Source organism: Cornus florida, unplaced genomic scaffold (genome assembly GCF_030987335.1).
Source record: "Cornus florida cultivar Cherokee Brave unplaced genomic scaffold, ASM3098733v1 CherokeeBrave_3.0.0_Hap2_Chr08, whole genome shotgun sequence".
Classification (NCBI taxonomy): domain Eukaryota; kingdom Viridiplantae; phylum Streptophyta; class Magnoliopsida; order Cornales; family Cornaceae; genus Cornus; species Cornus florida.
The window spans coordinates 32,416,983-32,487,010 of record NW_026775578.1 but is presented as its reverse complement, the minus strand read 5'-3'; the positions used below and the strand labels follow the sequence as shown (position 1 = coordinate 32,487,010).

Below are 70,028 nucleotides of genomic sequence, written 5' to 3'. Positions count from 1 at the left end.
TTACCTCCTCAGGTTATGCGGTGGTTAACAATTTTCTGGTTATTTCGGTTGCAAATGCGAATGGTGGTTGTGCCGGTAATGAATTTCTCTACTGGAAATTCCCTGCTTCTACTTATTCATCAAGTAACAAGTGGGAGAAGTTGGTGGTGTCACAAGAGACAAAATACTACCCCTTCTCAGGAAAGGCTGAGTTTGTTGACGGTGTGATTTATTCTTATACAGAATGCGGCTTGGTTGCGTACCCAGTCGAATGGCCTCCTCGTTCTGAGGAGGAGGAGGAGGGTGTATTTGCTATATCTACTCCTCTGGCACTTGGATTTCCAGAGTTAACATCGCCGCCAGTGGGTCTGAGGTGGTACGGGGGTGACTCTGAATCTTCATTCTGATTTGCTTATATGGGAATCGGGAAAAGATTCTATGACAAGGGAAGAGATTTCTGTTCCAGATGAACAATATGTGGCCGTGTGTGTAGTTGAAGTTTCTGATGATTTCAGTTGTCTAACCACTCTTAGATCCACATTCTGCACTCTCAACATCAGCGGGCTCGTCAGTGAATTGTACCTCACTTCTTGTTTTGTGCCCTCCTCCTAAGTTCCTCTGCCCGCCCCCTTTTCCCAGTGTCTGTCTTCCCTAATGCCTCTTTATTAATTAGAGGATGTTGTGTTCTCTAATCCTGCTGCCTACTATGTATAAACAATTACAATTATTGTCACTTAATTTTAATTGCATTTTTTCATTTGGAAGTAACACCATGATTAGCCAGCCATCCATTCTCTGCAATTGCCACCATGGATTTCCATGCCCTCACCAATTTCCCTTAGACGCCGCACCAATTTCACTATTTCACCTGTATAAGCTTTCATTCCTCCACCGGATTACCTTTTGAAGCAGCATGATGCCATCTCTGTTTGTTCACTTGCACCACCACCGTTGTCACTTCCTGAATCTAGATGACCCGGTGCATGATTGAAATGAAAGTGAATTAGACCCAATACCCGAGTCCACAATGCGTAAGCTTCAAATAATTGTCATGCAATGCCCTACCATGTGAATGAAATGATGAGGTCACAAAAAATCATAGGTATTAAACTAATAACTTTGGGGTGCAACTCCTAAATATCTCATGTCAAAACGGAAGCCCGGCAAGACCTTGATCCTGTCCTACTATTCTAGTGAGTGAAATAACACGAACGAACTCAACATGTGAGTCAAGAAAATGATACAACTGAAGAATTGGTCTTATGGTCTCATTACATCAACTTAGTCCAAAACATTATTAAATACATATGCAGCCAAATATACTAGTCTCATATAAAATACAACTTAAATGCTATGCATAGCATGACAGTACATATCCTTGAGTGTGCATCCTCAATAACAACCCCTTTAACCTGAGTAGCCCAATAGGAAGTATGCTAGGTAAATACATTACATTCTTTTGGGCCTCACAAGAGTAGCCCGTGCCATTCGATGCAAAGGGACATGCTCCCTAACGCCTAGTTCCGAAATAGTCCTTAAGACATCATCCTAGGCTATCAATTGCACATAGACATGTTCATTTCATCTTGAGTAAGCATATATGTAGAAAATGAAATGTAAACAACACAAGCCACATATACACATGGATGCCAACTTGAAAACAAAACAAGGAATTGGATATATAAACGATAAACCAAGTCGCAACTACATATAGATGCCAACTTGAAAATAAGATTTGAAATCAACAAATGGGATAACTCGGAAACACACCTACATTCCCGGTGACATAGCCATGCTATGCGCCTAAAATAAATAGTTGTTCTCGGGTTACGAACCCGCCGGAAACCAACCAATTGGCCAATATAAAATGGGGAAACTCATGTTTCACCCACGAGTGCCGAGCCCTCGCATTCTCAAAGTACAACCCCGCGTAATTCCCAAAATCATCATCCAATTCCACAACATAATATGTACCAATATATAACCACATTGCACCTCATAAGCGCACATAAGAGATGTTATCCACACGAATCATGACCTAAGGTCCAAATACTATCATGCAATACTCATTAATGCAATGACATCAAATATAACGCATTTGATCATAAGAAATCCAAATGCTATCACACGTGCATTTTATCACATAATTAAAGTACAACCGCCTAACAACTTCATATTAGCACACATTTCCAAACCACCATATCATAAAGAGAGGTAAATAAATAGCCACATAAGCATTTCCATGAATTTATAACAATTCAATTGAGGTAAAACACACATACACAAGGGTAAACACCTTGGCTATCAATGATAATTACAATAATGAGTCCATAAAGCATGCTATACATGAATTTCAATTTAAAGAATCATTAGAATAATAATATCATGTAACTACAAAACTAAATACACCCTTTAATCCAACTCACACACACATATGCATGCACAACACAATCTAAACCCACAAAACGCAAAGGAATCATAGATTTAAATATGCAACACACCCCCTACCTTACTTCAGGGTGAAAACCCCAAATCCCTCCGAAATGAAAGTGCTCCAAATGCAAAGTCAAGGCCGTGGATTGAAGAGGATGGCGGAGAATGAGAAATCCTGTTGTGACTTTTTCCAAATCCCACCATAGCTCACACAAAATCTCCAAAGTGCTCCAATCTCGAAATAAAAGCAAGGGTTTTGAAGCCCTTGGTGTCCCCGACCTTTTTTCCTTCTATGGCAAGTGAAATCAAGCTCTAGGAAAATAGTGTTAATGGAGTTTTGGTGAGAGAGGGAAGAAAAAGTGTAGAGAGAAAAAGTAGATATGCCAAAAAGTGATCCACAACACACATGCATGTACACACACTAACACACACAAGTTTTGCACACTCTCCAGCACACAATAATGGTTAACAAATCAAAGTGGGATCCACCTTTAAGTAAATGCAACAAAAACACCCAATGATAAAATAAATACACCCATGTGAATGCAATGCCCCATAAATGTCGTGAATGATAAATGCGACGCTAATGGAACAAATGAAAAGTGTCAGGAAAATTCCCGAGCACTTGACCGAACCGGGGCCCACACGGCCCAAACACCAAAATGAATGGAAATATAAAATTGGAAAAATGGAAAAAGAAAACCGGTCCTCACAACCATGGATATCCATCAGGCCACTGGGTTGAACAGTTTTCCTTCAATCTGTGTACTCGACTGAAGTGCCAGATTTCTGGGACAAATATATTTGACCGTGTCAGAGATCCTATCTTCCTTTGTGCCACCATTAAATGTTTAACAAACTGGAGCAAGCTTCTTTGTAATCGAGACCACCATTACCCTACAACATCATGAAAATGGATCATAATCAGCATAAAGAGAAGGTCATGGCTTAAATGATCCTAGCTTCTAAAATTTTCTTGTCTTGATATTTGTCATGTAGGCTTAGGGGGAAAAAAAAAGACATTTGTCATGTATGAACTACCATGCATAGAAAAACTACATATTCTAAGGAGGTCTACTTTTAATAGAGTTGGGTTCTTAAAAAAGCACCGCTCTTGGAGTAACAGATGCTTAAATCTGCAACAACATCAGAAAAACACCATTTAATGAATCATGCATATTGCCATAACATAGTTGCCGTTTCTTTCCTTCTATTTGGTTGGAGATCATAAAGAGAATATTTTAAACTTAGTATGAGGTTCGTATTATCTGGACAGATGGCATGTCCTTATTCATACGTTTTAGAAAACACAAAGTTTGAAGCCCTAAGTGAAGTGTGCATGGACAGAGACTATTTCATAAAAATTTCTTTTTCAATGCATATTTTTCATACAACCAGTTCGCTACACAAGATGGTGGAGTCCACTATCTCCTTGTGAGAGAATCGGCTTATGCCAACTTGGCTTGTTTAGATCTTAAAAGAAAGGTCAAGAAACCAAGTATGAATCAAAAGATGCATCTAACTGTGCAGATGGATGTACTAAATTAGAACCACCATGAGGAGGTCAGACAGGAGAGAGAAATATTGGCACAAATGAACAACAAAGAATAGTACCACATACAGGATAAAAACAAAAAAAAAAAAAAAAAATAAAACCAAAACCAATTATATTTGACTGAATTTAGGAAGGTTAACAAGTGATTATACATATAATCTAAGAAAAACTTTTAAATGTGCTGCAACTAAATTGGTGCAATACCTTATTGGGGAAACTAAATTGCTGCAAGCCAACCAAGAAGAAATTGAAATCCCACAAATTCTACCACCTAATCTAGAATGGGAGTGTAAAATCCTTGCAACAAAAGCAGGTTGAAGCTACCACAAAGATAAAATCATAAATGGAAGCAAAGAAACAGAGATGGACCAAGTAAAATTGTTGATTATTGGGTTCGAGTATATGAAACTTACAGGGACACGTTGTTTCAAGCAATTATAAACTGTGGAAACAATGGGCTCGTTCTCAGCGGCTAAACAAGACCGAGGCTTATAAGTTTGAAACCTTTTCGTTTCGCCGAATTTGACATTTCAACCTTCTCCAGACCCTGTTTAGAGGCTGGGAAAACAAGAAAATTAGCCTGTCTTCAATTCTCTATGAGTTTAATTCACATAATACAGTAAACATTCCTGATTAAATGGAAAAAGCTGGGATGAGAAGAAAAAGGGGTTAATAATTACCTATATACAACCATATTACAAAAAATCACATCATGTGGACTCCACCAAAGAGAAATTTGGTGGGGTAAGTTTGGAAATCTATTCACTGCCAATGCAATAAATTAATATCGAAGGCCAAACTCTTAAAAAGCCAGAATTTCAAAGGTGGACATCTAAAGTGGGACAGAGAGAGTAACAAAATTAGTTCCAGAACCCAAAAATATACATAAAAAATTAACAAAGAAAAAAAGTCCTTAAACAGTTGTAGTCCCATAGAATGACCACAACAAAAAACACCCACAAGATATGTTGTGTTCCAGAATGCACCCTGGGGGTGCTGTTTCTTGTAGTATATAAGTGCTTTTACCATAATTGATTTCAAAAAGAAAACAATCACTTCAGCGCATAACACAGCACCACCTAGAGAGCAACACCCTCATTATAATCACTTCAATCACCATCATATCCACCAATTGCCCACTCTTTGCGCTTACACTAGCAGCATCACCATTACTACCACCGACTTCTAAAATAGACATTATACGCACAAAAAAATGCAACTTGCTCAAAACACCAAACACCTGCCACCTCCACCACTGTTGGTGCTAGCAGTTACCATCACCACCAGCGCCCACACCATACTGCCATTACAACTTCGTTGCCACCACTGCTAGCCACTAACAGGATAACCAAATTTGCCACTATGGTTATATAATGTGTTCACATGTTGCTTTCAATTGAATGTCACTGTCATGCCCCAAAAATTCTAACACAAAAACCCTTGTCTTATACTAAAATTTGGTACGTGACTCACATCATACATCCATCAAAATCCATGATTAAATCAATAAGAATACATTTTATTTAAAAATCCATCAATCCAAAGGAAATCTATTACATCCCCAACTAATTAAAATTCCACCAACTAAGTGAATCTTATTACAAAGTGTTTGCTAAGAAACAATAATAAAACCAAAATGTGGAAAATCGGGAAAATCTCCATCTCCCATTAAGCCTCCTTTGCAAGCTAAATCCATGTGCACCTGAAAGTGATAAAGGGGTGAGCTCACAAGCTCAACAAGAAATTGCTAAACACTATCATCGTTCAACAAGTCAATCCTTACTTATAATCCGTATAAATATACATATATAAGTGACCACGAAATATCTACAAATCATCGTCATTCTATAACATTAACTCAAACTGTGAACTTGTAACCCATCTAGAATTTAAATTACTAAAAATTCCACTTACCTCACATGATCCCCTGGCTCCCCTCAACCAGTTGGCGTTCTAATGCCATTACCTCACATGAGCCCCTGGCTCCACTCCAAATAAATGGTGTGAATTGCATAGTCCCTGACTACCAAATACACACGTGGCTGGGTTGTATGTCTACTCGCCTAAATGGTCCCTGATCACGTCTACATACTAAGGACACCCTTAGCCCAATGACCATAACAAAAGAGTAATTCACTCCCGTAGATAGCCCCTGACTGCACTCAACAAACTCATCATTGGGTAAGTCCCATACTACTGCTCCAACTAGTTTAATCACTTCAATTAAACACTAAATATATTTAATAATTCCTTCTCATAATATCATGAGTTTATCAAACACATTAATTAATAATTAATTAATTAATTAATTAATACCAACTCATGGTCCTAATTACAATAAATTGCAAACCTATACTCTGAATTTCAACCTCAATATCATTCAAATTGTTCTGCCATTAACTGTACTCGTCTTCCTCAATACCGATTCATATCCTATTATGCCAAAACTGATTCTTCACCATTTCGTACCCAATTGACCAAACATACAATATATATATATATATATAACTCTGTTTTGTAGTCTATACACACATAAGTGACCCCAAATCCACCCTCTGTAACGAAACTAACACAAAAGACGAAAATCATATAAACACTCCTGTGACGCGCACAAAGAATTGATCACATGGTCCTCTAGTGGGTCCGCCACCATCATTACCCATATTTCCATCTCTCCCATTTATCTAACAATCAACAACCTCATTTACATGCAAGAAATTTTGGCAAAGACTCCCTAATGATCCAACACCATCATTACTAGCAATTATCTCAATAACAGGTCACATGTATTTCCTATACCTTTTTCTACACTTACTGACCTCTGTAATCATTACATATATTTAACAAAAAAAATGCACCTATACCCAGAATAGAATGATTAGTTCACCCATGTAAAAAATCTGTCATGTGATTAATATATATATATATATATCCAGTCAACCTTCAACTATAACACATAGACAATGATCAGATTTCATTAATCACTATATTATATAATTACACCAGATCGTTAATTCATATCATCAAAAATAATGCTTTATCATTCAGATTCTCGCCTAACATGAATACATGAACATTAAGTAGTCCACCAACTAGTCCTCTTACCATACTTCATAAATCATACTAGTAACACCACCCCTCTTTACAGGAAAATCCATAATAAAGAAACTATCTATTTTTTTATATATAAGATCTAGACTGCAGATGAAACAAATAGCAACTTTGAAATTTAAGAAAAGTCACTTCCAGATTCAAGACTTATATATACAATTCCTACTACTCTAAAGAAAATAAAACATCATGAGTGCTATAATTAATTCATAGATAATCATCTTACTATTAATCACATAATTATATACAGGATATAAGCAAGAATTAACTTGCCTGAAAATGGAATCTGCTTAAGCTTCTTCGTTGCTTTGAATGATCATGTAGACTTCACATAATAGTATCGTCGGTAATGAAATGCCGATACACCAAGTCTAGATATATAACTAGTAGTTGAGTTCCATAAGGACTCTTTTAAAAATCAAACTAAACTGATAGCCTTATATTTGTCTTAAAATTATACGATAAACCTCATATCCCTCATAATTCCACATAGATATAAAATATATAGATAAAAACATGAATTCATAAATAAATAAATATATATACAATGTATATCTGGGGTGTTACAGTCACTTTTACATGGCAAAAGGCAAAAGAGCAAACAAAGTACTTGTTTCTCAAAGATTCTTTGTATAATCATCGCAACATCCTCTCTCCACCGTTTGAATACATCCAATACGTATAGAGGCATCACCATGCAACACCAAGATGAACACATAAAGCAGCGATCACAACTCACCAGCCAAGTTACAATGTAACAGAAGATGATTCATCAACAAATCTTCACCCTAACACATTCAAACACTTGTTAAGAAAAACACTTCATTTCTTACTGATTATCCGCCATTAATATCCATTAGAGATTTCAAATGAATGATGAGATTCATAAAGCCCAAAGGAGCTCCCAAAACTTCCATATGTTTGAAATAATTTTTTAAGAATCATATAAATATATATTGGCAAGCGCGGGTTAAAAAAAAAAAAAGGTAAGAAGCCCCAATTTATGATAAGGTAGGTCAAGTTTTTCAATATATCTTCGCCAACACATAAGAATGGTAAGCTACATAAAACTTCACCCTGTCCCATCTTACATGTCCAACTACATATGGCACATTTGCCAAAGGAGATGAACTATAAATGAATATCTCAAAGCAAGTAAGTCCTCTTTCAAGTGGACTCCTATTTAAATTTCCCTTTTAATATCTTTAACTTATTTCACCTTTTAGGTTAACTAATAATCTCATAATTTTAACTATTATTTTCAAAGTCGCCAGAAAAGAACTCCATTAATTGTATAAAATATTGTCTCTCTAATTTTTGAGGCAAAGTGAAAGTGATAATTTAGTACTATTACTTAGATTCTACAAAATAGTTGATTTTCATATTTTGTATTTTTGTATAGTTTTTCATATTTTGTATTTTTGTATATATATATATTTTTTCAAAGACATAAGTATTAGATATCAGTTGCTTCCACTCGTTCTCAAGATTAAAATTGATATATGAATCTACTCTCCCAAGAACTTCATTTCTACCTCTCACACTCTTTCTATTTTTTCTCCCATACCCAAATCTTTTGCAAAGTACTTTAATGGGTCCAAAGTTTTCATTGAACCCTTGTTTTCTTATGATAAGTTTCTTGGAAAAAAGAATGGTATTTATAGCTATCTTTGTACATTTCTCTCATCTACACTAACAATTTTCCAACTTATATACACACACACAGATATATATATATATATATATATATTCGGAAGGTAAACTCATATATTCCAAAGCTAGAACAAGTATAAAAGGATTAAACCTACTGAAGATAACACAAGTTTGGCTACAAACTTCAATTAAGTTAAACTAGATTGCATATATGCAAGTCTATTAGTGCAGATGAATGCGCTGCAAAAATTATGCCCAAGAAACCATTTGACAAAAACCAGGAACAAAGATATGATGTAACACAAGTATGGGCAACAAACTTCAATGAACTTGCACAAACTAGATTACTGATATGCAGGTATGACAAACAGATGAGTGCTCACCCATAAATTATGTGAACTAAACTTCACAAAAACTAGTAAAGTTACATAAAAGTCAGCCTAAACCATGGGCTACCTTCTTCTGAGTAAAATGAAAAGGTGCTCACAAGGACTACATTAGATACATGCATTCTTTAGATGTCTACAGGCTGATCTAAATGTAAAAGGTACGAAACACATGTTTGAAGTCAGTTCGCCATACTGAGATGAAAAATATATAAAATAATTGGAATAAGTTGCAAATGTAGAGTACTCCAGTCCATAAATGTCTCAACTATCACAACATCTGTGGCTTCTGCTGGTGTCTAGAAAAGATTTTGACTGAACTTGAACCATTATTGAGTAAATAAGCTTAGAGAAAAGTATTAGTTTAGCTTTGATTCTTACATGGAAGAACTGCATTATCCTTTGGTCAACAAGAGGATCTGAACTAGATGACCCACCTCATACTCGGGCGTTCCTCCTAAGATTAGCTGGCCCAGTGCATGAAGATCCAGCCTCATCTTGGGGTTTCCTACCAGGTCCTTTTCTTGTCTGTGAGAAGTGAGAACTCATCTTCAATCTGTTTTGAGAGTATGAAATACCCTCTTAGCCAGCTCATGTACAGCACAGGCCTGAAAGTCACAAGATTTTCATTCAACTAAAAGAGAGAACTGAATATTCTTTTTTGTACACCAAAAACTTTAAAGATAATTTTCTTAATCACTCGACTTTAAAGAAGACGGTCGTGGATGAATTAATAGCATTGCATTGGTGAATGTTAGAAATACATCATTCTGTGTAATAATTCAGAGAATAATTGATTAGTTAGAAATATATAACATTCCAGAACTGAATAAGGTGAAAAATTACGAGTTTGCAATAGGTGGATCTCTATCTATCTATCTATCTATACGTGTGTGTGTGTGTGTGTGTGTGTGTGTGTGTACATGTTCACATTTTAAAGTTCACAAATCTACACCAACCAAGCTCAATACCGTACCACTAGGACAATGTATTGAGAATAAAATTCATGGAAGGTTAACCATCTTGGCCATTCATGCTATTGATAGTGGAGAGTAATATGGAACAGGAAAAAGGAAAGGAGAAAACAATTGTTCATAAGGAAGCGAACCTCAAATTGTTCCAAGCTAGTATACATTCCTTCCTGATGTTTAGCCATCATGGTGCCAAAATCCATTGGCTCTTCAATAATATCACAGTAGCCCTCTGTGAGTTGTACGCAGCGAAATATTTTAGAAAGTTTTGAATATTTTTAAAACAGATCTGTTTCTTTTCCAACTCTACTTATTTAAGCAATTAAACAATTAATATCATGCAAGATAAAATAAAGCAAATTAAAAAGTTAGAGATGACACCAGGATTTTAGCGAGGAAACCCCAGTTGATAAAATACGTCAATTGTTTGCACGGGAAAAACCTCGTGGACTATGCAGTCCAAAGTAAACCAATCCACTATGTTCAAAGTACATTGAACTTTGACTCTGGCTCACACCCAATCGTTCTACTAAATACCAATAGCTGACAATCCTCTGGCTTTGCGACGTCCCGTCCAACAGTAATTGACCTCAGGCTTATGCTTGATCTTTGTAGAAGAGTAGCAGGTAGATCAGACAACACTCCACGAATGCTCCAACCCTTTCAAAGTGTGATCACTTTTACTTCTATTCTTCAACTTCTGAATTCGATGTAGAAGTAGATCTACTTTTCTCTGATCGATGTAGATACAACTGTATGATCACGATCAGAATTTTGAACAACACAACTCTAAACTCACTATGTGTTTATGTGTATGTTCTAAAAAGATGACAGAGAAATCTCTTGGATTTTCTGCAAAAATAATCTTCCTAAGGCTTTTATGAATGATGATTTGATATTGCAAAAGCTGCCTCTAAACCTAGATGAACAACAAGGTTTATATAGAATTTAGAATGACCTAATCCCTTTGAAAATATGAAAAATTTCGTGCATAGGATTTGGCAAAGAAATCTGGAAAAGGAAACTAAAGTTGGACTGTGAACAGGACTTCTTGAACCGGTTCAATGGGGCTGAACCGGTTCAAGATTGGCAGATAAAATTCGAAGGCCAATCTTGAAACCTTGAACCGGTTCAATGACGTTGAACCAGTTCAAGTCTAGCAGACTTGAAATCTTTGGTTCACTAAGGCTGAAAACACTATATGGTAAGTTTTGAAAGAAACACCAAGTGTAAAAAGTGTCCTAACCTTTTTAGATTCCTTTCTAATGTGTTGACCTTACCCTTTTTCAAATGATCTCAGTCATGATAACTTTGAACAACTTTCCAGTTCCTCAGTCGCTATCAATCTCGATATAGTAACTTGAATTACAACTCAACTAGGACTTTGTTTTGTTTACGATAATTGCCAATTAAAAAATAATATCTCACACCCTCCACCTAGTAAAGCAAGAAACTCACCAGAATTGAAGATTAGAGAAGAAATTCAGGATTGAATTTATAGAATCCGAAAACAAATACTGACCTCTTCTCCATCAACTGGCTAAGCAAATATTTCATGTGTGTATCTCCTATAATTTGGGACAAATAAATAAGATACCATTTGTCAAAAAAAAATCTGTATAATTGAATCTATTTTTCCTTCAAAATCTCAAGGGCTGCAATAAACTCTTCCTTTAAAAAGGAAAAATAAAATAAAATTAAAGAATGTAACAAAAGCCTGATAAGTGGGCCAAAGACGGTCATTAATAAGAAAGGGTCACCTTTGCAGTATATCAAGGATAAACTCAAGTAGATCTTTCCCGGGAATCTGTTTTACAGATCGCGAAATTGCTGAATTATATCATATATAAACAACAATTAAATTACTATTGCAGCACATAACTGGTGATCAGAATTTCAATCCATAAAATAATTATTTTGATCAAATTAACAGTCTCACTGCCACTAGCATGACTATCTTCATGTTTTAGGCTTTCACTATCCTGCATGTAATTAAACATGAGATCAAGAAAATGCAAATAGAAAAAATAAAAAATGTAGGAATAGATCCTCAAAATCATTACACAAGTGACCAAGCAAATCCTGAGCTCATTACAAGAATACTAATCTTATCTCAGGCAACGAAAGATCTATAAGAACACTTCTAGCAAAGCCATGCTTAAGGACACGTGTGATAATCAAGCCTAGAATAATCAGTATAACCAGGCTGATTTCTGCTGCCGCAAATTATTGCAAAAGGTTGACAAAAAATGTGCAATATTGTTCGTGGTGAAAAATATTGGAGGATCTATCAAGCCTGGGATCGTCACCCTCAAAACCAAAAGAGGACAAAAGATCCCAAGTGACTCCCAGTGAGAGCTTTGCAAGTAGCAATATATGGAGGTTGGCACACCGTCAATAGATAGCAACATATGATCCAATAGAAGCCCCATCCATGGAGACCATCTTATCCACTTTCGCAGCTTCGGGCAACCTTGGTGGCAGGCCTTGTTTAGGAAGAGGATGCAGGTCACAAAGGCAGATGCACACTAGCACATTAGCCTTCAGAGCAAAAGCACCCCTAAGAGGCATATCAAACATGATCCCATTCGATCGGGCAAGCACACCGCACACAAGGGAAACCATTCCCAATAGTCAAATACTACCATAGCCCCATTAGTAAGTAAAGTGAGTAAGAGGATATGCATGTCTTAAGCATACGTATATGAGCCTGGTTGCTATCAATATTCCTTGGGGACTACTAACTACGCAGAGGCCATTTAGGGCTACACCCCCTTCTTTCTCAGGTATACCCTGCATGCCAGGGAGAAGCCCCCATCCAAAAAGCAAGCAGAGGATCCTCCCCGGAAAGGAGCCAGACCCAACCATTTGTTCACCAAGCAAGCAAGGAATGAGATTGGTAACTGACAGAGCAGAAGGGAAGCCGGTCTTCAAACGAACTAACTGAGAAATTGTTAAGAAAGCCTCCATAAGTTCCTGGGCGACTCTTCCTTGGCAAAGAACAAAACGATAAGTGAACTCTTATCTTGGGTCCATGCTATCTCATTCATGCCCAATGCCTGTGATTTTCCATATTGGATGCATTTCATACTTATACTGCTTAGCATGTTCACATCCTATCACTTGCATAGATTCATGTCATTTATCTGTTTTGTCTATCTTACTTGACATACATGATTCTATTTTGTGCTTTAAACTCTTTATTCTGACACTGACTTCCAATGCAAGTTTTTCTTTTTCTTTTTGCAGAATATGACTCGATATAAGACAGTTGCCAAAAGGTAACACGGGCCACAGAGACGAGTCCAGTCTCGCACAGAGGAGCCAGCAGAGCCCTCACATACACAGGAGCCAGCTGAGCCCACATAGTCTCCCCATTCTGATACCAGAGCACATTCATCTGCGACTGGGTAATGAACCTAGAAGCTATTATTATCTGATGATTATGCAACAAATTTCCCCAGAAAAAAAAAAAAAAAAAAAAAAAACGAATCAGTTTCAACCTAATGATGAAAGAAACCTTACACTGATCAATACTGGAAAATAGTGACAATTATGCATTTTTTTTTTTTTTTTTTTTTATATATAACACGATAGTGACCAAATACAAATCACACTTAAAGAATACAAGAATAGCGCATTCTTTTTGGTAAATAAAAAAGAAAATTATAAACTCCTTTGGGGGATAAGAGTAACCTCTAAACTGCGTTGTGTCTCACCTCCTCCTTTAGCCAAGGACTCAGCCTTCTAGTTGCTGATCCAAATGTCCATCTGAATTCCATTTCCAGAAATCTGGACTGATAAAATAATAATAATAATAATAAATGAGATGAACATACCAGAAAGATGGTTACTTTGACCACGACAAATTTAAAATCCTAAATTAGTCATTTTTTATCTTGAACTGCAAGTGTGAATGAATTTATTCTAGAAAAAATCGTTTTGCATATTACTTCAAGAATTACATCAGAATGCAGAGACATCTATGGTGCACGAGCAATGAAGAAAATTCTGATCTTTAAAAAAAGCAGTCCTATGTGCAACTTGACTTTCACGTTGGAAAGATACTGCAGCCCATAATCCAAATTCCTGGAAAACCAATGTCTTCCATGATTCCAATTCAATGACCAAACTCAAATTTATCTCGAGACAAAATAAATGAAACAATCCAGTCAGTATCTTACATGACCTAACCATGCAAATAATCTCCAATATGTGATTTGATTTCCATCCAAGAGAAATACCCAAACAATGTGTAGGAAGACAATGTGACCTGCAACTCCAACAACACAATCAGCCTAATATTTGTAATGCGACAAGGATCATTACTTAGGGCAGTTCCCATTAATCGAGGGTGCTGGGATGGGAAGATCGTATACAGAACCAATGTTCAACATTTACACAAAGTGACTGTTCTCAAGATTCGAACCTGCATTATCATGGGTTGTCAAGCATTTTACCACTGCATCAAGCAACAACTTGTAAGATTTAACATGAGATTAGAAACAAGAGGAAAAATTTTTGTTGGTTATTCTATTTTTAATAAAAGAGTTTTCATATGCAATACTGTACTTTCAGGACTTCAACATAAATATTATAAAGAAAAAGTAAAACCACTCTCCCTGATTCCTTCTGTCATTTTCAACTTATTTTCCCTACTCTTGAATTTCTTGCAATCTAGCTCTCTTCCATCTTGCTTGTCTGTCCGCCTCTCCATGTTAACAACCATCTACACTAAAAGCTTAAGCTATTAGAGAGGGTGTAATTTCAATATTTAAATCCTCTAGCACGCCCCCTCGCGTGTGGCCTTCTTTTGGTCCAACATGTGTTTTCAATTTTAATTATCAGGGTGATGGTGAGTTTGAACTACCTTTGGCTTTGATACTATGTTAACAAGAAGCTACTCTAAAAACTTAAGCTACTAGAGAAAGTGTAATTTTAATATTTAAATCCTCTAACACTAGATGAGGTCACACATAAGAGAGGATGTGAAAACCTATATATGCATAGTCGGCCATTTCTAAACCACTACTTCTATGGTCATTTTTTGAAGATAACTAGAGTGTCCTAGAGTTTGAACTTCTATTAATTTATTTTTGGTTCCACATGACTATGACAAAATGAGGACACGTTAGGGAAACGCGTTTGGACACTTTTGGCATGATATTGTGGATGAAATGAGCAAAAATTATTATTTCTGTATACATAATAATATATTATATTATGAATTTTATGTTATATCCCTTCCAACTCTGTATCTTTCTTCTTCTTCCTTTTTTTTTATTTCGTGTGTGAGTGTGTGGAGATTTACCGTATCGTATCGTATCTATGTCCCATGTTCATATCCGTGCTTCAAAAGACAACTGTTGAAGATCAAGAAATTGGGATATTCCTGCATTTCCAAGCTTCCCTTGAAAGAAGGTTCCTAAAATAGACGATTGAGACGTGGATCCAAACAAAAGTAACGTCCACTCAAACTAACTCCTTGTCAAAGAAGCACATTTCACTGCTCCTGGATCAGGTTTATTTCAAAATAATTGATGTCGACAGATTTGACACACTGGGATCTTGTGGAGGATTAGAAAACAATGAAGATGAAGAAGAGAAGACCTTTGTGGGAGCCTGATGTTCTGCACATGCGAGGGAACTTAATTTCTAAGAGATGCAGCCCTAAGAACTGCTTCTACTCAATAAAGCTTCAACATAGAACATCATTCTCTAGCAACATCTAAGAAGTGATTGTTATTGATTTCTGCCACCAGTTTTTGCTGCAAAGTGCCGACTAGTGCAGTCCTAATTTCTAAATCATAAACCCAAAAACATTAAAGCTCTAGCTCACCATATTTTACTGTAGTGCAGTCCTAATTCTCTTATTTTTAAGATTCTATCCTACACCACTATCTCTCTCTCTGCAGAAGGTAAGGTGTGTTAAGTGAAAGAAGACTAAAGTGGCTTGAAACAATTTCAAAGAGGTTACTTTGGTAATGTAATCATGCTATGAAGATATATGGTCATAAAAAAGCCAGGTGGAGCACGCTTTATTCTTCAAAGCATGAGTGTTGAAGTAACCTCCCATTTTCCAGGATCAGAAGACACTTGTTAAGGAAGTTTGATAGAAGATTTGGGTAACATAAATATTTCATTGGGCATGCATAGCAGACCAGAAAGAGGTATATTCGAAGGGCATGTTTGGTTTGTAACTATGGAAACAGTTTTTTGTTCTCAGTTTTCTGTACAAAAAACTCTACTCGGTTCAATTTTATGAAAACTCAATTATAAAAAGGTTTGTTTTCGTATAACAGTCTTTTATTGTTCTCTGAAAATTGTTCTCTATTTTCTGATTTTCTGAGAACTATTTTTAGAGTTACAAACCAAGCAGGCCCGCAAGAGAGAATACATTGTGGATCTCCCAAAAGAGACTGAAATGATCAGATTAGAGTACAGGTTTGAGAATACAAATTGAACAAAATCATAGATCCAGTAAAGATGCTGAGACCATTTAAGTGGGTGTATGGAGATTCCAAAGGTTTGTAAGGAAGCTTATCCATTAATCTCATACTCTGCCTGATGCCTATGCAGTGAGTGTGTGAGCTTGTTCACGCATGCTCCTTGATTGTCCTTTACATCTAAACAGAGTCTTCAAAATTCTTTGATACTGGTGGAAAGTATTCGATTCTCCAAAACATAATCATTTGAGGAGAGAAACTTGTACAGATGCAGAATAGGCAACCTAATTAATGACTTAACTTCAGGGTTATATACCTTCGTTGGAGGTTATTTAGTGATTTGGTAAGTAAGAAGCAATTAATGGGCAGTGGTTGTCAAGTCCATTACTGAAGCAAAATTTAGGGTAACAGCATAGCTTAAATGCACATCAAAAGTGCTGCAAAATTGGTCAATGATCTGCAAACTTAAATCAACATCGATCTAACAACTCAGAATTATGTGGACCTTCCAAACACGGATAAAGTTCAGAAGGAAACCTTAGTGCCAAAACAAAATTCTGCTGAAACCCTCCTGTAAAGTTTCGTAGAATTTCAAAAGAGAGTACCATTGTCTGAAACCTCTGCATTTGAGACCTTCTCAGGATAGGGGAAGTTCATACAGAGAGAAGCCCCCCGGAGCTTAGCTAAATAAATCCTTCACACTTCTTTAACATGAAGTAATAGATGAGGAAATCAATTCTCGGCTGGAGTAGACACTATTCACACAAAGCTCTCATAAAGCTCATGCACAGGGGACTACATCACCTGGACTCAGGTGAGCACATCAACGTATCAAGGTGTTATATTCATCCAATCTTGAAGTCTTTTGCAGAGAGGTGAATAGTTGAAGTTTCTGATTTTTCTTGTTCTATATTTTAGACTAGAACATGCTTACATAGCATAGCATCTCCGTAATGAGTCCTCCAACTAGTTTTAAAATATCTCCACAAAGAAAGTAACGCAGAACCACTATCCCTTGGAACTTATGGTAGATTGTGAACATGATCTTCCCTTTCTATACACAGCAGAAAAATATATAAATATCTATAAACCACATGCAAATCTTCTCAACTCTGACAAGGGTACTTCACACATTTTGAAGCACCCTGCACGTTGCAACATGACGTTAACATGTTTTTCTCCGAGAATACGATTTCTGTATATTTCCCATACTTGATTCACTATTTCTATGAACATAGCATTGACGCTAACTGTGCGCTCCACGCTATTCCGCTGCCCTATCATCGCCATAAGATTCTCACTCATCCATCATCGTTCATGTAAACTATCTGAACTCTATTGGATGTACAATCCTCAGTTAGTCTCTAGCACCTAGGAAGAATTCATGGTGCTTGAACATTACAAAATCACCCATCATAACTAATATATATATATATATATATATATATATATATATATATATATAATTGGCACCATGGCATATGTAGACAACTAACCACCAGGCACAAATTGCATCATAAAGTTGAACCAAAGACATAGGTAACCACGATCAATCAAAAGTTCATCGAGTTGAACCTAGCAATCACATTTCACCATGATTAATCGAGAAGCACTTTTAACTTGATGGGGAAATAAAAACTGCCGAAGGAACAGTAATTTCTGTAACATGAAGTAAGACTAACTGCGTACAAATTGTTCCCTCCGGCAGCTTGACAAACATGATTATAGCGCACACCACCAAAATGCCCCCAGGGTTCTCATCAAGAAAATGGCCCAACCAACCACGATACATAGAATTGTAAGTCCCTTCGAAAAAGGGTGTAATAGAAATTAGTATTACCCCTCCTCAAAACCCAAGAACCAAAATAAATAAATAAATAAAAACCCATCAGATTAAGCATAGCTGGGTACGACCAACATGTATATCCTCATTGTAACATTATGTACAGATTGCTTATGCTGTTATGATGGACCCAGCAAATTTTTCTTTACTTGTAACAATCGATTATAGGATCTCTAGAAAAAATTCCCATGCAACCATTGACCATATAAAGAATCAAAACAAAGACCTAAAACAGGGAAGAGGGAGTAGAATACCCCAGCCTTTACTGGTTATCCGAATTTCATGCATTTTTTTCAGGAAATAAGAAAATGATAATTTCCCACAAAATATCAACAGAATTACCAGATAGCCAAAGGCATGCAGGAACATACCAAGTAAGCGGAAGTACAGCAGAACTGGAATGGTAAAACTTGCAGCTTTTTTAACTGTGTGACCAGTCCATGATGTTCTTCCTCAGCCAAGTATAACATGAATGTTTGAGCAACTGAAACACAGATAGACAAAAAATCCAAACCAGATGTGAAAGCAAGAAGGCGAAATAATTTTTCTATAATATCAATTATAAGTAAAACAGATGGCGTTGAAACTTTTTTTTTTCCTTGGCAAGAAAACTCACACCCATTTGCCCCTATGGGCACGTACCCTCACATCTCACTTTGAGAGGTTGAGGAGATACCACTAGGCTACAACCCTTGCCATATTGAAACTTGAAACATAATAGATGGAACATGACATATATAACCGTCCAATGCTAAGGTAAAACTGCAACACCCACTGGAAAATGGTGGGAGAGGTGATGTATAGAACAAAAGATAAACTCAGATAAGCATCCCCTTAAAAGCCAACGTGCAGTAGCACAAGAACAAGATTAAACAATTCAACAAGAATTCCCTTAAAAGTCACCTGAGTAATTTGAAACAGAAGAAGAATATACAGCCATGCTTTCCCCTCTCAATTATCCACCAAGCACCAAAATATAAAGAGCTCACAAAAGATAAACTCTGGCCGTTCCCTATATATGATTAAGAACTTGACCAAACAATTTCCAAACAGGGACTGAAAAAATAGAGGAGACCTATATACTGAGTTCCATTTGACAATTCAAAAGAGGGTAATGGAAAGCTTATTGAACAATATTAAAAACTTAGAAGTTTAACATACCTTTTGAGATTCCTGACCCTTGGAACTAAAATGGGCATCATTAAATTCAAGATTCCGTGCGTATTCAGGCTCCAAAAATCTCGCAACATCAAAATGAATCCTGCAAGATTCGCCATGCCAAGATTATATGTGATATCCATAAATACCTCTGCCAAGGTAGCTCATAAGGCCAGCTGTGAGTCGGTGATAGTAATTCTTCTTTTTTCTGAGTAAAGCAAAGACAACAAAGTAGTTAAAATTTTGCCCTTCTAATCCTCTATATTTTGCTTGGCACAATTGCTTAATGCGGTTAAAAAATTCCTCAAGGCAACAATCACCTGTTTATAGGATCTGGAATAAGAATCAAGGAGAGAAACAAAATGATGAGTTAAATACAAATGAGTAGAAAGGTTCCTGTACTTGTTCAATAGCATTTTGATGCACAAATGCAATAATAGTGACACATTCCACACATCATCGAATTGTAACAAGATGATAACAGTATGCATGATTGAAAAATGAAGAGAAAAAATAAATGCCTTCAGAATATTATAATAAAATGAATTGAGCAATCTACAAAGTAGATCCTAGTGAATATTACATGTACAGTTGATGAGGATTTTATAGAGCTAGAACACCAACAAGATATTATATGAACTTAAAAAGCCCTTATAAGAAATTGTGGTCTGTTGCAAGAGAAGAAACTGTTGGAATCACATGAGAGAGAAGACTGCTTAATGACATTGATTAAAAAAAAAAAAAAAAAAAACAAAAAAAAAGGTATGCAAAAGAATGGTCATAATTACAAGTGCCAATTGGCCTGAGAGAGATCTTAAGATAGCTGTTTCCACACCCCCCGCCCCCCCAAACAACAATCACTCTCATCTAAGAGTCAATTAAACCAAAATAATGTACAAATGCACTGCCATCTTCAGAACATATTCAACTCTGAAAGGTCATCCATAGGTATTTCAAGGCCCATTGAGTCATGGTCTTGTAAACCGTCCTCATCAAAGTTAAACCAAGTGTTGAAATCTTGAGGCGCACCAAGGTCAGAACTCACGCCTAAATCCTCTAGTGGGTCTAGTTCGTGCAACTGCATATTTGGAAGGTCCATTTGTTCCTTGATCTCCTTTGATGAATTCTGAGGATTGTTACCAGAGGACATCAGCCGCACCTCCTTTCTTCTGTTGCTAGTGTTCATGACCAATTCCCCAGTAACACCAGCTGATGGATACACAGGATGTGTTGTTTCTGTCGATTTGCTGATGAATCCACTTCCTGATGTTGACAGCTGAGCGGTCTTCTGCTTGGGCTTTGTTTTTGTTTTGCGCTCACCCTTAACATTACCCGGCAATAGACGGCCGGCTTTTCCAACAGCATTTCTGGTTAATTGATCTTTGTCCCTCTCTCTCTCGCTTCTCCTTCCCTTTGTTCCACCTGGAAGAGTGCTATCGAGGGTCGATGTGGCTCTCAAGGCAGCAATGCCACCAACATCATCAAGCAATACTTCTTTCTTCTTCCCTCTGTTTGATGTTGGTCCATTTCTGACAAAAGCCTGATCAGAGTGATGGGCAAAAGTTTCAAACCCATCTAATGAACCTCTATCAATCTTATTATGAAGATCGTGCCACTCAGCAGCACTAGGAAAGGATCCTGTAAGAGCAGAAATCCCATTTGTTAAATAAAGCTGATCTGATAAGGAAGTGAACTTATTAAATAGATGCTTCCATAATTTAGAATTGTTTAAAGCAAGCCAATCAAGAAAACAAATTTACAGTATTCTGCATATATAAATGGTTAATAGATAATATAGCATTTAGCAATCTTGGAGCACCATCCCAGACAAAACTGCTAACGTATTACTTAACAATACATATCATTTACTAAAATTAGCAAACCTGATGCCATGGCGTCTGGCCGGGCGTTATGAGATTCCAGATGCTTATTATTACTATCTGCTGCACCAACACTAATCAAAGGTTCTGCGTCATTACCCCGATGAGGTGCATCAAGAATTAAAGTTCGAAGCGCTGGCTCACTGAAGCAACTTGTTCCTGAATCTTCAAATTTTTGACATCTTGCAAGAGTCCTCTTTGCAAAAGCTAAGGCAACTTGTTTTGAAACCTTAGCAACACCAAGTTTAGAAGCAATACTTCCTCGGGTGGCCTGTCAAAATTAGTCCCAGATATTTATGGTTCAACTCTAAAGCAACACAGCAAATTAAAAATATTAATGTCATAAAAATCAAACTATACGAGGATAAAAATAGAGGTACAAGCATATATCCTTATTTTTTAATGATAACAATAATTCAGAGAGCTTATTTCTTCAAAGTTAAAAAAATACAGGCACGAAAATGGTTATTCGAACAATAAAAGCTTTAAACAACACAGCAAATCAATAATATTGATGTCAAAAAAATCAAACTATACAAGGATAAAAATAGAGGTACAAGCATATATCCTTATTTTTTCAATTAAAATGATAACAATAATTCAGAGATCCTTATTTCTTCAAAGTTAATAAATTCAGGCACGAAAATGGTTATTGGAACAATAAAAGCTTTAAACAAGCTATCTTACATCATCCACCCTCCTCTCAAAAAGTATGTATGCAATAACAATAGTAAACATCCTTAATCCAATATAAATAATATATTAAAAAGGTTTCTGATCAAGGTTTTAAAAGGCAAAGAGTTACATATTATTTCATGAATGCAAGTTTAGAAATTCAAGACTAAGTTTAAGGCATAGTTTTACTTATTTCATTAATTTTTTCCATATAAATTAGTACCCTCCAAAATTAAATTTAAGTAGAAATTAAAAACAAAAGATAATGAGAATAAGTAGAATTATTATATTATAATAATTTAGCTTATTGGAACAATAAAAGCTTTAAACAAGCTATCTTACATCATCCACCCTCCTCTCAAAAAATATGTATGCAATAACAATAGTAAACATCCTTAATTCAATATAAATAATATTTTAAAAAGGTTTCTGATCAAGGTTTTAAAAGGCAAAGAGTTACATATTATTTCATGTATGCAAGTTTAAGTAGAAATTCAAGACTAAGTTTAAGGCATAGTTTTACTTATTTCATTAATTTTTTCCATATAAATTAGTACGTTCCAAAATTAAATTTAAGTAGAAATTAAAAACAAAAGATAATGAGAATAAGTACAATTATTATATTATAATAATTTAGCCTATAATATATTCACCAGAAGGTATTTCAATGCATGATTAATCATTCAAGAAAAATTCAAACTAAAACAACTAAAACAAACACAAAAGAATGAGATCAGCAAATAACAGGAAAATTCATAAAGGGATATGAACTCTCTATTGTTCCAATTCAGAAGATAACAGTGCAAAATATACACTTTTTTAGTAAGGATGACAGAGGAAAGGACACAATAGAGGTTATACATATCAAAGAAAAGCATAATTAAGAAAATAATGTCATTAAAATGAAGTGCACAGTTTGTAACTTTTACAGAGGCATGTCTTTTGATGTTTAAAAAGGAATGCAGATTGTGCTCTCTACACGGCATTTTTGAACAGCAGGCAAAAGGTCCAACTGACATATTACAATTTATGATCCAACTAGTGATACTGATCACCATTGTCAATCACTTGATTTTGCACCATCCCCCAAATTTTTAGTACCATACACCAATGGGTCATTAGACTCATCACTTAGCCCGACTTATGCTTAACATGCACATGCATACAAATAGAGCATGCTAACTAATGCATTTCTTATAAAACATTGCCAGCAATTCCCACAAAGTAATGAACATAGACAATCCCCAAAATAAAACACAAGGTCATTTCAACTGCCCCTTTGTGTCAACTGCCTGAAAATAATTCTAAGCAGTACCAGTCTAAGATGTTCCATGTAGAACATAGAAATTCAACCAAGACATAGCTCTCTGGTCCTCAGTTGCTTCAACACCATTGGCTTGCTTGAGATAACAGACATTCAATCTCAAAAAAACTAATTAAAGGGAGCAACAAAAGAGGCCAACCAGAAAAGCAAAGGATACGAGAGCATAATTGAGTTTTGATTTTCTCGTTTCTACTAATGAAATAGAAAGATATGGCATCTTAGTACGGACTTAACCCCACTCCAGCAGGACAAGTAACCTGAGATCTATAGTGGTAAATCAGGAAGTGTTCCACATTACTCTGTTGAGAACTTGCAGATTTATGTGAGAGAAAGATATTATTATCTGATGAGCTTGAAATCTTTTCTTAGGAGGTTTGACCCCTATTCAGAATCTCTGCAATATGTGGCGGAATGAGTGACAAGGGTGTCAAAAATGTCAGTGGAGTGGGGTTAAACTTTTTGAGTAGTTCTGTGTCCGTCAACATATAAGGCGGTCAAGATTTTGAAAGAGATAAGTTGGACAATTGGTAAGTTTTTTTATGGTTGATGTCTCATAATTCATAGTCGGTTCAATAGAATGGATGAAAATGTGAATGGAAGGGAAAGAAAGAGATATCAAAGAGACATTCCTTGGGAAGGGAAGGAGTCCTTCCCTTCTTTTGTTTAATCAAGTGGAAATGAAGAAAAGAGGAGACACCTTCCATTGTTTGATAAGAGGAAAGGAAGGAAGAGGTTTTAAATATTATTTTAGTACTAAATACCACACTCATCAAGGCAGAGTTAATAAATGACGATAATAACATCGTTTCAATTTTATCTGATAAATCTCCTTCTGTTTCTATCCTATTCTGCCCAGTTCTCGACAAAGCAAATTAGCGGACTGGGGGGGATGCCTCATCTATTTCCTCCCCGTCTCCCTCATCAATGGAAGCATGCTCTCTCCCTCCCCTTCTTAATACCTCCCCCTTACTACCTCCCCCTTCCTTCCCTCCTACTAAACGTAGCATTAGAATGTATTTTTGAAAGTATTAAAGAGGAGGAATCAGAGGGTTGTGTTGACCGTTGGACTCCCTCTGCATCTGTCTTGTTCATTGCCTTTTTATACCAATGGAGCATCTCTGTTGCATATACTTTCCAAGGGTAAGCCAAAACCAAAAGAGTTCGACAGCTTGCTTGTGATGGTACTTCAATTTTGGCAACAATTTTGGTGACAGAATGCTTTCTCAGCTACAATTTCACTAATGCTGAGGAAATATTGCCAATTTGCTGGCAGATCCTCCTTAAGAAGCAGAAGAGTGGACATAATCGAAAGTCGATATTTAAGGCCAGGTCTCATCGAAGAGAGGAGGTGTGAAGACAGGTAGATGAGGTTTTGTGTACGGAAGATCGGTAAGGGTAGAAACCATTGCATAGAAGAACAAGTCTGATGGGTAAAGCTGTGGTGTGCAGAAGGGGGTGGACAGCTGTGCACATAGAGCTAGATTTTCAAACCCAATATACCTTCCATTGACAGCTGGTGAGAAATTTAAACCAAAAGCAGCCACTCATGTGAGGCCCATTCAACAAGGGAAAAAGCAGGTGGATTGGCGGTGGGAGTAGCTATCATCTAGTTGTATGAATCAGTCTTTGGGCCATTAGAAAAAATGGCCAACTAGTGGTGATGATATTCTTGCAGACTGAAAGAAGACTTCGACCAATGGCCTGGTTGGCACTAGAATTGGAACAGGCCATATTCTTGCTTCTAGGAATACAGGGTAGAGGCTCAGTTCCAAGATAGGCACAAAGGGAGCTGTAAGTGTGGGCCTTCTCTTGATCAGCTGGCTTTAAGAAATGGAGAGGCCGAAGTTTTGCTGGAAGCTGAAGGGGAGTCATCTATAATGGAGGAAAAGGAGACCTGTATGCGAAGGCTCCTGCAAAGGAGGCCTTGGCCATTAGTAAGAGGTATGGCGGTTCTGCTGAGAAATTTCATTCCAGTGGAGATAAGCAGGCCTTCCCGATGACTCGGGCACTAGAATCTGAAGAAAATGAACATTAATCTATGATACATTTGTCATGAGCAACCTTATCAACAGCCTTGCAGGTCATCTTTACCTTATATTCCACAGGTGATGCAAAAAGAATGGAGGAAGAGGAGACACAATCAACTGTTGGGGGAAGAGGAAGAAAGCAGAGAGGAGTTGGAACTGTATTTGCTTACCACATGGAGGACCTATTAGACAAATGAAGACTGAAGATGCTCTAAGAAAAGGAGACTACTAGACAAATGAAAAATGAAGATGGGGTACATAAATCAGCAGGTGAGACTTCACGGGAGGATGGGTCCGGAGAGACACACAAAGGGTAGGTCAGAAGTTCAAGGATGGATACTGATTTAGAGGTCAAAGAGATTCGGTACTCGTAAGCTTAGAAAGGGATTTTGTATTGAATTATCAAATCATTTTTGGATGAAGTCTTCTAATTTCCTGAAATTCCGTCAATGCTGGAGGCAGGCAGGGAGTGGCAGTGTCAGACTATTCCAACAGTTGAGCATAGTGGTGGCTTTAAGTGGATGTTAAAAATTTTATAAAGAGGTTTTTCTTAAAGATGGATCTTCTGAGATGTCATTGCATATGCAGTCTTTGGCCATAGTCCCAGTCAGTGAGGGTCCCTCCAAGTGGTGCAGGCACTCAATAGAGTCTGAGGAGGAGGGAGACGATGCTTCTACAACGGAGTTGGGGGACTAGGTAGGTGGTTTGGAGTGCCCCGTGGCTGTCTATACTCAAGTTTGAGATGACCAGTGAGGCATCGGCTTGGGTAATGGAAAGGATTAGGGGATGTCAATAAATTTTTGACTAATGAACGAGGGGTTTGAGGGCAAGACAATGAAGATGTTCGAGGTTATTGACAATGGATGACAATCAATCGGGCCAGGTGGACCGAAAAAGAGCAAGGACAGACCTAGTTCGAGGTGTGAGAGGGAACTCATGAAATTTTAAGGTTCGATTATTTGTGAGGGGAAAGGAACTAGAATCTTATGGTACGGGGTAGGGTCTGGAACGTTGATAAGACTGGGCTTGGGTTGTTTACTGTTTTAGTTTTATATTTTCTCATCAGAGTTGTGAGGTCCGAGGTCTAGGGTTTATGTTCGTGTTATCTGTGGCACGTTTTTTCCCCCTTCTTGCTTCAATCAAACTGGACAAAAGCCAGACTTGGTAGTAGAAGTAAAAGCCTTATTCCTGAAGCTCCTAATAGTCAATAAATGACTTCTGCTTATAATGGTTAAGAAATGATACATTGGGTCATTCGGTCAATCCCCTGTATGATCTCGCCCTCTGCTCCCAAAGCATCCCAGCATCTGTTACTCCTTGTCTCACCCTGTGAAGCAAATTCAGACAGGAGGTTTTCCTTTGAGGATGGCTTCTGGTCAAATGTTGAGGCAACGGAGAACTCACTACTCAATTCCAAGGCAACACCTCTTGCTGCCTCTACGAAGATTTCCCTTCTTTTCTTTGAAATAAGACATTTTGGTTTAGACCATTCAAGTACTTCACTTATATAGGGGTTGTGCCCCCTTGGTGGCTCTTCAGTGGATTGCTTTACTTATCAACAATAAGTGCAACCAAATTTTGCAATAAAGCCTACATAGAAGTTTCCAACCATGCATTCACTTTTAGATCCAATGATTGGCAGAAAACAAAAAAATCTGGCAGCCTCACAAAGTAGATGTGAGATCATCTGCATAAATTCTGCACGATTTTATGCTACTGATATAGCAGTGATTTCTAGTTTAAAATATAATATCAAGTAATATCATTTTAAAGGTTTGTAGATTTAAGAACCTTTAAGAACCAACAAAAACCGTTTTCTTTTCATTTTGTAGGCAAAAAACCTTAAAAATACATTAACAATATAGACACAAGGTAGATCATTCATGTTTTCAAGGAACAATTAAAGAATAGGAAAAGAAATGAAATAATTACCAAAAGCTTTTTGTAGGCCAACTCAACAAGTTTATTCATCGCAACCTGCTCAAGGTCCCTGCACAATAACCACATTATATTATTTATCTCAACATGATTTGAACAAACAACTTTAAAGATTGGTGTTCATAGTGAAAAGCTTAAAAGCCTGATATCAGCAAAATGTCCAAACACAAAAGTATCCTACCGTCTTTCAATCTCCCTCACTCTCTGAATAGCATTATTTATTTGGTCTAAGCAGCCCTTCTTTTTGCCAATCTATGTAAGCAGAGAAAAAATAAAATATATTTTAGTAATATACGATGGATGGGTACAAAAACGGAACACCATCCAAAGAAGGTTGTAACAACATTTGGCTACAACTTAACTTTCTTATAACTTTCCTCACATGTATAGTCTAACATACGTATTTAGGGAAAGGAAACATGCTTTGATCAAAAGTAACACAGATGCAGCATAACCTGTAGGTAAAGTTCATTCTTCAGCTGAATAATTTCTTGATTAACCATTTCATCCTCTCTGTCATCTAAATCAGGCTGTAAGGAGGAATCCAGAAAGAAGATTAGAAAAAAAAAAAAAAAATATATATATATATATATATATATATATATATATATATATTAGATAAAAAACGAAACAAACAAAAATTAAAATAAAATATGTTCAAAGAAATAATACTGAAAGGTAAAATGCAATAATTTAAAAAGATAATCTAAATGCAAATCAGTAACAATATAAGAATGTAAACCCAACATGACCTCATAAAGAAGGCCATATACAAAGAAGAGAAGGGGGGAGGGGAATTAAATAATAAGATGACAAACACCAGTTACATAACATCGTCTACTGTACAAGCCTACCACTGTCTCTGGATATAAGCCAATACTCTGCAGCTCCAGCAAGACTTTGTCATCTAGACACATTTGCTCATATTTGCAATCAAAGGAAGGAATACTGAAATCGTCTGTTTTTGTATTTTGTGGCCCATCCAGATCATTTCTAGAAAGCCCAACCAACATCCCGACCTCTGAATGCACAAATCCACCATCTCCATTCAACAATTTGTCATTACATGGAATATTCTGGATTTGCAGGCTTTCATTACAATTAGTACTCCCATTGCAAGAAAAAAGTCTGTTTGCAGTAAATTCTTTCCGAACTTGAACATCAATCACCGACTCACAATCAAATCCCGTTATGTCCCTCTTTTTATGTTCCGGATCAATAGGGAGACATACATCATCAGGCGAAGCATCTGCATCACAATGGAGTGGTGCATCTCTCCCCAAGTCATTACCTTCAAAATCTTCAATTTCATCATCTGCAATCAGAGCTGATAATACTCTTTGGTACAGTGGAGTAACTTTGTTAAATCTTTTTGCTGAATCTAATCTTCCACATAAAGTATCAAAGCCGTGATATTGATCAACCAACTGCACCGTCCTAGCAGACTTTGTTGAATTGACTTGGTTTTGCAGGTTTCTATCTCTTTCTCCAGCAACAAGAGTGTCAAATGCAGATGTTTCTCCATGCAGATCACCCTGCAAAGTCAAAAGAATGAACTATTAAATGAAGAAAGCCCCCAAATCATATACAAATTTGGACTAACTTGTAAATCCACGAATGCTTTTAATTTCCTGTTTTAGATACTAATGCCACCAAGACACTATCTCCAAAAAAAATAATAATAATCAGAGATGATGATGTGTTCCCTTTTTGCCAATAAAGAACAATTCACTCAAAAGAATAAGAGAAAACCAATTACACACATGGTATACTGAATAAAGACAATACATATAACAAAAGAAGAAAATAAAAAGTGGTGAAGATATTAAGATGAATGAAATGAGAAACAATGGAAGTAAGGAAAGATGAAAATGAAAAACCAACGCCAGTGTGTACCCAATTGTTCCCAAGTATGCAGGGTATTGGGAGGGGTAGACACCGATGCAGATGCAACTTTTTGTATTTAGTTGAACAAAGGCACTGTTCTAAGACTCCAACCTACGTTCTCATACTTGACCATCCAAACTTTAACCATTGCACCAACTCTCAGGGTTCATCCAACTAGGTGATAGATGAAAAGAGTTCAATGGAGATGGAAAAATAATGAAGATCGGTGATGATGGCACCAGTGACCAGGTGTGAGCTGATGGAACTCAAAGGTGCCGGATAAGAAGAAAGGCAGAGGATGCAATTGATTAACGGTGAAAAAGAATCTAAAATTTCATGATGTGTCTAACAAAAGGCTCCTTACTGGCTGATTCACTGCAGAGAAAGAACATGACACCAACATCAGATAGGCAAAATTTTGGACACTAAGAACCATAGATTTTTTTTATAAAAAAAAATAAATTGATGGAGAAAAATGATAATAAAGCAAGGAACAATAGACTTCATAATAAGGAAAAACAGGATCTACTATACCACACATCCAATGGATATCATCCAACTGTATAATACAAAAATAATAATTCCCTGTGAAATCTAAAATGAGCCTAAATCATTGGAAAGCCCTGAAGTTTCAATATGGTGATAGATCCTCTTTTAAAAATTATTTTCTTTTTACAGTACCTCCATGGGAAACAAAATGGAATATCTATTACCATCATGTAACCAAAGACCCCTGCATTAATGGCATAATAGTAATGTGAATTAGAAAGGTTTCACTCAAGTGCTTGTAATTAGATACAAGATATTATAATTATGTCAGAAGGACAATACTTGCCTCAGGCCATATAAGAAGAAACTTACTTCTGATAGGAGACTTGGACCAATAAAAGCTAGACACCTGTCTAAAACTTAAGAAAATTAAATATAACAGCCATTTTCTCTCCCCACGTCTGACATGAATTTTCTCTCTCCACAGTCACTCTCCCGTCTCTCTCAAACACTTCAATCCTCCGGCAGCTTTGACATCAAACCCAAGCTTCCTTCTCTCTCTACCCATCCATTCTTCTGCATTGTTTCTCTCTCTATACATCAATCAGCCACAAGAAGAGGCATGCCAGTAAGACCAAACCACTCTTACCATATCGATGCAAAGTGAAGAACCCTTTAACGATTAAACCCAAGAAACACTCATTACTGACTTCTGCTTCTCACCACCACAACAACGAATCCCTAAAAACTGACCCATGTCAGAATTCATCACCGAAACCCCAAAACTGCCTCCGAATTGCCGAAACTCCAAGTGGATATCGCGGAATCGGCGTGCCAGTGTGGTCAAACTTCAGTTTGTCGAGAAATCTGAAGTGGGTTGTTTGAATCCTTGCATAGAAGAGAAAGGTAGAGATGGGTATGCTTAAACATTGAAGATTGATTCAAATGGAGAGAATTGAATTGCCTTCTCATCTCCATTTGAAGAACCCAATTCAATGCATTGTTTTTGGATGACCATAAAACTGAATGACCATGTTTAATTTCTTACAAGTTTTAGGCAAGTGTCAAGTTTTTATTGATCCAGGTTCCTATCAGAAGGAAGTTCCTTCTTATATGACCTGAACCAAGTATTGTCCATTCCAATTCTCTCCATTTGAATCGTTTTTCAATGTTAAAGCATGTCCACCTCTACTTTTCTCTTCTATGCAAAGATTCGAACAACCCGCTTCAGATTTCTCGACAAATCAAGGTTTGACCACATGAGCACGCCGATTCCGCAATATCCACTTGGAATTTCAGCGGTTCGGAGGTAGTTTTGGGGTTTCTGTGATGAATTCTGACATGGGTACGGTTTTTAGGGATTTTTTGTTGTTGCGGTGAGAAGTTAAAGTCAATGACGATGGGGTTTTGAGAGAGAGGGGAGCGTGACTGTGGAGAGAGAGAATTCGTCTAAAACGTGGGACAGAGGAAAATGGTTGTTATATTTAATTTTTTTAAGTTTTAAACAGGTGTCAAGTTTTGATTGTTCCAAGTCTCCTATCATAAGAAAGCTCATTATTATATGGCCTGAGGCAAGTATTGACCATGCCAGAATGACCTACAATGCAGGTTAATCATTAAAAAAGGTGAACATAATGATGGTAAGATGAGGCAAGATTTGTCTCAAATTTATTAATAATAATAATAAAAGTGCTGCAAAATACAAGTTTTCTGCCTCTAGGAAATACCAAAATATCATTGCCATGGCCAAACATCTGAGATAGGCTTTCCTGAAGTTCCTCTGCAAATTTCAGCTGACAACAACAAAGGAAAAAGTTAAGTCTATGAAAAACATAAATACAACAACAAAATAAAGCATAAATAAATCATTTTTATCACTTTAGATTCTGATTACCACCTGTTGTGATAAGTAAGATATATCTTCTAAGCTGAGAGCAGCAAAGATTGGTTCCATTTTCTTCCAGAAAGGACTATTACCAAGATCTGCAAAAGAAAGAAAAATCGAAAAAAATATATGCTCATATACAAAAACATAAATAAACTATTATACATGAAATCAGGAAAAAAAAAAAAAAAAAAGTTTGATATCAGACACATACAACTAGAATTACACGCGCAATTTGCAGCTGCTAAGAGTTCTTCACGATCATCATCTGATTCTGCTGGAATATGGATGCAGAAGCATAGTTATGCATTTAAAAGAAACAAGAACCATATGGAGAAGAAAACTAAACAAAAAGAAAACAATGCATAAGAATGGTAAAACTTGAACTTCATACAACATATTCATAATTTTTGCTTAAAAAGTAAAATAAAACAAATTTTTGGTCCTAAGGCAAGAATAGGCTGGCACATTGGGTCATCCCTCTCCATACTTAACCCCCCCCCCCCCCCCCCAACCCAACCAAAAAACACACACAAAGGTGATGAAGGTTGATTTAAATCCTGGATTTGAATAGCACGTCTACCAAGAAAATTTGGAAACAACCACATGAGTGCTAGCTGCCACCTTCCCAATAAAATGTGAAAGCAGCAACAAAACAAAATTTTGGCCCAAAGACAAGAATTGTCTGCATGATGGTCATCCCTCTCTGTACACCCACCCCCAACCCTTCCCCCAAAAACAAAGGGAAAAAAACCCAAAATTTTTGATGAAGCTGGATTTTCATCCCAGATATCTATAGCACGAGTACCAAAAAAATTTGAAAATAACCCAACGAACACTAGCTGCCACCTTCCCAATAAAATTTGGAAGGACAAATGTTGAACTCTATACTTGTCTCTCTGAAAAATCTTATAAAATACACAAACTTCCAAGAACAATAATATACATAATAACTACCACCTACACCAAATGAATAAGTTTAAATTTATGGGTTAGTTTGTATACCAGTCAAATCTGGGGAACTACTAATTGGCGTATGCCCAAGACGAGAAAAGGCTTTTCGATCCAACAGTTTCTTCAAAGGACGGCCAGACTTACTGCAACAAATAAATAGTTCAACTTCATCAATAATGAGAACCACGAAAAAAGGTAAAGGATGAACATCCATTCCCTTATCTACGGAAAAACATTCAGCACCTTCCATTCTTATCAGAACCAGGCCTTGAACTTCGAAGTGGCTTTGTTGCGCCTGCATTCTCTAACTTTTCCCTAATTGGTGAAATGCTAGCCCTAGAAAACAAAGAGCCCCTTCCACTCCGCCCTTGTCTCTGCACACCATCACCAATTTCTTCCTTAGTAAGTAATTTATTCTTCTTCGTAATCATCACAGAAGACCCAACATTCTTAACAGCATTTACAGCTTTTTCCTCCACTTCACCATTACCAACACCTTTCTCCTTCAATCTGTTCTCACCAGAACCAGATTTTTCACTTTCCGATAATCCGGCTGGAGATGAAGCATTTTCATGTTTCACTTTAAACTGCTGGGTGCCATTAGCCATGCCCCTGGAAAACAGTGAACCGCTGATTCCGCCAGAAGAAGTTCTAGAACCAAAATCAGAAGGGGAACACCCGTCAGATGGTATCTGCATTTCATCAATGTTTGAGACAGGAGACACCAGATTAACTCTCCTCGTGCGAGAAAGTTTCTGTGGTCTCCGACCACCCCATTGAGCCATTGGTGGAGAAGATGATCCTGAGGCCATAGCACGCTTGCGACTGTTAGCCCCACCAACTGAATGAATTTTGTTTACATTCAGAGGCTGTTCCCAGCTCTCAAGTGCTCCAGATACATGAGGAATATTAGAAGATGAGTTTGCTGCCACTACAGCAGAACCAGTTCGTGGTGTCCTCGAAGCTTTTCCTTTTGTCACTATACTAGGACAGGCCACATGATTGTCCTCACGAATACTTGACCTATAAAATGCAGATATACATACATCAACCAGAAAAGAAATGCAATATCAAGAAATCATAATGTCAAAACAATAAAAAGGGACTGACTACCATCACAGCTAAAATAAGTCAGCTATAGTCTGACACTGACTAATAGCATCATAAGCCTAATGAGTGAATACGTACTTAATGCTTCCTTTTGCTAGAGATCTTTCCTTATTTACTCCAGCTGTGAGATCCCTTGGATGAGAAGTCTTTTCTTGTTCATTCTTGGAAGTTGGACGGGCAATGGGACTAGCAGGCGAGGAAGCAACATCCGACTTGTTAATGCCAGTTGCATTAGAAGATCCTAACCTGAATTGATGTAAAATACCAAGAACATAACAATTATTTTTTTATTAAAGCAATGTACATGACAAGAATAAACACTAACTAGATTTACATCATTAAACGACATAATACTTAATGGGGTAAATTACACTTACCTCCCCCTAGATAGGGTTTATTACACTTACCTCCCCTGTGTTTTGGATAATTACAGTTACCTGCCTACTAGTTACATCTGTCTTACAAACCGACCCCTCCCGTCAGTTTCAGTCAGAGATGGTCAATGCTGATGTGGCAAGTTTTTTAGCTTCATACAACAAACATGCCATTCAAATTGTTGTGAAGACACTTTCATCTAATGCTTGTTGCGCAAAACGACAATTATACCCCCAACCCACGACATTCTCATCAATCTACTTTGCTTTAGTTGGGGGTATAATTGCCTTTTTGCACAACATTGGACAAAAGGGGTTTCACAACAATTTCAAGGGTATATTTGTCATAGAAGCTAAAGAAACTTGCGACATCAGCGTTAAACCATATTTGACCTTTACTCTAGAAGGGAGGTAACTGTAATTTTCCAAAACAAAGGGGAGGTAAGTGTAATAAACTCTAACTAGAGGGGAGGTAAGTGCAATTTACTCTACTTAATATTAAAGAAGTTGACTGACTTATAAGTTCAGTTGAACTGAATAAATTTTTCAAAGACTTGGAATAAAAAAACTTCAGACTGTAATTGACCCAACTACATTAACAACTAAAAATTAGAGGAGGAGGAGAAGAATAACCCTGTACAAGTTAAGACCACTTAAAGAATTCTTAACAACTAAAAATTAGAGGAGGAGAAGAATAACCCTGTACAAGTTAAGACGACTTAAAGAATTATAAATTTCATATTGGGACAAATAGTTCCATACTTCCATTGAATGGATTAATTTTTATTCTTTATTTTTGGATAAGTAAATGGATTAAATTTCCTCATAGAACAACTGTAAATACAAATTTATAAGAGTTCATTTTAGAGCTGATCAAATCTCAATAACAAATGTAAAATTTTTGAGGACTTGTCTTTCTCATTTTTACCCATTGGGGAGAACAGCAACCTAAATTTGAAGCACGATTCAATCCAATTATTTTCATGATGTTCAATTTTTTTTTTCTTTTTTATTCTTCAGCTGTAAGCCTGCAACAAAGAGAGGAAAGACAGCATCCTACAAGAAGTTCACTTTAGCATTCCAACAAAGTTGCAGGGGTAAAGACATATTCAATAAGCATCTGCATGCCTTCAAGTAATTTCTATATGGAACAGTTGTTTTCCCAAAATTTAAAAGAATATGGTATAAGCAACTGAATTTTCCAAGAGAAAGGTACCATTCTTATTGAAAATCATTGTCAAGGTCAACTTCAAAATGGAGAGATTGTACAAAATAATCAGCACTATGACAGCATAAAATGTTGTCCCATAATAATAAAGTAGTTACCTGAAACTGTGCACATCACAAGATTGCAATTCAGGATCATTGCTAAGCTTATGATGCATAGCTCGTTTGAATTCGCCATCGCTATCTATATTTCTTGTAAAAACTGTACCTACTGAACTTTTCCTCTTCAATTTTTGGTCCCACCCTTCCCCTCCAGCAGGCAATCTGCGAATCTTCTTTTCAACCAGATCAGAACCTGTACCACTATCCTTAAGTATGTCACGATCTTTTGCCATGGCTACAAGCTGCCTTGGTGGTCCATTACTCCGGCAATCTGGCTGAAATTATTAAAAAAACAGCTAATTAATAACTTGCAACAGTGTATGAGGTGTTCCAAAAATCGAAGATACTCTCTGCAAGCAGCATGTGGCACACGTGTTAATAAAATTGAGCAGCAATGAAGCACCAGCATGTCCTGTATGAGTTTTATGATCTATGCATTTTCTACAGTTTGAACTGCTTCGATTATATTATTTATGCTTGTAAAGGATGCTTTTATTAACACTTGCAGATTTAAATGAATGACATTAACGGCAATATTCTTTACTGGTTGTGACAGCACCTCCAAATTACACATTTAGCCATGCAAAATGTATGTAATATATAATGCATTGGTTCAGTTTTCCAGGAAGCATCCATATACTATTTACTAATCTCTAGCAAGTAAAGTGTACTAAATAATAAATAATACACCAAGTATAATTGAAGAAGCAAATGTCAAATTAAAGGAACATGAAAAACATCTTGTGAATGGATCTATGCAAGACTGAGGATATAAGTTACAAACCCGTGATTCTGCCAATGATGTGCGTACACGCTTATTCACACCAACATTTTTAGCACGATCCTCCAATCTCGGAGTCACAAGGTCGGGAGGGTTTCGACGAATCTGGCTTCCCATCTTCAAGTTCGGCCCACCTGTTCTTTCATTTGTTAATAACTCATCCCGCTGCTTCTTGGGGTTTATAGCTCCCAAATACTTGTTCAATTTATCCAAGTATTCATCCAATTTTTTTGATCTACCCCTGGTAAAACAACATTCCATTTTAGCAAACAAGCATACGAATGACAGGATATCCAAAAGTGACTAAATCCTATGTTTAGCCATCACATCAAAGGTTAATTACGATTTTCTATGTCCTGATCCAAATAACAACCAAATATATATATATATATATATATATATATTCTCAGGTGCCCAGAGGCATGCGGAGACGAGAAGACTGATCTTGAATTACAAGGTACAGCTTAACTCATCTTAAATAGGATAGGAAATAGTAAGATCATAATACAACAAGTATCAAAAAGCATTTATACATCAATTGCAATATCAAAATTTTATCTCAAAAGAATGAATCATAATAAAATACCTAGCCTTGATGCAGGCATCCATAACACTTGCTTTATAACGCTTTAGGTCATCCATAGCTACTGGAGGGGGAGGCTTAGAGTGAGCAGCTCCAAAAGAATTGTCTTCCGGAGCACTCCCAATAGAAAATCCAAGAACCCGCCTTAACTCACCTGCCCGTGTATATTTTTGATCACCCATCATAATTGGATCCAGCATCAGATACTGTGACAATGGGGGTAAATCCCCTGTCAGTGAGCCACTTCCCCGAGACGCACCAGTCCCAGAACCAAATATCCGGCTCTCGCCAACCTCTCGGAAGCTTCCAGACCTATCCAAACTGGGACCAGGATAATTCCCCCTCTGTCCATTTGGATAGTTGCCCACAAGACTCGATTCCGGACTACCCAAAGTTAACTCGAATCTAGCATTTCCTGCCATTACTCAAACCTAGTGGTAACAACTCATAACTATCAAGTTTTCTCCCTCAACAATTTGTTTCCGTGCCCAAATCAATTACCTCTGAAGCAGTGACTTGTCATAAGCCAAATGAAACTGAGTAATGAATCGATGAGAATAGCTAGTACCAGCAGACACAATTAGATCCAAGGCACCCACATACTGAACTTGGTGTTAAATCATTATTTCCACAAGCTTTTCCTTGGCCTCAATAGTTCAGCACACTGTAGTTAAGAAGGCCAACGGAAATCCAGAGCTTTGACCTATAATGAATAATACAAATGGTAAATACAATTGCAAAACTAGAACATCTTTCATCTATTGAAACAATGCATCAACCAAATACATATATAAATATATATACTAAATAAATCCTTTGAAACTAAAACCTATAACCATTGTTTAAACACGAATAAGAATGAACTTCAGAACATCTTTAATGCCTCTAAACAGTGACAAGTGGTAACTGGAAGGAGGACCAGTAAAAAATTAACAAGTGGTGCCAGTAATATAAAACCCATCAAAAAAACTAGTGAGCCACAGTACCCAAGAATTATAATTAGTACAGTTAATTCTTCAACCTCAATAACTAGTAAAATTCTAATTCCGGAAGTTGCAACTAAACATAGAAGTTTCGACCCAACAACAGGAAAAGTAACAGTAAAAAGCAATTTAAAGCACAATGATTACCTAGAGATAGTAAAAACACAACATTAATCCGAATATCGAGTAGGTTAAAGCTCCAGATAAGTGATATAAGCATCAAAACCACTAAAATTCAAGTGATTTTCATGAAAACCACACGAGCGCATTAGAATTCGGAAAAAGACCGATTGAAAATCTCGGCGAAACCCAAATTCCAAATTCGAATGCGATCTTTTCACCGAGAAGCAAAGACAAACTCAAACGATCAAACAAAGTTTAACGAATTCTCAAACCCTAGTTTGACCAAAAAGATTTTAGGGTTTATCAACGAATTCCCGAAATTGACCAATTTGAGCTCAAAAGCGAATTAATTAAACAGTGCAGGGTTCGAGAAAATCAAAAAAACCTACCGGCATTCGTCAATTGGGCGTGATCGAAGAGAGAGAAAGAGAAGAGTTCGAAGAGAGAGAAAGTTCGAGTAAGAATGGTGGCTGATTTTCTATACCTTTTTTCCTTGCCTTGAAGCTGTCGTGGAGATTCTTCGCTGGAGAGAGAGGGGAGAGAGAGATGATTGGGATAGGGTCCCGCTAAATTTAGGGGTAATTTCAGAAGGTACAAAATGCTACTGACGCTAATATAAGGGCGCTTAGTTTCAAGTTCGGACCTTCCACTCAGAATTAGCGGATTTAATGGTACTTGGTCTTTCACTTATCTTTATAAAAAATTGACTGTACCTAGTACACAACAGAAATTATTTTAGCATATAAGTGAACAAGAAATTTATAAAATAAAGTTTGGAATATAGTTCAAGAATTAAAATAAAATAAATAAGTTATACAATTACGTCCCGTTCAGCATGCGTTTTGTTTGTGTTGTTTTTATTTTTGAACTATTACAGTGTCAATTTTGACAACAAAAGCATGTTTGGTATGACCTTGTTTTAATTTATACAATGATAAAATATTTCGTAAACAGTGGCCAAAATCAACACATCAAAAAAAAAAATTATTATTTTGACAACTGTTCATGTCCCAAAACCATTACAGTAACACATCACGGACCTAAATATTTCAGAGTGTTTTCCATTTTTTTCTAAAACACTCCTACAACAAACCTAGAACAAAGCACATGCCAAACCCATGACTAGTTGGTTGTCTTAATATTAGATAATAATATAATCTGTATCTTTTGTTAAATATTTATTTCAATAATTATCACATCAATCAATAACAAAAATAAAAAATTTATTCAAAGAGCTAGCTTATCTATTTTCTAAATGCATATAGTCCTTTTTTTTTTGTTCTTTAATACAACAATAATAGCAACCAGTGTCTTTTTTCTCAACTACTGTTTGAAATCAGTTACATGAATGGTATATTTTTTTTTATACATAGGTCTCAGGGTTCCCGTGTGTGTGTGTGTGTGTAATAAATAAATAAAAAGTCACTTATAGAATTTTCAGTCAAGGGATTGTTATTTAGTGTACATGTAATATGCAATTGAGACAATGAGTCAAACTAGTGGAAGAAGTTATGGTATGTAAAAAGGTTTATATGCAGTTATGTGGAGGTTTGGCTAGACTAATTAGGTAGTGAGTGGGTATCTATATATTGGTGTTAGATATATATATATATATGATGGGACCAAATTATAAGTGGTAAAGGGTACAAAAGGAATGATTGGCTTGGATGAGCTAACATTGAGGACTTTTAAGGTTGGGTTTTGTGTTGTTTGGGGAACCCTTCTCTTTGTGGCTGCTAGGTTGAAGAAATAATATTCATAACACATGTGACTTGAAAATTTAGTATTTTACAAAAATATATATATATATTATAATAATAATAATATAAATAAATAACTTGAAAATTTAGTAGGATGTGACTATCATCGCTTTGTTCTATATACTTTAATATTCACCTTGCAATATGTTTACTTTCTTAAATTCAATTTATTCAGATGTTGTTTTAAATAAATTTATTCAATTTAGTGGTATAAGAAAACTGATTGATTTGAAGTTTTGAACAATGAAAAAACCTAAGGCATGTGAAAATACATAAAAATAAATAAATAAAGAGAAAAATAAGAGTCAACACTATTGTGTTCTTTGTTAAAAACATATTTTTTTTAAAAAAGAGTCAACAACACTAATGTGTTCTTTGTTAGGAAACAAGATATAACAAGTTGTAAAGCAGAAAATTCTTATCAGATAGCCCATTTGTTGGCTAGACATGATCTAATGCAACTTTGTTAAATTGTAATGTTTTTACATTATCAACTAATGAACTTAGCAATGATATCCAAATATTAGGGAAAAAAAAATGTGCAGGGAGGCCACTAGACAAGTAGCTTTTTTATTTTTTATTTTATTTACTTATTTATCCGGCAAATTAAGAACTCCACAATACTTTGAGGGAGTGTTCAATTGTATGGAATTCGAATTTTAGAATTAAAATTGGTAGAATTTGAGAAAAACAACTAAAAACATTGAACTAAAATTTTCTCAAATTCCACAAATTCCCATTTCAATGCTAAGGTCCGTGAAAATACATAACAAAAATAAATAAAGAGAAAATTAAGAGTCAACACTATTGTATTCTTTGTTAAAAACATTTTTTTTTTTTTTTTTAAAGAGTCAACACTATTGTGTCGTTTGTTAGGAAACAAGATGTAACAAGTTTTTCATGCAGAAAATTCTTATCGGATAGCCCATTTGTTGGCTTATATATGATCTAATGCAACTTTGTTAAATTGTAATGTTTTTACATTATCCATTAATGAACTTAGCAAACAATACTCAGAATGATATCCAAATATTAGGAAAATAAAAATGTGTAGGGAGGCAACTAGACAAGTAGCTTTTTTATTTTATTTACTTATTTATTCGGTAAATTAAGAACTCCCACAAAACTTTGAGGGAGTGTTCGGTTACATGGAATTCAAGTATTGGAATTGGAATTAGAAATGTTAGAATTTGAGAAAAACAATTAAAAATATTGAACCAAAATTTTATCAAATTCCAATTTCTATACTCCAATTCCATGCAACCAAACACAACCTGAGGCAAATTAGAACCTCCACATTTCGATAAATTTGGATGGAAGGGAAAGAAAAAGAGATTGAGGTTGTGTGCTTCCTTCTTCTTTTTTCGGTTGGATATAAGAGAAGATAATAAGTTCAAATTTTACTATGTCAGTTAGGAGAGAAGGAAAAAGAAAGTTTTAAATTATTTTTATCATTATATCTAATAATATCTATAATATTATAATTTATAAAAGATAGTATTGTAATATAAAACTTGTATAATTTAGGATCTTATTTAATTTAAAACTTCTATAATTTTCGAATGAAGGAAGTTAATTTCTTCTTTCTATTTTCTCTCCGTACCTCTTCCTTCTTTTCTACCGAACAAAGCATAAGTCAAAAATATTGATGATTCTTGAATTATTTTGAATGGATGGGAAAATTGAACTTTTTGTTTGATAAAATTTCCAACTAGGAAAACCTTGTTAAAAAGTTCCAATCCATCTTGAAGTCCATGTCACACGAAAAGCATTCATAGTTCACAACAATATCACATCATAGCCCCACAACACAAGTAGCAATTTGATTGTGTCAAAACTTGAACCCACACTATCTACATCAGAGACACATGCTACTGGCAAGCTAAGACAATATTTGAAATAATAATAATAAAAAAATAAAATAAAATAAAAAGTTCTCACCATAAAATTTTAAAATAAGTGAAAATGTTGAAATAAAAAATGATTTATTTAATATTTCACTTGACTATTATGGAAAAAATCAACCAAAAAGGAAAAGAGAAGCATTTAAAAAGACCAAAATCTCTAGTCTTGCACCAGTGTTTTTCAGGAGGGTTGGCAAGACTTTTCACATTGGGACTTGTCTGTATTGAACTAAATGGCTACAACACAATCTTTAATCTTGGAAAATAATTGCTTACTTTGAAGGGGTTTAATAATGAACAGAGCTTCATTTCGATGGCAGGTCAAACAAAACTGGTGGACTATTATCTATAAATAACCAAGCACAAGTATTCCCAATAGATAATTGTATGTTAATCGGAGGACAAGTCTCCAAATAGATTGACTAAATTGGGAAAAAGTAAGGGAATGGAGTGACCTTAATCAAAAGGGTCGAGGATAGAAACCAATCTTGTTGATACATGAAAAGTACATGGACAAATTAGTAAAATAATAAATTTATTTTGAAGAAAAAAAACCTAAAATGGAGGTTCTAATGAACTTCCTAACCATCCACTTTTGGGGGAATGTCTTCTAGTCTAAGCCGTAGGGTTGCTCCATTATTCTTCGGAGTTTGACTTTGAACCGTCACACCCCTCCTCTCCACTAACCCAAACGTTCTTGCCATGAAAAAAAATAAAAAATTAAAAAAAACTTAACAACTATTCACGTTTTGAAAAAGGTCTTTACATATGTGTAACCAAATGTAACATTTTTGAAGAAAATGACTTTTTGAGCTCTCATGAAGCGCCTCCAAACAGGGCCTTTATCTTTTAAGACCTTGGGTCTATATAACACAAGTCAGTTTCAAATCATTCATATGCCTAGGAAGCTCTGTAGTAAGATGACACCAAGGATCAAAATTTTGCTACTCAGTAGAAATCATATGGAACCATTGGGCTTGGCTTGAGCATTTAGAAGAAAGCTTTGGTTGGGATAGTACTTGGATTTGTACACTCAAGCCAGAAGTATTTGGGTGTTGAAGCAAAGGGTTGCTTTTGTTTTTTTTTTTTGGTTAGGAATTGGACCTCCAACCCACACTTTGTTAAAAACCTTCACTATACAAGTAGCGCTAGAAAGCCCATGTTTTGTAACAGACTAAAAATTAATTTGCTTACACTTGCCCATTCCATATTGAATGTCAAATAATGATGAATTCTGATTTAGATTTTGTTAAATGAAATTGTTTTCAACAATTGTAGCGAATCCAAAAATAAATAAAGAAACACGACAAGAAGTAATTGCACCATCCACAAAGAACATAAAAATTTAGCGTGATTCGGTAAAACCTATATCTGTGGTGGAGATATGATGAAAGTCCTTCACTATGCGAAAAATAGGAGATTATAAGTTTTAGCCATCACTCTCTTTCTCTGCAATTTTCAGTTTCTCTCTATCTCTCACTCTAAACCTTAAACACCCATATATATCGGGCTATAAGGGAGAACTAATTATGATTCACAACCCAAAAATAAAAACTGGTCAAAAAAATTTCTCGAGGCCAAACCCCCGACCCCGTAGCTTTGATGAGACCGACACCAAATTTTAGCCGCAACATCACACAAAATCAATCAATTTATTCAATTGGTTTGGATAGTATAGCTTCTTGATGCATCATATTCAAAATTAGAGATAATTGTAGGTACAATAGAGATAATAATTCATCAAGGGACCAACCCATGTCAATCTAAAGCTGAAAGTCTTAAAAATCAACACTATATAACTTATTCCTTTACCAATTAACTATTTCCCAAACCAAGTCCCTCTCAATTTGCATAATTTTGAACCCTAATACATACAAATTTATTAAGATTTTGATATATTTTTTTTCATATTAATTATTAAAATCAAATGTCCCCGTCGAGATCGTACCTACATGAGTAAAATTCTACCGTAATCAAGTGGATTCATGATGCACTGCATTTGCGGTATGGACTGCATACAGAACATGATTCAATTGATTGAGTGTGGAGGGGGGGGGACCTTCATGATGGTTCCCTTGGGAGCCCTAGAAAAAATAACCTCATCTTGTGATTTTTTCTACTATTTTATTTATTTATTTATTTATTATTATTATTATTTGTATTAGTTGGTATTTTTGAGTTTAGTTGAGAAATAGGGTAGCAATTTCACTTGTCTTGAGATACAAGAATAAAGCAATAATCATTAATCAGTTGTCATTTAACAGATCATACCTTAAGCTGAAGCTAACTAAATAATCCTCTGTGTCTTCATTTACAAGCAAAGTAGTATATTTTTTGTGGTAGTAGAGCACTAGTTGTATTATTATTGTGAAACATTATCTGTGACTTAATCAATCATATATACCACTGACATTCCATAGTATATATATATATATATACACATATATGGAGTACATATTTCAACAGCACCAAGTCATTGAAAATTGAGTCTTTGTCATTCTTGATCAAGTAACAAAGACAGAACAACCATGTCTCCAAGAATGACAGTTTTGTTAGTTATTTTCCTCCACAGCTATGTAGCCTTGGCCTCTGATCCTGATGCAGTCCAAGACTTCTGCATACCTAGCTCAAATCTGTCATCCAGTGTCCACTGCAAGAACTCATCATTGGTCACGGTTGAAGATTTTGCGTTTTCTGGTATAAAAAACGCGGGAAAATTTGGCAAGGCTAAGTTCACATCCATGGCAGTGACTTCAAGAGTGTTTCCAGGTCTCAACACACTAGGAATGGCATTTGTGAGGGCTGATTTTGATGTGGGGGGCGTCAACGTGCCACATTTTCATCCGAGAGCCACTGAGACTGCGTTTGTGCTGGAGGGGAAGCTTTATTCCGGATTTGTTGATTCAGAAAACCGCGTTTTTGCCAAAGTGATCCAGAAAGGCGAGGTCATGGTGTTTCCAAAGGGCCTAGTGCATTTCCAAATGAATGTTGGGAAATCACATGCCACTATTTTGGGGAGTTTTAACAGCCAAAATCCAGGAGCAGTGAAAATTCCGTTAGCTGTTTTCGGATCTGAGATTAAAGAAGAGCTCTTGGAAAAGGCTTTTGGATTGAGTTCCAAGGACATTTCCAGGATGAGGAAGAGGTTTGGTGCCAAAGGATCTAGGTAGAGTGTTTTGTTTTGTTTTTTTTTTTTCACTTTATACCCTATGATCAATAATGGAAACTAGTGATAATATTTTGAAAGCAAACACAAGAAAAATTTTCTGTTTCAGTGTCTCTAGAAAATCTAAAGTTTAGAGGGGTAATATGTAGTGGATTTCTTTGGTCACTTTGTCCCTTTTGCTCATTCTTCCTCCAATTTATGAACTTTCTTTTTACAAGGCACTTTGCTGGCCCTTTCTTGTTTGCTCGATGTTTCAAAAGCATAGTCTAGAATCAGAATCAAGTTGATTGAATGTTCTTCCAATTCTACTACAGTTTAGTTTTTGACCAGAGACTAATTAAGTTGATTTTATATATATATATATTGAAAATTCAGGTGTATGTTTGTACAAAGTAATGCTTCAATACTAGAATGTACATGTGATGCTTAATATTGCTCTTTACATTTTTGGAGAGGTGATCAACATTTTTCACATATTCTGTTCCTACATTTCTTTTACTTCTTTACCATTTTTTATTTATTTATAAAAAATAATAATAATAAATTCTTGGGTTTTAACTCATTATTCATCTCTAACATCCTTGTTAAAACTGTTTTGCATATGATCTCATATTATGATCATGATAGCCCAAAAAAAAAAAATTTAACAAGAAAAGTTGGAAATAAATCCATTACAAGATGATCAAGCACTGTTAAGTCAAAGATGAAAATAAGCAGGCTATCAACGGGCAAATGACCTAATGGTATCAGATCTTTACTTCTCAAACGAATGTCGATGGTTTAAGTTTCAATAGAAGCGTGTGTGAGTACCAACTAAAAAAAAAAATCGCTAACAAGAGAAGGTGAAGGTGTTAAAAGAATATGTTAGGTACAATAATTGAGGCAAAAGTTGAGTCAAAAGCAAAAAATTTCAACCACCTCAACTAATCCTTGGTGGTGATGTTTCTAATAGTGAGCTAAAGAAACCTAATTGTCACTCATTAATAATTATAATTTCTCAAAGGCACATACATGATTTGCCATCAGACACCATCATTAAAAAGAAGGTAGAGCTGTAAAGATAAAGGAAGAATCAATTCCCTTTACCTAATTGAGGAAATTTTGATGGTGTAAAGTTCAAGCCATCTATATATATATATATATTTACCACAAAAGTAGAATTTAAATTAAATACAACAATTATATCTTTATTGGGAAATTTATAACCTTTAATCCTGTTGTCTCTCCCATTTGTTGATTGTCCTCTCACCTCAACATGGTCCAAGGGGACCCTTCTGACTCATAAGTAGGTGCATGTCTTGGTAGGGTTTCTGAAAAAAGCAAGGCTAAGTGTGAAACTGTGAATTGTTCAACTCTGACACTGGCAACCCTTGCCTTCTCAGTCACTTGGGATCTTTTATGGATGAAGACATTGTTTCTCTCAATTAAACCCTTAAATTGGGGCAAAAACCTTATAGAGTTAGATCAGTTATTTCTCTCTAACCCATTTAACTTGATACAAGTGAAAATTTGATTCAGCTAACTATAAAGTATAACAGTTTTACTTTGAGTCTTAAAAACGAGGGTAAAATGCAAAAAACCTGTTATATATTGAATGTGCAAATACCTCTGGCTTTATTAAAAAAAAAAAAAAAAAATGTTCTTCATTTTCCAAATTGAGTAAATAAGAACATTTTGTTGACTTGAAGATTGAAATATCTAAAATGCCCTCAAGACAAATAAAAATAAAAAACATTGATTTCACTTTTTAAGGATATAAAAAGGGTATTTTGGGGTTTTTATACACAAATTTGGTCAAAAGTTACAGTCAACAGATATTAGGGGGCAAATTGTACATATTTTTAAAAGTTAGGGATTTATATGTACATACTGTTTTTTTTTTTTGCACATTTTGTATATAGTATGGGCTTTTTTGCACTTTAACCTAAAAACAATGAGAAAAAAATAAAGAATGCTTTCTGAAAAGAAAAAGAACAACTTGGTCATTATAATTTTGATAGCAGAGGCAAATTCACAAGCCATACATACCAATATGAGACATTGAAGAAGACCCCAAAACACAAAGTTCCACAACTAACCACTAGAGAGTACTCTAATATGATAAAGCCATAACATAATCTAATAGAGAAGAGTACTTATTCTACTCACCCTACCTATAGATATATTAATATACCTTCACAGTTCATACTTAAAGCCAAGCACTCAACATCTCATTCCAGGTATCAGGTACACCAGGCAGGCACCAATGGCTGCAATCAGAGGTGTAGTCTCTTATGTGCTGCTTCTCTTCTTGGCTCACAGCTCTGGAATACACAGAAGGATGCCCATCTCTCCGAAGAGCCGACATCGTCGTCACATCTTGCAAGTATACTGGAAATCTCATCCTGCTTAAAACCCCCTTCAACACTAGCATTTGCTGAGGAACATGAGGATGACTGGCAAACTCTAGAGGTTGCCTCTGGTTGTAGCATTTCCAACCATTTTCTCTGCAGAAGATGAACAAAAAAACAGAACCTCCAATTAAGACAACATAAATACATAATCAGCGTAATGTTACACATTCGAACATTGGTGGGATGTATAGTCAATGTGAGTGGAACAATGCTAGGCCTGTCGGCATGCAACAGAGAGAGAGGGATGTGTGTGGGATCCCACCACCCCACTCCCTTCTAGCTCTCTGTTGCATGTCAACAAAAATATACTAATTCTGTTATTAATGTGAGTGTATCGATTGTCACAAAGTCAAAAAAAAAAAAAAAAAAAAGAAAAAAAAATAGTTTTTCATTTAATAAATAAATGCATATGGAATTCATAGTTATGAGAGTAGAACAATACTATGCCTACGGCCATACGACAGAGAGAGGGGTTGTGCAGGATCCACCACCCTACACACTCCTATCTCTTTGTCGCTATCGCAATGTCAACAGAATTATACTTATTGTGTTATTTATGCGAGTGTGTTGTAGTTGTCGCAAAGTCATAAGACAATTAGTCTTTCATTTAATAAATAAATACATATGGAACCATAGTCAATGAGAGTAGAACAATCCTAGACCTGCGATAAAGAGATGGGTGTGTGGGGTTCTCCACCCCACACCCTCCTATCTCTCGGTCGCCTGTTGTAATGTCAGCATAAATATACTTATTATATGTGTTATTCATGTTAATGCGTCTCGCGAATTCATACTGAGTTTTCCATTTAATAAATAAATGCATGAGCACATACATACACAAATATACAAAGGTGCGTACATATATAATTAATTAAACACAAGTACACAAAATGTCATAACTATCAAAATTATGTGCATATGTATAATAAATGTTATACCTGTTATGCCTTGGTGACATGCTGCGAAAAATGACTCTGGTTGTGCGAGGGTTTAGATGTAAATCTACCCATTTGGCCCATGTTATTAGTCCTTTCTCATAGGCAACCATTGGGTTCAAATTTCTCAAGACACTGTTTCTCTCCATTATGAAGTCCCACCTGTATGACTTTGTGTTAGTTTGGCATGAAAGTCATATGAAATTGAACTCCAAACAACAATATCTTCAACTAATTAAAGGGAAGAGAAAAGAAAGGAAAGGTTGTGTGAAATTTCCTCTTACGATCTATATTTGTCGGAGTGAGTCCACCAATGAGCTGAATCAAACACAAGAACATCAACTCCTCTCCAATACTTAGCATTCTCTTCTATCAAATCCAAATGTAGAATTCTCTTGTTTCCAAGTCCTTTCTTCACTTCCACTAGAAATGGAGCCCATGTAAACTCTATTGATGTCTCATAATCCTGTCAACATTTTACTTAAATTAATTATGCTAATCAAATATTAACAGAGAATTAAGTCTCACCCATTATAAGGCTTCGTTTGAATTGATGGAATTGGAAGGAAAAGAAAAGGAAAGGGGTGATAGTAGTTTTCATGTTTGGTTTACCTATGAGAGAGAAGAAAGGAAAAGGAGAGATAGGAAAGAAAAGAAAGGAAAAGGAGAGAAAATGTTTAGACATATGTATATATATTTCTAAAAATACAGAAAAAATAAAAACAAATTATGTATCTTACTAAGGCATGAAAGGCCATGGAAGGACCATTGTAGGTCAGAGTCTTTCTACTAGTAGGAACAACTGATTGGACTAAGCAGACAAGAGACTCCCATTGATTCCTCATTATGGAATCACCTACTAGCATAATTCTCTTCTTTCTCATCTTCCCAAGAAAACCCAATGCATTAAACCTGAATATATCACCAAAACGAAGCAAAAAAATCACTTCAATAACAATGCATGGTACATAACATAAATATTATAGCATTTTACACTTGTTAGGAGATAAGACTGCGTACATCTTACCCTATCCAAATCCTGCAATGGCAGAAATCTCGTGTATTGTGCTAGAAAAAGAAAAAGAAGAAGAAGAAGGCGTAAACTTGTTATAACAAATTTTTTTCACTTGAGTACCTTGGCATTGAGCAACCATTTGGCTTCCACTTCCATTTCTCATAATCAGAGTCTGGCCTTCCATTTTTCTGACAAGTCACCGCGGAACTAAGGTATGGACAATTAGTCGAATCATAGAGAGGGTATGACTGATCGAAAATCCATTTTCCGGACGAAAGGTCACACCTCCTTTGTGACTGATCATGCCGGCTTTGGACCATGACCACCTCATCCTCTTCCTCATCCAACCATGACAAGTCGTCGAGGTCAAACTCCTCCGAGGACTTGCCACGGAAGAAGCTCAAAGAGATGATGAACAAGAAGAAGAAGAACCAGCAGGATGAGTTTGGTTTGGGATTAGCCATTGAAGCCAACTAGTGCATGGTAGAGAAAGAGGATGGTTGCAAAAGGTCCTAATGAAGGAGCTAGTTTATGTTGACTAAAGGAGTGTTCCATTTCGGCATGACTTGCGGTGGCATGGCCCATGCAAATGCTCTTTTCACTCGATGACATTGTTTACTGTAATTAAGATGTCTATATCTATAATGTCTATGCTTTCTTTTCCTTTTACTGTGCTCATGACCACAATGTGTGTGCATACACTATTTGTGTGTGTGTGTGTGTGTGTGTGTATATATATAGAGAGAGAGAGAGAGGTGAAAGTAGGTTCCCCGTGACATGTGGGAGTGTAGGCCAGTGATTTTTAACGTAAAAAAGGGTAGAGATGATCGTAATAATGGACAGGAGAATGAAAGCAAGCATGCTGGGGACTTTAGACCCACCACTACTATGATGCTTTGTCTAAGAATATAGTCAACCGGACTGATGGTAGTGATCACTATAGCGAGATTGACGGTTGTGATGGGATGACTTGTTACTGCCATACTGTTCTAACCCGGGATTACAAAGAAATCCCCACAAGCACTTTCATTGGATCAGTCTACCACGTGTCAGATGGATTAGAACCAACTAATAATTTTTTCAAAACTTGAGCCAGCTTGATTTTCTCAGTACCTATTTTTATGTTTGGGTCCTGAATTGAAAAGTATCAAGCGGAACTTAATTAGGGTTAAGCAACTTCGAATTGAGTTGCCATCAACCCGAGTCCAACCCAAATTTTAATATTATTTATATATATTTATTTTAAATATAATATATATAATACTCAAATTATGATCATTTTTTATTTTCAACTTCCTTTATTTAAATCTTATTTTATTGCATGATTATACTTTGGAGAATTAATTTTCTAAGAATTTGTTTGTAATTTTTACATTAAGATTTTAATTTTTTTTTAGAGTATTCTAATTTGAAATTAGCTCAATAGCACGTTAAATTTTCAATGTGGATTTGGCCATATAGGTAATCTAAATTAATTCAACTTTTTAACTTGAAATCTCAGCCCGAAATGCAAACCCAAGTTTAAAATCAAAGATGAGTTGGACATCGATTGAGTAGTTCGTGTTGGATTAGATTAGGATTAAACATCTCATATGTAGGGTTAGGATTAGGCCCGAGTTGTGCCTCCAACCCGTCCGAGTTGCAGCCCCAATTTCATGGACTAATGCACAGATTGCTTTAAGTACTCAAAGAGGACCGTTTCTCCTACCAGACATGGGCCTGTACCTAGGTGGAGTCATTTTAAGAAATCAAACAGTTTGGGCTGGGGTTTGCTTACACCAAAAATTGCCACACATTATAAACAGACCAGATTGTGTATGTATTTGGATATTAGTCTTCTGTTTTTGTCCATCTGTAGTCCACTTCTGGCCTTTTACCTCAGTCACATTCATTTTCCATGCCCAAATTTACAGTGGTTTTGGATCTTTTGGTTTCCTCTTTTCTTATTTTGTGTATAGTTTCCTATTATTAATTATTTATTATTATTATTATTATCTTAACAATAAACTCACACACACTCATTTTGTTTTTGTAGGGACTAATGTTCGACCTTTTACTTTAGAAAATGAGGAAATATCATTAGGTAATAATTTTTATGTTTGGTTTGGTAAGACAGAAGGAAGAGAGTTAGAGGGAAAATAGGAAAGAAAAAGCAAACTATAAAAGTACCTCGGTTCTTCTATAAATTAATATATAATAATTGTTAAAAAATAATTATAAATAACTAAAATTAAACACTTTTTAATAGTTTAAATTAAATTAATATGAGTATTTTTTTTTTTTTTAATATGAGTATCAGAGAAGGTAAAATCTTAGTCTTGAGTATGACATTGTTGACTCATATCTCTTTTAGTACATGTGCACACGATAATTATAGGGAACACTTCATTTATATAAACTCTAACGCAATGTTTAAGAAAAAAATAAAAACTTTTTATTATTACATTTTTTGGTTTTCAAGACTATTAATTCTTTATTCGACGTAGAAATTAGACTAATGATCAAAATAAAATAAACAAAGCTAATATTGGAATGGGTAGGCTGTTGATTTTTGACCCAAGAAATGGTAAATAGGCTTCTCATTTGACTTGGTGAATCTGACTTTGGATGAGACTTGTTGAGTGGGACCCATGTGCGGTTGGTAAAGACCCACAGTCCAAAAATGTGTACTCCAAATATGTTTGGCCGCAATATATATATATATATATATATATATATTTATTTATTTATTTATTTATATTTATGTGTGTGTATGCAGCGGATTCCCTTGAATTGTTTCTCCTCGTAGAGTCACATGTAATAATCCCCAACTTTTGACTACAAGAGAATCATAGTGTGATTGAAAAAACAAAAAAATATCAGTGTGATATTTAAAGTTGCATTGAGAATATATATTTAAATTGACAAATTAGTTTCTATTAATGTTTTAGTGTTTGATGTTTTAGTACTTGAGTTTTCCCTTGCAATGTAACAATATTGGCTCACAATTAAAATGGCCCGTGGTTTTGATTGTGCATGAAATTATATTTGATTGAACTTGAATTTTGTAGAAGTTTTTTTTTTTTTTTTTTTTTTAATTTGACAAGAAAAAATAAAAGAAAGAGTTACTTTATTATAGATAAAAAAAGAATTAAATAGCAACGTTTAAGAATCAAGTGTCATAAATGTCACCAAAACATAATTAAGGTTGACAAAATATAAAGAAAAAAAAGATGGGTGCTTCAAACTATAAACAAATAAGTCAAAGTAATTATAAAACCCCTCTCTACTTTCAAAATCATGCATAAAACTTTCAATATAATTAAAAAAACTCCTGAACTAATTAAACCTATCAACTTATTTCAAACCTGTGACCGACTCGTTAGTTGAGTTGTGAAATGTAAAATTTGACCTTATTATTTAATATTAAATTAAAAGTTAAAATTATTATTTTAAAATTAAAAAAAATGCCTTTATAATAATATTAGTTAATGTTAGATGTGTTATTATCTTACGAACGACAGATGACCCATTTCTCAGCCCAATATTATTTTTATAATATAAAAATAATAATTATAACTTTTAATTTAATATTAAATATTAAGGTCAAATTTGACATTTCATATCCCATTTAACAGATCGATCACGAATTTAGAGATAACTTAATAAATTTTGTTATTTTAAGAGATTATTTATTTATTTTTAATTTTAATAAATACTTTATACACGATTTTAAAAATAAAAAGAGTTTTATTTTTTTAATCCCAACTTAAATCTAGTGGTTCCACCTCCTACTTCTTAATATAAGGTTAGGGTGAATAAAAAATAGATGCCTATTGTTAGAAAAATATTATAATAAAGAGGGCACAATAGGTGGACAAACACACTTAGTGCACTCTCTCTCACACACAAAATGTAATTTTATATATATATATATATATATAGACACACACACACACACATAAACTAGCTAATGCATGGCATGTGTAGCAGATGCATTAATTTGTTCTTTTATCACGGCAAACAAAAGTAGACAACATTCAAATCAGCCCCACCAACCGTCCCGTTCTTGCATTCACATGGAAATGAAAAAATGGACCTACTATTATTATTAAGAGTCCATCAAAACATTGCACATAATCAAAATCCAAATGATCAAAATTGCATACATAAAAGAAATTAAGAATCAAAACAATTACTTCAACTCGTGACTAAAATTATTTGTGGTGGCTGTGTAAGAGCTTTGACTATACCATACGCTTAGAAATTCACGTAAAAATGAATGAAACACCCTACCAACTCCCTTTTTGAGTTTGACATTGAGATTGATGTACTTAAATGAAAATATTCAAATACAAAATTTATTAGTACCATGAATAGTCAATGATAAAGTTGTTTGAATTTGAAAAACGAAAAAATAGTCTTTTGCATGTGAGGAATACACACATCAGACTTTCTCCGGATTTCACAATGGTACAAGCCCCTTGTTACAAGGGGGAGACTTGACCTATATCAAATTCAGATAGAAAATGACATGAGTATAAATAAATAAGTATATAATATTATCTAATATTTTAATTTTTTGAGCAAATAGACAAACGTCCATTCGCTACAGTTGATATCGGAGTCAAACCCAATTCTTGAGCCAAATGCCAAGTCCGGAAGACGTCCGGGTGTACTACCCGAGTAGGCAGGGTGGCCCAATCGTAACGAGGGTGTTGCGAGTTCGGGTGGGTAAATAATCTTACAAGGCAAGACTTATCCCACATCGAATCTGGATGGAAAGTTACGTGGGTATAAATAAGGGATCCAGTCCTTAATTCGGTGTCACGCCAACCGTTTAGTTCGAAAAGCGTCCAGGTATGCTATCCAAGTAGGGGGTGGCCCTACCGCAACGAGGGTGTTGCGAGTTTGGATTTGGAGAGAATGTTACAAGGGAAGACTTGTCTCACATCGAATCTGGATGAGTATAAATAGATGGGTATACAACACTACCCAATAACTTAAATTTTTAGTTAAATGAATAAAAATTTTACATCTAAGTACACTTAATTAGAGGAAATATATATATATATATATATATATATATATATATAAATGAGGTGTTTGATTTCCTACTCAATTTCCTACTTCAGCTTTGGTATAATTTTAGGATACCGCTTAATATGGTAGTTTTAAGCGAGTAGAGGGTTGCTTATTGCTTATCACAGAAGATGGTAAGTGATTAAGTTTTAAAACTATTTTTTTAATGATTACTCTACCCTCAAATAATCACCCTCTCTCTTCTAAACTTCTCTTTGCAATTTCTTTAAAATTCTCTTTGCGATCTCTCTTCATATGGAAATAGAGTTAGTTCTCTTGTTAAAAAAACTCTTCTATATATATTTAGTTGGTTGTTACTTTTTTTTATTTTTATTTTTTTCACTTTTACATTATAGAACAAATTCTTTAAAAAAATATATAATTTTACCAAATTCCCAATAATAATAATAATAATAATAATTCTACGTATTATATTATAAACACGTCTCTTTGGTTACCTATTCAAATTGATTTAATACCAGTATTTATATAATAGAATTCTATTTATAGATAAGAACTCTTTTTCACCTACTTTCTGTAATATTTTTAACATCCTTTTGGATACTATACATAAATATTATATAATCCAAAGCTCATATATTTTAAATTTTTTATCACTTATTTATATAATAGAATTATATTCCTGGTTAAGAATTTTTTTTCAGGTACTTTTTTAGTAACAACATTTTCAATACCATACATAAATATTATGTAACAAAAAATCAATATATTTAAAATTTTACTTTATTTAATCATTGTAACACCTTTTTCGATATCCTACATAACAATTTAACAAATATTATATAATCTAAAACACATATATTTTAAATTTTACTTTCTTTAATCTTTGTAGCACCTTTTTCGATATCCTACATAAATGTTATGTAATCCAAAATTCATATATTTTAAATTTTCATCAATTATTTATATAATATAATTTTATTTCTAGATAAGAATTTTATTTATTTATTTATTTTTATTATTTGACATTATTCATTGTTAAATTGAAATATTTCATTGGGTGAATTGATGTTTTTATATTATAAATATAAAATTGTTATGAGTACCATATATTGAGGGCAAAAATGTAATCTGTACAACTTTCAAACTCCAAACTTCAGCTTTTGTATATAATAAACAATCTTAATGAATTCAATACTTAAAATTAAAACATTATCAAACGGTTTTCAAATATATATATTCAATACTTAAAATTTCAATACTTAAAATTCAGTACACAAGATTTCACCTAAATTAGAGGAAAGATATATGAAAATTGTGATGATAAATATATGTAGAAAATATATTTATCAATACCTTAAAATATATGAAAATAGTGATGGATGCATTACCATATGTCATTTTTTTTTTCTTTTTGAAAAGATTATAAAATTTCGTGAATAATATACAAACATATCAGTGGATATAACAAAAATTGATTACTTTGGACTTGGAGGTATTTTTCACAAATTATTTTATACCAAGGTGATTAATTTTGTTTATTGATACATTTTTCGATATGATCAATATAAAAAAACCTATTGTACTTGATTTTGGACTTTTAGTAATATGAAATTTAGTAATTAATTATTGGTAGCCCACTTGCCACTATATTGGTTCCATCCAAAAACCAGCATATTCAATAATATAATTAATTAATTAATATCATTATTTTCCACGCCCCGCCTATCTTTCTTGAGAGTCAACATTGGCCTAAAGGTCCTCAATGGACAATTCCCTAAATCCCAAGAGAATATGCTGCAAAAGCAGAAGGGTATTACAGTAAAAGCAAACCACGAATTTCTTAAACATTCCCACCAACCTTCATTTTTTGAGGAATTATATGGATTGGGTCACTATTCTAGATAAAATTATTGTGTATTTTACACAACCTTATTATACATTTATATTAGTATTTTTTTTCTCGCTTCTCTCTTTTTCATTCTATTAACGAATCAACCCTTTGTTAAATATGTTTGTAAAAATTATGTAGGGTCTTAATATCACAGTAATTGATTGTTATTGACAAATATATTCGTACACAAATGTATAAAATAATAAAGGGAGTTAAAAATAATTAGTGCAAAATTTTTGTATAAATTTATAGTGACACGTCAGATTTACAAATATATATTTCAATAAACAATTAAGTGAAAAAAGACAATATATTTTATGAAAACCACTCCAATATTTCTTAGAGCATCTCCAATATATATATATATATATATATATATATAGTCTTTTTTCACTTAATTGTTTATTGAAATATTACTATAAGGATGGTGAAACAAACCTAAAATTCCTCTTCTACCCCTTTTTTCCCCTCTTCTACCCTTCAGATATATTTACAGTTGAATACTCGCATCTAGTCAAGTTGTCACAGTCACACCAACGGTGGGTCCCTTCTAAGAATCAACCAAAAATTTCAACTCCATGAGTGTGTATATGAATATGAACGACACCCAGGATCTACTACTTCCATCGTCTCTGTGAAAGCTCTTTTTAGCTTTCGATTCTCTCTCAACGTATCTGTATATATATAGAGATATATATTTGATTGAGAGAGTGATTCATATAGTTGATTTCATTCAAACTCTGGTGTGTTGTTATTGAAATGGCTGAGGAATCGCAGAAATGGGTGTTGATGGTCACCGCACAGACACCAACCAACATCGCTGTGATCAAGTATTGGGGCAAGAGGGACGAAACCCTAATTTTGCCCATCAATGACAGCATCAGTGTCACTCTCGATCCCAAACATCTCTGCACCACCACCACCGTTGCTGTGAGTCCTACCTTTGACCAAGATCGCATGTGGCTCAATGGCAAGGTATGAAATTGCAATTTCACTGTCTCTATTAGATTACTTGTGTGCATCTGAATCTATGAGGCTATATGTCCTGTTTGGTTTCTGAGGAAATTGTTCGGGAATAAAGAAGAAAATGAAAGGAAATCGGATTTTATGATTTATTGTGTCTGAAGTGATAAGCTCACTTCACATGATGCAAAGAGATGTTCAGGCTTTCTTGATAAAACCCATTACTGTAATAAATATCATTTTCATGAATTTTCTGCTTAGCCAAAGAGAGGTATGGCGTTGGTATTGTTTCATGACATTTTTTTGATGGTGATTGCAGGAGATATCCCTTTCTGGAGGTAGATACCAGAATTGTTTGAGGGAAATTCGGTCTCGTGCTTGTGATGTTGAGGATGAGAAAAAGGGTGTCAAGATCACAAAGAAGGATTGGGAGAAATTGCATCTCCACATTGCTTCTTACAACAATTTCCCTACTGCTGCTGGTTTGGCTTCCTCGGCTGCCGGTTTTGCTTGCCTTGGTAACAAAGCCCTTTCTTTTCTTTTTACTTGTCATATAGTTGACTCTCCAATTATTAATAAGGGTAGGAGTATAGGAGAGAATAATTTTGTCAATTAATGAAATTGTTTGAAGTTCTTTATTCCTTTCTTTAGGGAATAACTTCCCCGCAAAAGGGGGGAAAATGCTACAAAAATCACTTGACAACATGAAATTTGACCCTGCTGTTTTCAGTGGTTCCTTAATCTACTTTGCAACTTCCAAACATGAATAATCAGCTGAATATGTTAAGAAGTAGCCAGTGTTTCACACCAGTACAATATGTGGAGAGCAAGAAGTACTGATAGAATTACTGATATAAAAAAAAGTACTGATAGAAATAAGAGTTGGTCTTACTTGTAGTGTGGAGAGAAAGGGCAAGCGAATTCAGAAATCTTCTATTTAAAATGTTGTATATGTTGTTTCCAGTGCCTCATTAGTCTATGGCAGATGCTTTTTAAGGTCTTTGTTTTTTCCCCCTTAATTTTATGGAGTAGCCAAACCAGACATCTTTCAGCATAAGACTCAACATTGATCTGCAATTTCCCAAGGAATAAAAAAAATCTTTTGCATGGCAAAATGACATTATATTACCAAGCATTAGTTGCTTCTAATTTTTAGGGATATAAATTTTTGTTGATGCCTAGAACATCTCATCAAACGTGTCTTTGTTGCATGTTACCATTAATGTTGAACTTTGTTAGGCAGTTTATGACTAGATAGCAAAGTAAACTGTGAACCTATTTAAGAGCTTGATATGAATTTCCTAGCTTATATAAAGGAATTTTGTGTATTCTTATGAGTATATTGGAAGTAATTATACATTTATAATAATCTGTGGATTTGTTATTTCTATGCTAAAAACTACCTATTTGTTTTAGTCTTCATATTTGCAGCTCATGCTTGTTATATCTAATGGTGCAGTAAATCATAAACTATTCTGCATAAGTATGACTACTGTTTTTTTCATTATCAGTTTTTGCCCTCGCAAAGCTAATGAATGTGAAAGAAGATCAGGGGAAACTTTCAGCTATAGCAAGGTACTTCTTAAATTTGGCGTATCTTTTAGTTTATGGGTTCTAGTTGTTTGGGCATAATGTGTCTTGTCAGTGCATGCATTTGTGCTGGCATTTCTGAGCTTGGAGCTGATTTTATAATTTCTATTTTAACCGTTGTTTATAATAAGTTTCATGTCCTAGTATCCTGTAATCTGTATTTTGTCTTGTAATTTCTTTCTCACGCTGCCCATGTTTGTTTGGTTTTCTTCCATTCCTATCGTTTCTTTTTATATCCGAAATTCAAGAATGCAATTAAATAATAGCGGTGACATGTCATAAATATTGTTTATTCATATACAGGCAAGGTTCAGGAAGTGCTTGTCGCAGTTTATATGGTGGTTTTGTGAAGTGGATAATGGGAAAAGTAAGTTCGATTTATAATATTATATCTTTGGCGGCTTCTGTCCAAAAAGTAGGTTATGTTTTTGAACTATTACTCTAACTCGTTACTCCTTATTGTGTCAAGGATGACAAAGGAAGTGACAGCATTGCTGTTCAACTTGCAGATGAGAAGCACTGGGATGAGCTTGTTATTGTGATTGCTGTGGTATGTACTTTACTTTCAAGTGATGTTCTCTTGTTTGGAAACCATTGTGCTGCTTTGGAGTGGTGGAAATGTGTGAGACTGGGGTGCAAGCCCCTGTCTAGACTCGATCCCAATCGAGTAATATTTGGCACTGGATCCTATCTCTAGGTTGCTTGCATTGCTTGCTTGTTTGCATTGTATCTTTTTGTGTGGTGAGAACTGCTGCTTCTAGAAATTTGTAATAGGGAGGGATCTAAAACAATTCCTTGCTTCCTTTCAGTATTTTTCTATTATGGCTGCATTTCTATCGACGAAAATGTTTCCATAATGGTTTTTTCATTTTCTCGTGTTTGGTTAGCATTCAAAAGTAGGAAAACATTTTTCGAGTAAAATAATTTATGGTAAAAGATGAAAATTTGACTTAAGTCATTTTGTGCATCCTTGCACTAGCAGCTTTTGCACAACACAGGAGCTCCACCAACTGCACCCCCTCCCACAGACACGCACGCCCCCTTCCCAACCACCCTCACCCACACACCACATACACACCAAATCATCCCCCAACATATACATGTCTGCCTCCCAATAAGGTTGCAGTTTGATTTGTTGAACTGAAATGAAGGGATTTGGGTTTCAAATTTGCAATAGGCGCTATGCAGTGTGATTTGCAATTGGAGTTGGATTTGGAAGAGTCAAGGGAGAGGATAGAATAGAGGAGATAAGGAAAAACATCAACCACAATGTGTGGAACTAGAATTCTGTGTGACGGACTTCCTTTGCCTTGTTATTTGAAATTCACTAATATAGGGCTCTCAAATCCATCAATGGAGCTTGTTGAAATCCAAGCCCTAGCTATAATCTTCCACCAATCCAATGTAGATCCATTCATTGCAAAACTATTTATTTGAATGCAACCTAATATTAACATGGAATCTAGGTTTTCTATGTGCTGTTTAAGTTTGGTTCTGGTTATTTTTGTGATTGCGATTTATATAATATTCTGCTGGAAGAAAAATATTTCCACCCCCCCCCCCCCCCCCCCGCGGGCACACTCTCTTGCTCTCCTTTTATCTTATATATTTTAATTTTTTTTACTTTTATGTAATAATTCTGGTTAGTTGTGGCTCCTTCGAGTTAAAATCTGGTTATTGCATTTGTGGAGTTGTGACCGATGGATCTTAGTTGATCTACACACACTTTGGTTAAGAGCTTGTCAGTTAACCTCTAAAACGCTGCAAATCTTTTAAATCATGTCATATCATATGTAGAGTTCTGATTAAATAAAAATTTGTGTATTTAGGATATAATTTTGTTTTTTGGTGGCTAGTAATTTCTTGCTAGAATGAGATTGTGGTACACGAATTATATGTTGTTGTGCTATATCGGATTATTATTTTTTATAATGTAAAATTATCAAACTTCATTCCTTTGAAGGGAAATTTGATGACTGATGTTGGACCCCAAATGAGTATGTGATATGCTTTCTCCTTCACCCCTTTTATTTTGCAATTCCAATGTTGCTTGTTATTTCAGGTAAGTTCACGTCAGAAGGAAACAAGTAGCACCTCAGGAATGCGTGAGACTGTTGAAACAAGCAGGCTTATAGAGCATAGAGCAAAGGTACTTCTTGTCTTCTCTATATCACTTTAATAGTTTCTCTCAGTAAAAGATACTGTGGCTTTACTTATATGAATGTCTGAGCAATAGCCTGACTTTGATTACGTTATTGGTAAAATAGTGCATTAAACTTTTCACAGCCTCAGGCTCTTCTCCTTAGAATTTTTTCTTCAGTTATAAATTTATCTGAGCATCAGAAATTGATCCACCTATTGTATATTTTCTTCTTGTTCTTTTGAAATGTCTCAGGAAGTAGTACCAAAGCGCATTGTTCAAATGGAAGAAGCCATAAAAAATCGTGATTTCCCAGCTTTTGCACGTTTGTCTTGTGCTGACAGTAATCAGTTCCATGCAGTCTGCCTGGATACAAGTCCCCCAATATTCTATATGAATGACACATCCCACAGGTAAGTTCTATTTTCTTTCTATATTCTGATCTTGAACTTAAACTATTGGCGGCTCTGTGTCATTTCTATGTATTTTTCCAGCAGTGTCCTTAAAAATGTAGTTTCTATGCAGGATAATTAGCTGCGTTGAGAAATGGAATCGTTCTGAGGGAACACCTCAGGTTTGTCTTCTCTGCAATCTTATTCAGGAATTTTGCTTACTCTTCTGATTGCAGAAGATGAATTACATTACTAATGTGCATTCCTTATGAAAGAAGAATTTAGAAATGGATGTTACAAGATTGGATATTTAAAATGTCATTTTCAGTAATTCAGATGTGAAAAATCAGCTGTATCACCTATCTACTATGGTGCCATTTATTGAAGAGGAAATTTTCTCTACTAGAATGAGATTCTGGAAATTACTTAAATACCTATCAGAAGATAGATTAAGAATAAAGCCCTTTTTGCTGCATATTTAACACCTGATAGTATGAGGTGAATAGGTCTATCTTTTATTTTGTACACAGTCATTTTTGATGCAAAATTTTTGCACCTCGCTTGTAATTCTTCTTGTCATTAACTTAGTCACCTAGACATCTATTAGAAGATCATCTAATAACATAAAGCCATTTTCCCTGCATATGAATTGACTGGAAATCATGTAGTAGACATGGTAATATTTTATGAATTGACCGCAAAGTTCTGGCACATCACTTGCTCATAGTTCGTGTACTTTTGACATTTTAAACAGTATTATGATTTAATAACGGTTTGATGCTTAATACAAACTAATTCCCACCATTTCTCTGCATAAAACACCCACCATGCTAAAAGCATTATTCAGTTGCGGTGAATCTTGCAAGTCAAAGCCAACTTCACCATCTTGGTAAAAAGACAATGCTCATTGTTTTTTGTCGTCTTTAAAGCCTCCTAAAAAGGATATTGAACCCTCAAGACAGCTTAGCTCCAATGTGTAACTGGTTTTTAATTTTTTAATCTTTCTTTCTCCTTCAATAAGTTAATTTGGTATTATAATTGTATTCACTCTCGTTACAAGCATTTTAAACAATTAGAGCTTGATTTTTCTTGTCATTCAGTGAGGAGATTCCTACTATTAGAGTTAGTCTTAACTCTTACGCAATGAATTATTGTCTGGTGATATATATTTTTATTTTTTATTTTTTCCTGGTTAAATTGTTTGTGGTGATTTCATACCTTTTCAAAGCAACTCACTTGCATAAATGAAATTCTCCTAGGTCGGAGCTGTTTCTTACATTTGGGTCTTGTGCATCACCATGCCATATTAAGTTATTAATGCCATAGCTGTTCCAAAAGCATGGAACTCATATGATGGAAAATGAAAAAAAATGTTGAATTATCAAGCTACCTGGGCTCTGATTGACATGTCATTGAATACCTAGCTGTTTTGTTACTATTTACTGAGTTTGCCATTAATGACATAATATTACACAGCCTGAACCCTTGCAGCCCAATCATTTAAGTTCTTACAGCCTAAACCCCTGCAGCCTTAATATACACCTGTAGTGGCATCTCTGGTTGGCTTTTGCTGGTTATTCGAAAAAGATAAAAATATTTAAGAATTTTGACAGGTGGCATATACTTTTGATGCGGGGCCAAATGCAGTTCTAATTGCACGAAATAGAGAGGTTGCTTCCCAATTGATTCAAAGGCTGCTTTTTCAATTCCCTCCACCTTCCGATACTGAACTGAACAGGTATTGTGTTTTGATAAATTCAGATATTAAACTTATCATATTACTTGGTTTTCTTAATTGGCAGAAGACATGTATAAACAGAGTTAAATGCAAAGTCGAAGATGTTTCTATAATTCCATGGCATGCCCGCGGATGAATTATCTGATATTTCTTTGCTTTCTCTTCTTTTCCCTTCAGTTATGTTATCGGTGATAAGTCGATACTTCAAGATGCTGGGATTCAGGAAATGAAGGATGTCGAAGCTTTGCCCCCACCTCCAGAAATTAAGAATAATATCCCAGCCCAGAGAACCAAGGGAGATGTTAGTTACTTTATTTGCACAAAGCCTGGGAGAGGTCCCGTTGTGCTGTGTGACGAAAGTCATGCTCTTCTGAATCCTGAAACTGGGCTTCCCAAGTAAAGAGGGTATATTTTGCTTCGTTTGGTGTCTCTTCTCAGGCTGACTCAAAATTGTTAGCGTGGAGTATTTGCAATCAGTTAGTTTTTACATTGCACCGGATGGAACTGTGAAATTGCAAATTTGCAGTTCTTCCTTTTATGTTGTAATTTAAACATTCCTCAATCTTCTAATGTTTATGTACTCGTTATCTTCTACATAGTAATGAATAAATTGCTCATCAATCAATCAATTTCCCATTCAGTGTTTTTTTTGGGATTATTCCGGATGAACTGTCAATCTGTTTGGTTTTTGTTGTTCAACTTGGGTCCCAATGATAGTGAATACATAATGAGATAAATCACCGGAAGGTAAAGCCAAGATCTCGGGGTTCACAATGAGCAATGAAGCAGAGTCTGCATATGGAGAATCTAAGACGCATACACCATCCACAACCACATTCAAGTAAAAAATTGGTAGGAGCAACTGTACCAAAACGCATGGTATCAATACATAATATGTATGTGTGTATAGTGTGTGTATATGTCAATCCTATACATGCTTATATTCGGTGTATTTGTTGTGTTCTTGAATTATGGAGGTGAACCAACTGCCCAGTTATTCAAATTGACGTTCTTCCGTATGCTTTTGATTCAAGCATATGGATATTGCTTTTCTTGTTCAACTCAAAAACTTTTGCTCAAAGCACACATAACTTTTTCATGCCTTATTGTCATGCTCTATTTGCGGGACACGTATGGTAAGAGAAGAGGAGAGTCCTAAAGTCTTTTATATTTGTTATATTTGGAAGTATTGAATTGACGACTTGAATTTGGAATTGAAGAAAATTTAGTTCAAACTTTGTACTATTTTTTTTTTTTTTACTTCAAATCTAAGGTGCCGTTTAGGTGCTCCCAAATGCAACATTATATAAAAAATTGTGAATTGTTGAGAGTTGAAAGATTTTTAGAATGTTAAGAGGCTTGTACAAATTTGTACTGTTTAAGATTTTGAAAAGAATTAGAGAGTTATGTAAAATTTGTGTATAGTAGAAATATTCCACATTTATGTAAAAATAAGCTAGTGTTGACTGTTGAGAGAACAGGAAGAGAGATTTGTAAAGTGCGGAGAGTTCTAAAAGATTAGGGAGTTGGATAGAATTTATTTAGCATAAGATCTTAGCCATTGATGATAATACATTCTAGCCATTCAACAGAGAGAATAGTGTCTATATATAAGTTGGAGTTTAATCTGTAACATTGGTGGAATAAAACTGCCGAGTGTGTAATAGTAAAGTAAGCTTTCATGGCTAATAATTCAATATCTAATTACACTTCTTTAATCTGACAAAACTCAGATTTTCCTTACCTATCCCATATAACCTTTCAAAGTAACTAACAGCACAAGAGTGTTGAACCTTTGAAAGTAACTAACAGCACAAGAGTGTTAATTAGGCTTTTAGGGTGCTGGTAGATTGCATTCCCATAATTTTTAATTTTTTATGGTAATATTGAATTATGTTAGAATATTTTAATAATAAACCATTCATTTGTATAATTACATTTTGAAAATGCCATTTTATTTTTCTATCCAATAGAATTTTGTTCTTTTTTTTTTTTTTTTTTTTCTATTCTCTCTCCTCTCCCACAACCTAAAGGAACAATGATTCTAATTCTCACAGTCTCACGACTTACTTAAAACACGAACAACCAAAGAAATACATAACAAATCCATCATGGTAGGAAGCAAAGAAAATTATTGATACAAAATGATAATATTTTTTGGATTGAAAATTGTTTGTGTGCTAAGGTTAACGAAGTGGAGAGAAATAGGAACCAATTTGGTCAAGAGTTACATGATCAAAATTTTGACTATCCACCATATCAAAGTCCCCAACTTCAAATTTTGTCCACACCCAACCCAATAAACTGGATATTTTTACGCCCAATTATAAAAACACACTCCCAAGTCCAAGTCCAAGTCCAAGTCCACAGTGGGACCTATTCAGGGACTCCCTGTGGCCCAGACTGTCATAACTCCTTTGCTTTTTGTTGACTGTTTTCGCTCCTTTTGCAAACCCATCAAAATTATTTTGTAGTATCAATTTAAATAGGGTATTTCTTTAATGTTTTCAAAAATTGATTTTTATATATCCTTTATGCTCCGTAGGAAGGAAAAAAAATTGAATAGAAGGGAGATAAGAAAGGATGCCTGAGACATCCCTAGGGAGATTTAGCGTTTTCTATTTTTGTTCGGTTGGATGTAATGTTACGTTTGGTGTGCAGAAATGGAATGGAATGGAATGCCCATTCCAACCATTCATTTGTTTTGTGTCCAGGAATGGAATGGAATGGAATGAAAATCCATTACAGGGAATGAGAATTCATTGCATTACTAAACCTATGGAATGGCCATTCCATTCCATAGTAAGATTAAAGTTTTTTGTAATATTTCCAATAAGCCCTTCATCACATTCTAATAAAACAAAATCTTTCCCATTCTATTTTTCACATTTGTCAAGATTCTTTATTAGACGTGGTAAAGGTGTACTCTTTCATCTTCCCTCTCTTCTGAATATATCCCGAACTGCCATTGATAAAAAGTTGCAGGACCTCCAACCAAATTACATGTATTAATATATTTATCTTTTATTTATTTATTTATTTATTTTCTTCTATCGTTGTGTCGAAACGTTTGTGTGATTTCTCCATCTTTCTTTCTTCTAATATTTACGTATGAAGCAATGATTATATAAAATAAAAATTAATAATCACATAAAATAAAAATTAATAATCATCTCGAGCCAAAAGTGGACTTATTTGACTTTTTGACCCTTGTCAAGTTCATCGTTAGATGATTGGAGAACCTTGCTTTCGAATTTTATCAAAACTAGAATTTTCAAGAAATCTACAAAAAAAAAAAAAAAAAAATGAATGGAAAATCTAGCAAAATACCTATTGGCCTATGACTTCAGTGCTTTAGTGGTGGATTTTTTAAGATTAATATCTCATTAAAAATAATATTTAGATATTTTTCCTTTTGCAGTTATTTATTAAGATTAATAATTCATTAAAAATAATAATTTTTTTATTTTAAGATTTTTCTTTATTTTTTTCAATGGCAATACTGGGCATCTTATAATATTCAATAATTCATCGTTAGAATTACAAAGTAATGTAAGCCAATGAAAAGGGCATTTTTGAGAAAAATCATTCAATTCCAAATTTAATGATAGTCAACCAAACAATAGAATGGTAATAATCATTCCATTCCATAACGATTCACCGTGTCACACCAAACGTTAGAATGGTAATACTCATTCCATTCCATTCTTATTCTCATTCCATTCCAAGTTGTATTTCATTCCATTCTTGCACACCAAACACAGCCTAAGAGAATGAAAAAAATTAACAATTTAATTTGATCTGATAAATGGAAAGATAAATTTTTAAGTTATTTTTACTGTTAAACTCACTCCTTACTTTATTTATGGATTTATTAAATATTTATGAAAGGTTACCGTAGTAATTTAAAACTTCTATAATAGACTCACTTGTCTTCTCTTCTATCTTCCGCTTATATTTTAATTTTAAAAAAAAAATAAAAAAATAATTTTCGAAAAAAATCTTCCGCTCATATTTGAGCGAATGAAAATTTGTGAAGGAGGACTCATCCTTCCTATTATCATTTTTTTTTTTATATTATCTCTACCGAACAAAAAAAATTTATTCCTTCCTTTTTGTTTTTCTTTCCACTCCTCTTCTTTCATTCTTACCGGACATGTACGAGGGTTGAGAACCACTACATATTTTGATGCCAATGATAATGAAAACATATTGAGATAAAGCACTTAAGATAGTGCCAAACGATGGATCTCAAGGTCCACAATTAGTAATGAAGCTTGTCATCATATTTGTCAAGTAGATTTTGATAAAATTTGCTAGCGTAAGAAAAGATGCAGAGGCTGCGCATGGAGAATCAAAGACGGGCCCAAGGAAACCATGGCTAAATTATAGTTATAAATAGTGACTTTTCTATATTATACAATAGTTAGATTTTTTATATAAAAATTAAAGACATATGGTTACATTATGATTATTAAATGTGGCTTGTAAATTAAATTACTTATAACCTTTCGAAGTCAAATAAATCTCTTGCTTTAACTAATTCAAAATATAATTAAAAAAATTATTATTATGTTAATCCTTGTTGTAGCATACTCTATTTATACACACACATACATAAAAATATTTGACATGTGAAAACCTCAACTATTTTTTTTTTTTTTTTTTTTTTTAATATCATTTATAGACATGCTTTCAACGTTTAAATAAACTAAAAAAAATTCTACAATTATTTTATTTTATTTTTAAATTTTGATTTTATATTTACTAGTCCCCATCCCACAAAGACCAAAATTGACGTTCTTCCACATGCTTAATGTTTATGTCATGAAAACTTTTTCACGCCTTATTGTCGCGCCCAGTCTATTTGCTACCTAGGAAGAGCAATACAGGACACTATGACGCGATAGGAACACAATTATAGGGCAATTTTTTTAAAAAAATAGGACATGGATATAGTATGAATACATCAAAAAAATAATATAATATTTTATCAAATATAAAAAAATAATCATTTTTATTCATTTTATCCGCATAATCTTGAATGAAAAGCGCTAATTTAGAGTTTAGAATAAAATGTTTGTTATTTTTATTATTTTTCGTATTAGTCCATAATATATTTAAAATTTTATTCTTTTAAATAAAATAATTACAAAATTACCTCTCCCTCTCCGGAAAGTGTCAAAAACGTGTCCTTGCTGTGTTTATGATGTGACCCAATAGTGTTCAATTATAATATAAAATATTCAAATTTTAGAATACTTCTAGCCATATTCGATACGTGTTCGAGCTGTGTCTGATTGTCTGACACCGCCACGACACCCCTAGGTAGGTTAGGTAAAGTGTCCTTACTTCATAGAGACACATGAGCGCTGAGAAAACTCTTCATCGTGTCTGTATAGCATTAGGAGGTCTTCCATACCTATGTAGAAAATTGCTAAGTGTTAAGAGTAAGAAGATTTTAGAATATTATACAGCTATAGAGATTTGTATAGTGTAACTTTTTTTCTTCTAAAGATTAGGGAGTTGGGTAGAATTTGTTTAGAAATTTTTTGAAAGTAGGTTTTAGCTATTAATTATAATGGCATCGTAGTCGTTGATTAGGGAGGAGGATGTCTATATATATAACTTGGAGTCACTATAGCCTGAGAAAAAAAAGGCAGAGAAAAAGATTTGGTGGAATAAGTTACCAATAGTGTAGTAGTGTAGTAAATTTGTATTTCATCGCAAATAATCCCTTATCTGATGACTCATGTCAGTTTTACCCATCCCATGCTTATTTAATCTTCTTGGATGTAAGTTTACCAACAGTTTTTAACGTTTGGCCTCATCCCACATCGTTCAAATTTTTAGACAGAACCATTAACAATAGTAATAAATTTTGTATTATTATGGTCTGGACCATCAAAGTTCTGAATCAATGTCAAAAAAATAATATTTTGCCTGTAAATCTAACCCCAAAACAACCTAATTAGACTAACATAAAAGCTATATAATCTTCTATCACATTCCTAACAATCAAAATTCTCAATTTAGCACCTTCTGTGCATGATGAATTATCCAGTCTCTCATGTGTTTCTATATTTTCACACATGGTCCGTGTGAATTTTTTTGGAAAAATAGCTCTCATCTCATGTTTCCTGCCAGAATTAATGCAGTTACGTGGCCCAAACAGATGCTGTAAAGCAGTAAAATTATACTCAGAGAAAGTACTGATACCATATTGGATATGAGTCAGATCAGTATTACTCAGATACTAGGTCGTATTAATAATTTAAATAGATATGAGTCAGATCGATATTACTCAGATACTAGGTCGTATTAATAATTTAAATATATATTATTAATACGACCTAGTATCTGAGTAATATCGATCTGACTCATATATATATATATATATGAGTCCTGATCTCTTGTTCTCTGTGGGGTAAGAAAAATAATCCACACTATATATATATATATATATATATATTTAAATTATTAATACGACCTAGTATCTGAGTAATATCGATCTGACTCATATATATATATATATATATATATATATATATGAGTCCTGATCTCTTGCTCTCTGTGGGATAAGAAAAATAATCCACACTTTCTATATAGATCGTTAGATTAAATCTAACGGTCATTTTACAAACCCACTTATGACCTTTCCTTTTAACACAAAACCACTTTGACCCTATTTTTAGTTTTTATAATTAATTTTACTATTAGTACCCACTGTAACAATAAAAGGTAATTATCAAAATAAAAATAGAAACCTTTGAAAAAAAAATAAGGTGAGAGTGGTTTTGTGTTAAAAGAAAAGATCATGGGTGGGTTTGTAAAATGACCGTTAGATTTAATCTAACGGTCTATATAAAAAGTGTGGATTATTTTTCTTACTCCATGGGGAGCAAGAGATCAGGACTCTCTCTCTCTATATATATTTTTAATGTTAATTTTAAACAAGTATTGATACTTATCATATACTTTATATTAATTTTTAACAAATTTTGAACATTAAAATGTAACTTTTTCAACAATAATATCATAATATAATTGTTAAGAAAAATTCAAAATTTATTAAGTGATGATTAGAGATACTTGTTTTATGTGTAGCGTAACTAACTCCAATGTTCTATTAATTATTGCATTTAGTTTCGTAATTTTTTAAAATTTGACCAAAATTTATATATATATATATATATATATATATATATATATATAATTTATTATTATTTTTTATTATCG

The 70,028-nt window shown here is 34.7% G+C and overlaps 4 protein-coding genes across 7 annotated transcripts; 2 read left to right on the top strand and 2 right to left on the bottom strand.

Moving 5' to 3' along the window:
• Positions 1–20,237: 20,237 nt before the first annotated feature.
• Positions 20,238–38,504, bottom strand: LOC132271164 (uncharacterized). 4 transcript variants are annotated; one of them, XM_059772460.1, is made up of 16 exons: positions 38,267–38,504; positions 36,775–37,474; positions 36,192–36,429; positions 35,405–35,682; positions 33,783–33,950; positions 32,838–33,617; positions 32,646–32,737; positions 31,855–31,914; positions 31,653–31,738; positions 31,483–31,548; positions 28,234–28,914; positions 27,835–27,909; positions 27,561–27,631; positions 27,374–27,431; positions 21,419–21,686; positions 20,238–21,173 (listed from the first exon to the last, which is right to left on the bottom strand). In XM_059772460.1, exons 2-16 carry the CDS (start codon positions 37,191–37,193, stop codon positions 20,449–20,451), a joined length of 4,065 nt encoding a protein of 1,354 aa, XP_059628443.1. In that variant the 5' UTR covers positions 37,194–37,474; positions 38,267–38,504; the 3' UTR covers positions 20,238–20,448. The 4 variants fall into 4 exon arrangements, with proteins under 4 accessions (XP_059628443.1, XP_059628439.1, XP_059628441.1 ...); XM_059772456.1 differs by having other exon boundaries at positions 31,855–31,917; positions 38,267–38,503; XM_059772458.1 differs by having other exon boundaries at positions 31,855–31,917; positions 38,362–38,503.
• Positions 38,505–43,929: 5,425 nt separating this feature from the next.
• Positions 43,930–44,928, top strand: LOC132271163 (germin-like protein subfamily 3 member 2). Its single transcript, XM_059772455.1, has one exon. It carries the CDS (start codon positions 44,070–44,072, stop codon positions 44,709–44,711), a length of 642 nt encoding a protein of 213 aa, XP_059628438.1. The 5' UTR covers positions 43,930–44,069; the 3' UTR covers positions 44,712–44,928.
• A 1,734-nt stretch (positions 44,929–46,662) lies between these two features.
• On the bottom strand, positions 46,663–49,611 carry LOC132271162 (protein trichome birefringence-like 36). Its single transcript, XM_059772454.1, has 5 exons — positions 49,171–49,611; positions 48,776–48,947; positions 48,320–48,501; positions 48,039–48,197; positions 46,663–47,193 (listed from the first exon to the last, which is right to left on the bottom strand). The coding sequence occupies exons 1-5, from the start codon at positions 49,512–49,514 to the stop codon at positions 46,896–46,898; spliced, it is 1,155 nt and encodes a 384-aa protein (XP_059628437.1). The 5' UTR covers positions 49,515–49,611; the 3' UTR covers positions 46,663–46,895.
• A 6,960-nt stretch (positions 49,612–56,571) lies between these two features.
• Positions 56,572–63,447, top strand: LOC132271160 (diphosphomevalonate decarboxylase 2). The gene is made up of 10 exons (XM_059772453.1): positions 56,572–56,941; positions 57,249–57,447; positions 58,441–58,504; positions 58,823–58,886; positions 58,989–59,069; positions 60,582–60,668; positions 60,915–61,072; positions 61,185–61,233; positions 62,665–62,789; positions 62,967–63,447. The coding sequence occupies exons 1-10, from the start codon at positions 56,726–56,728 to the stop codon at positions 63,187–63,189; spliced, it is 1,266 nt and encodes a 421-aa protein (XP_059628436.1). The 5' UTR covers positions 56,572–56,725; the 3' UTR covers positions 63,190–63,447.
• Positions 63,448–70,028: the final 6,581 nt, after the last annotated feature.

What these genes read in the sequence shown, in the direction of transcription:
- LOC132271164 (XM_059772456.1), bottom strand. Translation starts at nt 37,193, where the DNA reads ATGGCAGGAAATGCTAGATTCGAGTTAACTTTGGGTAGTCCGGAATCG. An exon ending in CATCATTGGCAGAATCACGG is followed by an intron (nt 35,683 to 36,191) that starts GTTTGTAACTTA and finishes TAATAATTTCAG; the next exon opens with CCAGATTGCCGGAGTAATGG. An exon ending in AGAATGAACTTTACCTACAG is followed by an intron (nt 27,632 to 27,834) that starts GTTATGCTGCAT and finishes CTGCTTACATAG; the next exon opens with ATTGGCAAAAAGAAGGGCTG.
- LOC132271163 (XM_059772455.1), top strand. Translation starts at nt 44,070, where the DNA reads ATGTCTCCAAGAATGACAGTTTTGTTAGTTATTTTCCTCCACAGCTAT.
- LOC132271162 (XM_059772454.1), bottom strand. Translation starts at nt 49,514, where the DNA reads ATGGCTAATCCCAAACCAAACTCATCCTGCTGGTTCTTCTTCTTCTTG. An exon ending in CACTCCGACAAATATAGATC is followed by an intron (nt 48,198 to 48,319) that starts GTAAGAGGAAAT and finishes AAAGTCATACAG; the next exon opens with GTGGGACTTCATAATGGAGA. An exon ending in ATGTCACCAAGGCATAACAG is followed by an intron (nt 47,194 to 48,038) that starts GTATAACATTTA and finishes CATCTTCTGCAG; the next exon opens with AGAAAATGGTTGGAAATGCT.
- LOC132271160 (XM_059772453.1), top strand. Translation starts at nt 56,726, where the DNA reads ATGGCTGAGGAATCGCAGAAATGGGTGTTGATGGTCACCGCACAGACA. An exon ending in TGAAGTGGATAATGGGAAAA is followed by an intron (nt 58,887 to 58,988) that starts GTAAGTTCGATT and finishes TATTGTGTCAAG; the next exon opens with GATGACAAAGGAAGTGACAG. An exon ending in TCCGATACTGAACTGAACAG is followed by an intron (nt 62,790 to 62,966) that starts GTATTGTGTTTT and finishes TTTTCCCTTCAG; the next exon opens with TTATGTTATCGGTGATAAGT.